General features: G+C 42.8%; 2 protein-coding genes across 3 annotated transcripts in view; both read left to right on the top strand.

The window, feature by feature from the left end:
- The window catches only part of SUCO (SUN domain containing ossification factor), a 261,352-nt gene extending 259,180 nt beyond the window's left edge, over positions 1-2,172 (top strand). For both annotated transcript variants that reach the window (XM_081947135.1, XM_081947134.1), the window contains 2 exons: positions 836-891; positions 985-2,172. In XM_081947135.1, coding sequence (XP_081803261.1) covers positions 836-891; positions 985-1,428 — 500 coding nt within the window. In that variant the 3' untranslated portion in view covers positions 1,429-2,172. The remainder of the gene's footprint in view (positions 1-835; positions 892-984) is intronic.
- A 45,467-nt stretch (positions 2,173-47,639) lies between these two features.
- Positions 47,640-54,271, top strand: FASLG (Fas ligand). Its single transcript, XM_081945979.1, has 4 exons — positions 47,640-48,014; positions 48,169-48,214; positions 49,678-49,731; positions 52,364-54,271. The coding sequence occupies exons 1-4, from the start codon at positions 47,721-47,723 to the stop codon at positions 52,756-52,758; spliced, it is 789 nt and encodes a 262-aa protein (XP_081802105.1). The 5' UTR covers positions 47,640-47,720; the 3' UTR covers positions 52,759-54,271.
- The last annotated feature ends 17,818 nt before the right edge of the window (positions 54,272-72,089 follow it).

Here is a 72,089-nt window from a genome sequence, read left to right as displayed (position 1 = left end):
ATAGGGTGTCCAGGCTGTGATCAATATTCATCTGGGGCATTCTGTTGATTACCTCATTGTTGATGGAAGATGGGCAGTTCAGTACAGATTGGAAGTGCTCAGCCCATCACTATAGAATTAAAGTTGCGCCATCTGAGTCCAGTAGAGGGGAGCTCCCTGATGGCTGAGGTCTGTACAAGAATCTGAGGGTTCCGTAGAACCATTTAGCATCATTTCTATCAGTAAATTCTGAATTTCATCTGCTTTGGCACTCAACCAGGAGTCCTGAATCTCGTGAAGCTTGCTCTATATGGTCCTACGAGTGTTGTTGGAGGCATTTTTCTTAGCTGTTGATGACTGGTGGTTCTGATAAGCACAATGAATTTAATAAATAACATCTTTTTCAACATATAGGCTGTTTCATGCAGGAATTAATGGGCTATAAATTTTCTCAAATGAAATCCAGTGTTGAAAGGATGTTATTTTTCCCTCAATTTCTGGCCATTCAAGAACAGACTAGTGATGACACGTGAGGCAGGATACATGATGCAGAGATTCCTAATTGTGGATGGACTTACTAAACTGCAATTTTCTTAATTATCTGCTGGGCATTTATTTGGCTATAGACTTGACTATAAATAACAACCAGCATAGCTTAGATGTGCATAACATGCCCTTAATAGTGTAAAATCTACTCAAAGAGAAAATTCAGAATCTACTTTAAATTTATCACTTATATTGATTTGTCTGGTTTTACTGACTTTTAAAGTTACTGTCTATCTTAATAAGAAAGAATATACCTAATACATATAAAAGTACAAAGGTACTATCTATATATCTTTTTTTGTTGTTTTAGTGAATCCAGATGACTTCTTCATAGTAGAACCATTGAAGTTTTCCCCAGAAAAAAAGGTATGTTATTATAGCTGACCTAAGAGCAGCATTATAAAAACTTGTTCTAAGAGTTAAAACGCCCTCAATTTACAATTTTTTTTTCTTTTTTAGAAGAAGCATTGCAAATATAAAAATGAGAAAATAGAAACAGTCAAGCCAGTAGCTGAACCAATTCATCAAGTAGCCAATGGAGAAATAAAAAACAAGAGAACTTTTACCAATCAGAGAGACTTCTCTAATATTGGTGAGGTATATCATTCTTTGTACAAAAGCCTGCCATCAGAAGGAAGCTCTGAAACCTCATCACAATCTGAAGAGTCCTACTTTTGTGGCATTTCAGCATGCAGAGGTTTGTGCAATGGGCAAATCCAAAAGACGAAAACTGAGAAGAGAACTCTTAAACGAAGACGTTCTAAAGCCCCAGAACAGCAGAAACTCATAAAAACAATACAGACTAAGACAGGGTCCTTGCCAAGCCTGCACGATATCATCAAAGGAAACAAAGATATAACCGTGGGAACATTTGGTGTCACAGCTGTTTCTGGTCACCTTTAAATTTTATTGAATACTTCATAGTGGAAATTTTTGTATGACAAATTCTGTTGTAGCGGGGTGATAAAAAGTACAGAGGAGCATCTAGCATTTTGTCAACAATTTTTCAAAGCTGCTTTTTTATATATCAATTTTCCCCAGCCATGTTCTGCACAATTCCCATTATCCCCTGCCAGCATGCTTAGTACTTGCTGTTTAGGGTTAATAAGAATTCCAAAGTATCCAGGGGGCAGCTGATCTTGGAAGATCATTCAGTAATTGAAGACAGCGACATGGGGACTAATTTTACACTTTTTGTGTAAATGTGTATGTGTTTTTTCATGTGACTTAATTTTTATCAGATTGCTGAAATGAGAGTACACTAGAGTGAATGATAAGGATAGTCTTTGGGGGAAGTTTCAAGATTATAGTGTATAAGTTAACTTATTGAGCACTTTCAGCAGTGCCTCCTTGTTTTCTTTTTTTAAAAGATCTAATGTCTTTTCTAAATTTCATATGTAATGTAACTTATTTAAAAGTCTTTGTTTCACATCTTTCATGTTAGTTTTTATAGTCTACAGGACTAATGAGATGGACCTATAAAAGAATATGAATTATGAAGTGAGCTCAAATCAGAATGAGAGTCAGAAGGGTTAGACTGTGTGAATCATACAGAATTGTGGCACTAGGATCTGTAATAAACAACAGATTTATGGTGCCAGTAGAAACTGTGAATTATAAAATAAATCTGAATACTTGTATTTAAAATATGTTTACTTATTTTGTTTTACTCTGGGGCTAGGATTTCCACTGCGTATTCCTGGGTTCGGTTAATATTTTTAATCATTGTTTGCATAGCTGCTATTATGTTTTCATTGTCCCTTGCGGTGCATTTTTATCTCTATCCCTTCTGTCTACTGCTATTACAGTGTTGCATTTCTCATATTTTGCCAAATACGGAGATAAAGTGCTCTGCTTCATATAATGTTATCCTTATATATGGTAAAGCAAAATTGTGGCAGCTGTATTCATAATGATTTAGAAAGGCATTAAGTAATATCTAAGAAGTAAGAGGTGTACGAAAGAAAACAGTAGCTGAAGAAAATTGTAATTACAAACATGTTTCTGCTAAAAATTTAAACAAGCAACCTTCTATCATACAAAGCATTTTTTTAGCTATTTTAATCTAGTTAATATACAGGTAGTCTTTGATTTACAACTGTAATTGAGCCCATAATTAATCACAAGGCATGATAGTTAAGTAGGTCATCATGTGATAGTGCCTGATTTTACAATAGTTTTTGCAGTAGTTGTAAAGTGAATACCACAATTGTAAAGCCAACGCATAGACGTTAAGTAGATCCATTTTTCGCTAAGACCAGTCTTCAGAAAAAAACTTAATTATGGTCATCTAATTGCAGGGTGCTGTAATTGGCCTTAAATGTGGAGCAATGTCAAGCATTGCAAATGTAGTCACGTAACCATGGGAGCTCAGAGATCAGAATTTGAATCTGGATAACAAGACCCTTTTTCAGGATCCTTTGTAACTTTGGTCACTAAGCAACTGGTTGTGAGTTAAGGATTACCTGTAGATAAGGTCTAACATAGATAATGTATTTGAGGTTTCTAGATCCTGGCAACAATCACCTCATCTGAGTGGACAGTTCTTCCTTTGTGGCCTCCTGGAGTTGGTCTGTCAGGTAGTCAAATGCTTCAGGATGCTGAAATAGAAAATTTGCCTGGTGGTTAAGTTTGCAATGGGAAGCAGGGGAATGAAGGTTGACATTCATCTCTGCCCTCAAAGAATGGTTACTGCCCTATTCTTATGGTGGGCAACTAGGTAGTGCAGAGAAAGACTCTCCAGACAGAGTCCCAGAAGTACCAGGGAACAGACAATGGTTTACTTCAAAGTGATTCCTAAAAATAGAATTTGGCTTTAATCATTCAAATATTTCGAGTACAAGCATTTCTGAACTTATGATCAGCCTGTTAATGGCCATTACATTACAGCTGCACCCCAAAAGTGTAATTATAATGATTCAAATTTATGACCCTCAAGAATTAGTAGTTATGTTAAATTGGATTTGTCACTCCTGAAGCAGCAGCCATTTTAGTCATGTGGCTGCCTATCTGACTGGCCACAACTAGTTCCCTAGGAAAGAATGACCCTTGACTCCCTAGATCAGGGGTCCTCAAACTTTTTAAACAGGGGGCTAATTCAGGGTCCCTCAGACTGTTGGGGGCCCTGGACCAGCAGGGTACGCATGGCTAGGTGGTCATGTGACTGGATGGGCATGGCCAATTTAGCGGTCCATAAACAATACACAAAAATTAAAGTTTAATTTGTTTTGCTCCTGGGGGTGATTTATTTGTTTTTGTTTGCATTTTGATGTTTTGGTTGACTTCTTTTTACTAGATCATTTTTTAAGTTGTTTAGGAGTCTAATGGTCCACTTCAGGAAACTCAGTTTTGCAGCAATTCTTCTCAGCCCCAGGAGCTTACAATAAACAAATCTCTCCCTCCCTCCCTCCCTCTCTCTCTCTCCCTTCCTCCCTCTCTCTCTCTCCCTCTCTCCTGGGGGGAGAAAGGAACCCTTGAACTGGTGCTGGGTGGTAGGAGTCTGGCGCACCAAATACCAGCTAGCCAGCAAATGGGGGAGGGGGGAATCCTGTGATCTCTCCAAAAGTAACACATCTCTTGTTGCTTGAAACTTGAAGACTAGTCCAGCCGGCTGGTGAGCAAGCAGGCAGCCCTCCAGGACTCTGCCAGCTTTTTGCCCTGTTTTTGGCCTCCTCCACCTCGAAAAGCACTCTGCCAGTCAAAAATGGGGTGTGTGGGATTCTACTTCCTGTTTCTGGGGACGACGGACATGCTGTCTGCCGCTCGCTATCCCGGTGGGGCCCCCCTGATCCAGGGGGGGCACAGGATGCCTTATAGGGGCGTCCTGCCGAGGGGGCGGCTTGCTGGAGCCCCCTGGAGCAGCAGCGGCTGCAGGGGGGCTGCCAGCTTTGCCCTAGGCATAGGGAGGCTTTTGGGGGGGGCGCCTGCCACACGCCCTTTCGTCCGGAGGAGATCAGAAGAAAACGCTCCACTTGAAAGCAACAGCAGAAATGCGGTGAGGGGGGTGAGGGGGGAAAGGTGTCTTCCTTTTACTTTCTTTGAACAACTAAGTAAATGAGGATTAGCAGTATCCTTAAAACTCTTTGATCTTTGCGAAGTGTTAAGATTGGAGAGGGGGGTTTGCTCTCCCCCCCCTCTCGGAAAAGCGGCTCTACACCATCTCTCTCTCGAAGGAGAGAGGGAGAATTGGGGGGGGGAAACCACTTTGATATTCACTTCTTTCAAGCAATGGGGTAATGATCCTTTTTAACAATTGCGGAAGGAAGAAAGTGAGCTGACCTAAAAAGCTATGAATGGAAACTTTCTAAATGACTGTTCTCCGATCCCTGGGGAGGGCTGAGCCAAAATGGCATTTCTTCCCCCGTTTCTGTTGTTGTTACAAATGAACTGTCGTCTCTGAAAAACTTTTTGGGCTGGAATTATAAAACCCGGGTGAACCCTAGAGGAATCTCCTTGTACAACTCTTCCTTGGATTGGGAAAAATTGACCTTAACCAGAGGGGAGCCGTATTGAAGATCAATATCCCACACTGGACTTTGCCTGTCTCTTGGCCCCCCCTGACGGCGCGCTCCTACAGACGCCATCTTTTCTGCTTAGACCTATAACTTTTGTTGAACTTTGAAATGCCTGCAAAAAAGCCTCCACCCAAACCAGCCTCGGCTCCATCTTCTGCTGTCTCAAGCCCGGTTCCCCTGCAAATGCAATTAACCTCTTTTTTGCAACCAAAAGCTCCCGAGGGGGAACAGCAGTCTCAAGAAACGTTCCACCAAATGTTTCAGACACTCTTAAAGGGACAAGACGAAATAAAAAAGCAGCTGGCGGACTTAAAGGAAGAACTCAGACAGAATCAACTCAGACAGACTTCACAAAATAGTCAAAAAATAAATGCTCTGGAGGAGGGTGCTGTGGGGGTGGGAGAAGAGATGAAGGCTTTACAAAAAAAATGTTGGATTTGAGAGCTACATGGAAAAAATGGAATTTGAAAGGATGTCTTTTTTTCTTAGATTTCAAAATATACTGAAACAGAGGGTGAAGACTTAAGAGAGACTATGATAACAATCCTAGCAGCTTATATTAAAAGAGATAAACAGCAGCTAGGGTGGGATATTGACCTGATATATAGAATCAATTCAGCATATGCTAGAATACACAATGTTCCAAGGGAGGTACATGTTAAGTTTTATAGAAAGACTACAAGGGATGAGATTCTAGGAGTTCAAAGGGGGGAACCTCTAAGATATAAGGACAAAGAAATAACCATTCTGAAACAGATACCAAAAAGAATAAGAGATAAGAGGAAGAAATTCTTCTTTCTAACTAAAAAGCTATATGAAAAAAATATCTGGTTTCGGTGGTTAATTCCAGAAGACTTGTTGATTTTTTGGGAGGGGGGTAGAGTGAGAATTAACACAGTGGTGGAGGCAGAAGCCTTCATGGGAAAACATAACCCTGACCCGCTCTCGGACGGAGGACCTAGTGGCCGCCTGGAATAGGGCGGCTGCTGGAGCCTTGGACCGGGTTGCGCCTTTGCGGCCTCAACAGGTGGAGGTGCTCGTGCTCCGAATCCGATCGAACACAGGTAAGAGCCTATTCACGGACCTACCTTGTGGCATTAAGAGCGGCCAAAAGTAGACATTGTGCCGCTCTTATTGCGTCCGCCGATAACCGCCCTGCTGCCCTGTTTCGGGTGACCTGCTCCCTCTTATCACAGAGGCCGCGGGAAGCCCCTTTAGAGGGCAGAGCAGAGGAGTTTGGGGAATATCTGCAGGACAAAATCGCTCAGATCCGGAGTGGATGGGCCCCCTTCAGTGGACCAGAGGAGTCGTCAGCAGCGAGTCTTGAGGGACCATACTGGGAGGAGTTTGACTCTGTTGCCCCCGAGGATTTGGACAGGTTACGTGGGCGGCTGCGAGCCACTACATGTTTATTGGACCCGTGCCCCTCCTGGCTGGTACTGGCATCCTGGGAGGTGACACGAAGCTGGCTCCTGGGTCTAGTGAACGCTTCATTGGGCGAGGGGTCCTTACCGGCCGCCCTGAAAGAGGCGGTGGTGAGGCCCTTACTCAAGAAGCCTTCCCTGGACCCGACGGAACTAGCTAATTATCGTCCTGTCTCCAACCTTCCCTTTTTAGCGAAGGTTGTAGAGAATGTGGTGGCACAGCAATTCCCACTGCACCTGGAGGAAACCGATTATCTAGACCCGCGCCAGTCCGGTTTCCGACCCGGTCACAGCACGGAGACGGCCTTGGTCGCGTTGGTGGATGATCTCTGGAGGGCCAGAGATAGGGGTTGTTCCTCTATCCTGGTCCTATTAGATCTATCAGCGGCTTTTGATACCATCGACAATGGTATCCTATTGCGCTGGCTGGAGGGGATGGGAGTAAGGGGCACCGTTTTACGGTGGTTCGGCTCCTACCTCTCCGACCGGACGCAATGTGTGTTGGCAGGGGAGCAGAGGTTGACCCTGAGGTCGCTCACTTGTGGGGTACCGCAGGGGTCGGTCCTCTCGCCCCTTCTGTTCAACACATATGTGAAGCCACTGGGTGAGATCATCCGTGGTTTTGGGGTTGGATTCCATCTGTACGCTGATGACACTCAGCTGTACATTTCCACCCCAAACCACCCCAACGAGGCTGTCGAAATGATGTCCCGGTGTTTGGAAGCCGTTCGGGTCTGGATGGGGGACAACAGACTCAGGCTCAACCCCTCCAAGACAGTGGCTGTGGTTACCGGCGCCTCGGTTCAACCAGTGGATTCCATCGCTGGCCATAGGGGGCGAGCAACTGCCCCCTGTGGAATGGGCGTGCAATTTGGGCGTCCTCCTAGATGCCCGGCTGTCGATGGATGACCATGTGGCAGCCGTGGCAAGGGGGGCGTTCCACCAGGTTCGCCTGGTGCGCCAATTGTGCCCCCTATTGGACCGGGACGCCTTACGCACAGTCACTCATGCGCTGGTGACGTCTTGTCTGGACTACTGCAATGCTGTCTACATGGGGCTCCCCTTGAGATGCACCCGAAGACTGCAGCTAGTTCAGAATGCGGCCGCGCGGGCTATCATGGGGAGTACTAGGTACTCCCACATAACACCTCTCCTGCGCGAGCTGCAATGGCTGCCTGTGGTTTTTCGGGTGCGTTTCAAGGTGTTGATTACCATCTTCAAAGCGCTCCATGGCACAGGACCTAGTTACCTGCGGGATCGCATCCTACCGCATACATCCCTGTGACCAATTCGCTCTCACAGGGAGGGACTCCTCCGGGTGCCGTCCACCAAGCAATGCCAACGGGCGGTGCCTAGGAGTAGAGCCTTCTCTGTGATGGGCCCAACCCTCTGGAATGACCTCCCCCCCGATATCAGTACTACCGACCTCCGCTCCTTCCGACAAAAACTTAAGACTCACCTGTTCCAATTAGCTGGCCTGGCCCATTTATAGTCCCATTTATACCTCCTGGCAAATATTTTACCCTGGGATAGTTTTTAGGGTTTTTTTTTTAATGTATTTTTAAATTTTTAAAATTTTAAATCTAACTTTAACTATTGTACAGTAAACTATTCTACCTCCTCCAGCCACATCTATATTTATCCTATATTTATATTATGTATATTTACTGTTTTTAATATGACTGTACACCGCCCCGAGTCCCTTTTGGGAGAGGGGCGGTCTAGAAATCAAATAAAAGTTAAAGTTAAAAGGACCTCCTAGATGAAACAAGAGACGGCATACAAGACATGAAGGGGGGAGGAGCCTTGGCTCAGCCAACAGACAGGGGAGAGGAGACAGCAATGAAACTTAGGTCACAGAAATGAATTAAAAACATATCGCAATTGCTAATATAATGAAATGTAGAAGTGATATAAAGTATGGTTGCAGATGTCAAAGAATTGAGTAAAATAACTGCTAATATGAATGTAACAATGATATTTTGATATATATAAAATATGAAAGAGATGCAAGATTCCAGGGAAGTACCACCTTCCGTATGATGTAGCTGTCAAAAACTTTTCCCACACTTATGTACCCTTTTCCCCAAAATATTTGAAAAAAAAACCAATAAAACTTTTGTTATAAAAAAAAATGGGGTGTGCGGAGGTCTGCCAGGCCTCCCGTGTCTCCAGCATCACTCTGCCACCCAAAAATGTTGGCCTTGTCTTCCAGTTCTAGCCCGCGGGACTCGTGAAATTAAATCCTGCGCTCGGCCGAATGGTGGGGGTAAGCAGGTGGATGGGACAGGGTGGATGGTGGACCTTATTCAGCCCGTGGGCTGTAGATTGAGGACCCCTGCCCTAGATGTTAGAGAAAAAATACTTTTACTAGAGATACTGAGTACAACATAATTAAGGCAAGTTCTGAAGTAAAACTGCATGAAAATCATATTGAAAGCCAGCCCCAATGCCCAAAGCCTTCCCCCCAGGAGAACAATCTTGTCTTGTTCCAGTGTTTTGAGAACCTGGTGCTGTGGTAAATTCTTTTCCCTGGGCCACCATCCTTGAAGGCAGGAAGATAGCTCGGTTTGGGACTTCTGATTCCTGTCAGTGTCTATACTTCCCAATTTCCCACAGCATCCTTTCACACCTCCAGCACTCTTCCCCTCCCAAATGCCCCCTCCCCTCTGGTTATGGCAGTTTCTAGCAAGCTTCAAAGAAAGCGAAGATAGGCCGCTGGTATTTAGCCTCCCTTTTCAAAGGTGTTAGCTCTGGGAAAGAAAGAAAGAAAATTTCAAGTAGGCATTTAAATGGCTTTGGACCCCTCTGAAGGCGGGCTTTGGGGGGATTTCCTGCGGTGACATCATCATGCTGGGGTTGAGGAACGGCAGCTCCCATAACCTGTAACTCAAACTTCTTCGTTTGGGCTCATTTTTTAGCTCTGCGAAACCTGAAGGGATCGGCAGATTCAGGGGAAAACTCTGAAGAACTGGGGTGGTAAGGCAAACTCCCAGTAGGTAGGACAAACCCACTAAATGGACAAGGATCTATCTTGTCACTTGGACAGGACTGGAGCAATGGCGACCGCATAAGAGGGATGCAAATAGAGAAAGCAGTTGAAATCAAGGCATTTGTTATCATCGACAATCCAAAAAAGGAGGGGAAGGTGAAACTGGCGGAGCGGGTGAGCTGGAAAGAAAAAGGCTCTGTGGTGAAGACTTTTTACAGTCCAGATTCTTGCCGAAAAGCAGTGAGAGCTGAGGCGGAGAACTGAAAGTGGCAGCGTGAATAATAGAAGGGAAGTGGCCGAACAGGAAAACCCGATAGGAGAGAGGAAAAAGTAACAAAAGCCGGCATTTACAACAGGAACAGAATATATTGGCTGTTGAGAAGACCTGGAAAGCACACAAAGGATCGTATAACACTTGGGCTGGTTGTTGTTGTTTTCTTCTCCTTTCTGCTTTTTTTTGCTCTTTTTTCTTTCCAAAGAATAGCTGAACTTTGAACAGAGTTTCAATCATGAACAATAAATCCAGATAACGAAGAGCTCAAGTTTTTTGGGGGAGGGGGATATTCTACAAATATACAGTACTTAATATCCTCGGGAGTTGGAACTAGATAGGGAACAGTAGAAAAAGAGCTGCTTTGGAACAGTTGGAGAATTATTTTATTCCTGCCCCCCTTTTGTTCTTTTTGTATTGTAAAATTTTATTGCTTTTTTACAAGTATTTTGAGGAAAAAGGTAAATAGGTATAGAAAATTTTGACAGCTACATCATGCGGAAGATAGAAATCCCCCCAAACTCACAATTTTTACAAAAAAGAAAAAGAAAACATCAAAATTTGAATAAACATTGGCAGCTTTTTGTTTTTACATTCAATCATCAATATATTCAATCATCTTTTGTATCACTTCCAAAAATTACATTATAACAACAATTGCAATAATGTTTCAACTCATTTTTGTGATCTGAGTCTTCTGAGTGTTGCATCCTCCCCCCTGTCTGCCGGCAGATCCGCGGCCCCTCCCTCCTTCATGTCTTGTGTACTGTCCCGTTTCATCTAGGAGGGCACTATGTTTCTTAATAAAGGCCTCCGCCTCCACAACTGTGTTGATTCTAATTCTACTGTCCTCCCAGAAAATCAGCATTCCTTCTGGCAATAGCCATCTAAACCAGATTCCATTATTATATAATTTCTTTGCTAAAGAGGAATATTTCTTCCTCTTATCTCTTACTTTCTTTGGAATCTGTTTAAGAATGGTTATTTCTTTGTCTTTATATTTTAGTGGTCCCACCCTTTGAGCTCCTAAGACTTCATCTCTTGTAGTCTTTCTAAGAAATTTAACATGTATTTCCCTTGGCACGTTGTGTGTTCTAGCGTATGCTGAGTTAATTCTATAGATCAAATCAATGTCCCTGTCAGACCTGTAGTGATGTTCTTTTTAGGATCTTTGGCCTGCCACACTTTCTTATAATTTTCTATGCTGTTTCATTAGTGTCTCCGCACCTCGACATCTGACCGGAAGCAGAGGGGTGTAGATGCCAGCGTGGAAGATGATGATTGGAACATGCGATGGATTATGGGGTGTGGGGATAGATCATGAACTTTCAACTGGGTGGAATTCCAAGAAGAAAATCAGTGTTGGAATTCCATAGAGGTGCTAACTTGCCTGTACGAATAAATTGGACCTTTAAGGATAACTTTGCCTTGGACAATGATTTAATTCTGCATGGTATTTAGAACGCTAACAATCCCACCATAACTCTTGTTTATCTCTTTTAATATATTCTGCTAAAATTGTGGTCATGATCTCCTTGAGATCTTCATTCTCTGTTTCTGGCAGGTTTTGAAATCTAAGAAAAAAAGACATTTTCTCAAATTCTACCTTTATCATATGATTTTCAGATTCTACATTCCCCTTCTGGATTATCTTAACCTCTTCCCTCAGCCCAGTCGTGCCCTCCTCCAGCACACCTATTCTCTGTTTATTTTGTGTTGTTTGTTGTTGCGTTTCTCTGAGCTCATCAGTTAAATCCGGCAGTTGCTTTTTCAGTTCGTCCTGTCCCTTTATAATAGTTTGAAACATTTGCTCAATGGATAATTCCTTTGAACTCCCTTCAGTCGCTTTAGGTTGTAAAAATGAAGCCAGTGGTGTCTTTTGAGCGAGGGGTCTCTCCCGGCCGCCTTGAAAGAGGCAGTGGTGAGACCCTTGCTCAAGAAGCCTTCCCTGGACCCTTTGGAGCTGGCCAATTATCGTCCCGTCTCCAACCTTCCCTTTTTGGCGAAGGTTGTAGAGAGTGTGGTGGCCTACCAGTTTCCACGACATCTGGAGGAAAATGATTATCTAGACCCGCGCCAGTCCGGCTTCCGCCCTGGTCACAGCACGGAGACGGCCTTGGTCGCGTTGGTGGATGATCTCTGGAGGGCCAGAGACAGAGGTTGTTCCTCTATCCTGGTCCTATTAGACCTCTCGGCGGCTTTTGATACCATCGACCATGGTATCCTGCTGCGCCGGCTGGAGGGGTTGGGGGTCCGGGACACCGTTTTGCGGTGGTTCGGCTCCTACCTTTCTGACCGGACGCAGCGTGTGTTGGCAGGAGAAGAGAGGTCGACCCTACGCCCCCTTACTTGTGGGGTGCCACAGGGGTCGGTCCTCTCTCCACTCCTGTTCAACACATATATGAAGCCGCTGGGTGAGATCATCCGTGGTTTCGGGGTGGGATACCATCTGTACGCTGATGATACTCAGCTGTACTTTTCCACCCCGAGCCACCCCAACGAGGCCATCGAAGTGATGTCCCGGTGTTTGGAAGCCGTACGGATCTGGATGGATGACAACCGACTCAAGCTCAACCCCTCCAAGACGGAGTGGCTGTGGGTACCAGCTCCCCGGTTCAGCCAATTAATTCCATCATTGGCCATTGGGGGCATTCAACTTGCCCCCGTGGAGCGGGCGCACAATTTGGGCGTCCTCCTGGATGCCCGGCTGTCCATGGATGACCATGTGACAGCCGTGGCAAGGGGGGCGTTCCACCAGGTTCACCTGGTGCGCCAATTGCGCCCCCTACTGGACCGGGACGCCTTACGCACAGTCACTCATGCGCTGGTGACGTCCCGCTTGGATTACTGTAACGCTCTCTACATGGGGCTTCCCTTGAAATGCACCCGGAGGCTACAGTTGGTCCAGAACGCAGCCGCGCGGGTAATTATGGGGAGTACTAGGTACTCCCATGTGACACTGTTCCTGCGCGAGCTGCACTGGCTTCCTGTGGTCTATCGGGTGCGTTTCAAGGTTTTGATAATAATCTTTAAAGCGCTCCATGGCTCAGGACCTAGTTACTTGCGGGATCGTATTCTGCCCCATACATCCCTGCGACCAATCCGCTCGCACAGAGAGGGCCTCCTCCAGGTGCCGTCCACTAGACAGTGTCGGGGGGCGGCGCCTAGGAGTAGAGCCTTCTCTGTGGCGGGCCCAGCCCTGTGGAATGACCTCCCTCCGGATATTAGGAATACCTCTGACCTCCGCTCCTTTCGTATTAAGCTTAAGACCCACCTATTCCAAGCAGCTGGCCTGGCTTAACTTTGATTTAACCATATCACTCCTGACGGGTTTTTATTGGGTATTTTAATTATATTTAATTATCTAGGGGTTTTTAAATATTGTATTTTAATTGTTTTATTTGTCAGCCGACCTCCTCCTTGTGTATGTCTCGGTATATGTCTCTGTTATATGTTTGTTTTGTCCACATATTTATTTCATATGTTTCGTTGTACACCGCCCCGAGTCCTTCGGGAGAGGGTGCGGCTAAGAAATAAATATTTATTATTATTATTATTATTTTGGGTGACCGGGCTGGACGTAGAAGATGTTGGGGCCGAAGACGGCTTGCCAGGCGGTAATTTTTTAGGACCCATATCAAGTTCAGAGATAGCTATAAGTCTGCACAAAGAAATGGCATCTGTGGAAAGACACAACCGGGAAAAGTCAAAAGGCAAGCAGATCCAAAGAAGAGTTTTGGTCTCTATACAGCTCCAAGCCAGGTGATATAAATCAAGTGTTCCAAATCCAAAGGTGATACATGCAAGGAGAGGCTTCTGGAGATCTCTAGTGTGTGATATAATTCTTTCTGAAGGGAAACTTCATTCATAGGTGCAAGAAGAAGGAGGAAGTTGGCCATCTTGGCTCCGCCTTAACAGGAGATCAGAAAGCAACGTCCAAAGTTTCCATAAAATAGTTTAAAAGAATCAACTCAGCAGTCCTCCTTTGCTATTGTAGCAAGAAATCATCCTCCCATTGCTTAGAGGAAGAGAAAGTAACTTTTAACTCTCTCGCTGCTTTTCCGAGGCGGGGGTGAAACCCCCCCTCCAGTCTTAACACTTCCAAAGATTGAAAACACAGTTTAAGAAAGGCTGCTGTTCTTCGATTGAGTAGTTAAAACGAAGATTGAGGGAAACTTCCCACCTCACCGCATTTCAGCTGTAACGCCCGATTAGTTGTTTCCGTCCAGGCTCCGCTCGGCGAAGGAGCACTGCTGCGCACCCCCCACGCTTCCCAGCTCCTGGGGTGAAGCTGGAGAGCCCCCCTGCAGCTGCTGCTGATCCAGGGGGCCCCAACAAGCCGCCCTACAGCAGGGATCCCCTCCAAGGCTCCCTGTGCTCCCCCTAAGCTTAAGGGGAGCCCTACCGAGAAGACGAGCAGCGGAGGCGAACGTCCGTCGCCTTCGGGGACCGGAAGTGATCGCCCCCCTTTTGTTCTGTCTTTGCTCCCGGGCCTGCTGTGATTACTGACTGTGATTGACAGAATGGATAGTGATACTGAAGAGAGGGCGACATCTAGTGGATTATAAATTTGAGCTGCAAAGGCTGATGCAAGAAGAATTGTCTGTAACATAAGGTGGACTAAAGAAAATTATAGAGAAACTGATTATTAGAACTGAGTATCTGTATAACTGATATAACTGAGAGCTATTTAGTGTGATATATAATTCTGTGATACATAATAGTTAAGGATTAAAAATAGAATAATTTATAGGATTGTCTAGATATTGAAAGTGATATTAAGAAAGGTTAATTATTGTTAAATATTGAGATATATAACCACTGATATTTATGATAAAGTAGAAGTAAAGTAGAACCTGTATGCAATTGTGGGCGAGGATAAATAGAGGGATAAAAATGGCAACTAGTACTAATTTAGTGAAGACAGGAAAAAAACAGCATCCAACCCTGCTTCAGTAACATCCTCACCCTCAAATCAAAGATCTATCGAGAGTGCATTGGGGCTGGAGAAAGGCGGAGCAATGGCAGGAACAACGGGACCAGCACAAACAATGCAATTGTTGATCGAGATGATACAAGAGGCAATGACGAAAACCCAAGAAACGATAGCTATAAATCATGAAGAGATGAAGAGGAACCATGAAGAAATTAAAAATGAAATGGGAGAACTGAAAGGAAATATCAAAAACATGGATGACAAAATTGAAAAGATACAGAATGTCTTAAAAATCAACGAACAGAAAATCCAGAACATTGAAACAAAACTAGAACAAACAGATCAGAAGATGGAAACAATGGAGTTGAAAAACGGGGTGGAGATCAGGGACGTGCGGTCAGGGGAGGCAGGGGAGGCAGAGCTGCACCGCTCTCATCATGAAAAAATTTTTAAAAAGGGAAAAGGTGCTGAGGAGCCTTCTGCACACGTGGTCAGGAATGGGAGCGCTCCGTGGTCCGCTTCATGTTGACTCAGGAGTCAGGAAGGAGGGGAATGGGACCATGTGTGCAGGAGGCTCCTCTAGCCTCAGCCTTCCTGCTGCGCACGTCCCATTCCCCGCCTTCCTAAGTCAACATGAAGGGGACCGCGGAGCGTGAGCCGCGGTCCCGCGGAGCACGCTCCGTGGTCCCCTTCATGTTGACTTAGGAAGGCAGGGAATGGGACGTGTGCAGGAGGGAGGCTGGAGGGATCGCAGAGGAGGGATCGCGCAGCGTGAGCCGCGGTTCCGCGGAGCGTGAGCCGCGGACCCCTTCATGTTGACTCAGGAGTCAGGAAGGAGGGGAATTCCCCTCCTTCCTGACTCCTGAGTCAACATGAAGGGGATCGTGGAGCGTGAGCCGCTGTCCCGCGGCCCACGCTGCGCGATCCCTCCTCCGCGATCCCTCCAGCCTCCCTCCTGCGCATGTCCCATTCCCCGCCTTCCTAAGTCAGCGCGCTCTGTGGTCCCCTTCATGTTGACTTAGGAAGGCGGGGAATGGGACATGCACAGGAGGGAGGCTGGAGGGATCGCGGAGCTCACACTGCGCGATCCCTCCTCCATGATCCCTCCAGCCTCCCTCCTGCGCACATCCCATTCCCCGCTTTCCTAAGTCAGCGCGCTCCGCGGTCCCCTTCATGTTGACTTAGGAAGGCAGGGAATGGGACGTGCACAGGAGGGAGGCTGACGTCCCATTCCCCTCCTTCCAGAGTCAACATGAAGGGGACCGCGGCTCACGCTGATGACGTCACCAGCCTCACCAGCCGTAAAGCTCACCACACGTCACTGGTGGAGATGCGTGGAAGAAGAAGATTGGACCATGTGATGGATTGGTGGGTGGAGGACAAGATCATGAACTTTCAACTGGGTAGGAATCCCAGGTAACTTCCAGAATTGGGATTCCCACAGATGTGCCAACATGTCTGCATTATTAAATTGGAACTTTAGAGATAGCTCTGGCGTGGACTCTGATTTAATTCTGCATGATATTTGGAACGCTGACAATACTTCACAAGGGAAGAAGAACAAGGAAGTAAAGAGGACCTAGAAAGTAAAAGTCAAGAAGAAGAAACAGCAAAAGACAAGGGAAAAAACAGGAAAGAAGAAGAGAAGCAAGAAAGAGAGAGAGCAGAAAGGGAAGGTGCGAGAGGGAAAAGTCAGATACAAACCAGAACTAATAAAAAACACCCCATCTAAAGATGGACCAGGAAATAACAATTATCTCGGTAAACTTGAATGGATTGAATGCATCAAAGAAAAGAGTACAGGTGTTTAATAAATGTTAAGTAGCTAAGCTCCCCATTAGGAGAGCGAGTGTGCAGAGAAGTGTAATGGGAGTGGAATGCAAGAACACGCACAAACCAGCATACAGGGACACTGAATAGTATAAAATATAGTAGTTTACTATGTGGAAATATAGAGGTATTCAGAGTCCAGTTAACAGTCCAAGTCATACACAGTTCAGTCATTCAGTTATCAAATAGTCAGTCTAGCACACAAAACAGCTAACAGTAGCAAACCACAGTACCTCACAATACACCGATCAGCATCTAACAAACAGAGCTAACAGTCATTCTGGCTCCCTCTTATAGCTGCTTGAGGTAACAAACCAATTACATCTCTCTAGCATTTAAAGTAACAGATACATTTGTTACAATCATGGCTTATATACATTGCCAAGCCAAGCCTAGGGTTGCATCCCTAACATTCTCCCCTCTTGGGTTGTCAATGTATTTACACACAACTTCACATTCTCAATCCATAAATATCATAACATTGTTTATGTTTGACCGTACCTTGAGCTTTGGTAAAATGATCAGCAATGTTTTCTTCAGACATACAATACTCTACTGTAATCATTTTACTACTAACACTTTGCCGTACATTCATATATCTTAAGTCAGTATGCTTTGTCCTTGTCTTTACAGCAATATTTGATGCCATCTGGATCGCTGCTTGGTTGTCTTCATATACAACAAAAGGTTCACGTACATTAATTCCCATATCTATCAGGAGTTGCTTGTAACAAATTAAATCGGTACATAACAAAGATAAACATGAAAATTCAGCCTCCATTGTTGATAAACTTAAATGCTTTTGACGAATAGACCATCCAATTAATGCCTTTCCCAAGAATATTGCGATACCTGATGTAGATTTACATGTAGACACGTCAGTTGCAAAGCTTGCATCAGTATATGCAGTTAATATCAGTTCATCCTTAGGCTCTAAATATAATGCATAGTGTATTGTCTGTTTCAGATATCTCAATACATGTTTAGCAGCTTGCCAGTGCCGTTTAGTAGGTTCAGCATTAAACCTGGCCAATTGATTAACACTATATGCAATATCTGGCCTAGACCAATTGCTAAGATAAGATAAACTACCAATTAGGGATTGATAAATACCCTTATCAAAAACTGGGCTTTTTATATCATCATGGCTAAATTCTTGACTCATCGGAGTTTTAGCTGGTTTACACAGTTCCATTTTGAAATTCCTGAGTAACTGATTGATCTTTTCAGTTTGTGATATTTTATATCTGCCCCTAGTCTTATCTATCTTTAAACCAAGATATTTCTTCATTTCACCAAGTTGTGTTTTATTTTAAACCATTTTTTAATAGTGTAATAATCTCAATAGCCTTTTACTCTGTTTTAGTAATCAATGCTATATCATCTGTAAACAATAACAACAATGAAATCATACTGTCGCTTACCTGCTTAAATAAACAAGGATCAGCTATTCCAGGTTTAAACCCTATCCTTGCTAATTCCTTCACTATGCATTGATTTCATTCGTAGCCTCACTGTTTTAAACCATATAGACTCTTTTTTAACTTCCAACAATCAGTGTTGCTATCAATGTTTAATCCTTCAGGTTTCTTTAAATATATAGTGTGTTGCAATGGTGCATGGAGATATGCTGTCCCAACATCTAAATGATTTACTACATATCCATGCTTAGCTACCCAAACTAATGATGCACGTAATGTTATGGCTTTTAAACTGGGTTCAAATACTTCATCATAATCATTTGCCAACTGGTTGAAACCTTGTCCATTTACATCCTATCACATTTTCACCTGGTGGTAATCTCACATTCTCGTATACCTCCAGATCTTGTAAAGATTTCAGTTCCCTGTTCATTGCTGCTTTCCAAACTAATTGCTCCTCTTTAGGATATGTTGATAGTTCATGATACGTTGCAGGAACTTTATCTACTTGACATGCTATACTAGTTTGATATCTGTCAGGTGGTCATGTTACATGGGTAAAACGCCTAGGCAACTCAGGGCTCGCTATTGGACTCTCTTGTTGCGTCTGTTCCCATTCTTCTAACTCCTCCTGACTTTGCACTTCATCCTGACTTTGCACTTCCTCTTTAATTTTTATAGCTGGTCTTTCTATTTTACCACTAGGAAATGCCTGGGTTTCAATAACTACGTCATTGTTAAATTCCAATTTATCCCAACCAACATGCTCTAGAAACTTTGCATTAGCACTGTGATAGATCTTAATTGTCCCTTGTTCCCAGAACCTATAAGATATATGGTTTGAGTTATAACCTACGAAAAATAATTTCCTAGCTCTACGTTGTCCCTTCAATCTGGTCTGTGCTGGAATATGCACCCATGCAGGAACTCCAAACGTGTGCAAGTAGCTCAAGTCAGTTTCCTACCATGCCAACGAGTAAATGGTACTTCTCCAGTAGAAGCATTTACAATGTTGTTCAGTAGATAAATAGCACACATCATGGCTTCACCCCATAGTGTTTCAGGCAATCCTGAATCGGATAACAAGGTTCTAGTCATGGCTTGTAATGTTTGCCCCCTTTGTTCTACAAACGAATTATGTTGTGGTCTATAAGGTTAGGCGTTTATGCTCAATACCAGCTGTTTTTTAACATTGTTTGGAACTTATAATTGGTAAACTCCATCCCATTATCAGTAACTACAGTAATAACCTTGGCTTTTATCTTTGTTTCCGCAAATCTTAACCAATGAAAGAAATGTTGAAACGTTTCTGTCTTGTCTTTCATTAAATAGCAGAAACCATATCTTGAATAATGATCTATGATACTCAAAACATAACAGGCACCTCCCAAACTGGGTTTTATAGGTCCAATTTGATCAGCAAAAACAACTTCCAGAGGTTCCTTTGTTTTAAATCCTTACATCTGTTTGCTGGAGTAACCTTGCTCTTTTCCTGACTACACACATTACAATTTAAATATTTATTGCAAGGTTTTAACTTTACTCCTTCTGACAATTTAACAGTTTATTACAACATCTTGAAATTAATGTGCCCCATACACCTATGTAGCAGATGTATGCATTCATCATGTGGTTTCACATTATCATACACTGAGTTAGCAGTGTGGTCGTCAGTTATAATATATAAACCATTTGTTAATTTGGCAGTAATCCTATTACCTTCCTTTTCTATGATACAGTTATCTCCCCTAAAGGTTACTACATAGCCAATCTTAACTAGAGCTCTTACTGATAACAAATTAAATTTCAGTTTAGGTATATACAACATGGATAAATGCTCATTGACAAATGAACACCTTCACCAGATGCTTTCACCCTCCATACATTTGCCAAAGATACATGTTGCTTGCTGGCAGACATTTTTATAAAGCAATTCTTATTTCTAGTAATGCACTGTGATGCTCCACTATCAACAACCCATGAATCATGGCTTATTGTTGCATTTCTAGAGATAGTTAAAGTAGACATACCTAAGTTGACATTAGCATTTTTTTTAGCTTTTCTAGTATTCTGTCGTTTTGCATGTTTACAGAATCTAGCTATATGCCCCTTAGCCCCACAAGAAAAACATTTTCTAACAGTATAGGCAGTTGAAGGTGACTCTTCATGTTGTGGTGGTTTCTCTCTCAGTTGTTCTTTTTCCAACCTCCTTCTGGACTCTTCCAACAGACGTGCAGTTATGTCAGTCAATGTTAGTTCATTTCGGGTTAGGACCTCGAGGGACGATACAAAATCATCATAACTCTCATCCAGTGATGACAGAATGATGTAAACTTGATGTAACTCTGAGAAAATAAGTTCCTTTTCATGTAGCTCTTGGAAAACTCCTTTCACAAAGTTTAAATGAGCTAACATATCTCCACCCTTCAGAAGATGTGCCCTAAACAGTTTGTGGGTAAGATGTATATGTGCACCTACAGTGTCGCATACATATATCTTCTTCAAATTCTCCCAACATCTTTCTGCAGAATTCTCCCCACGAATATGAACTAACTGTTGGTCAGTCAGTGTTAGATCAATTATACACAATGCTCGTTCACTGCATCTTTGAAACTCTACTATCTTCTTGGCATCATCCTCGACATCTGGATTCCAAGAAGTCACGTCCGGTGGATTCTGTACAGCATCCCACAATCCCTCAGTACGCAGGAGTAGTCTGCACTTCATAGACCAGGAAACATCGTTTAGGAGAGGATATGGAGGTTTTAAAAGAGGTCAAGTGTCTGCCAGGTGCTACTGCCAGCAGAGACAAGAGGCGTATTCTTAAGATAGTCAAGAATGCAAGTAAGGACTGTGACGTTGATGCTATTATACATCTTGGCACTAATGATCTATCCCAGAAAGATGTACTTTCTGTGCAGAATGATTTCCAGAACTTGGGTTATGAACTTAATAGTATAGGTTGTAAGCTTATCTTTTCAGAGGTTTTACCTGTATATAAGGAACAAAAGGGGAAGGGCCAGCGTGTAGCAGAGTTTAATGTTTGGCTAAAGGAGTGGAGTAAAAGGGAAGGCTTTGGTTTTATTAGTCATGATGCCTGTAGCTGGTCCAATGAAAAACTGTACAAAAGAGATGGGTTGCACCCATCCAAGAAAGGGACTGAATTACTTGGCATTAAATTCACAGATTTTCTTGATAAACATTTAAACTGAAGAGCGGAGACAGAGAATTAATAGATACAGAACATTTCTGTCCCCAGCAAACTAAAATTCATAGGGTTATAAGTGCATGTAACATAGATGTGTGTGTGGGTAAGATTATCACTCCTGCTGTCAAGCAAAACCAAGCATTTAATAGTGATTGCCATACCATGCGCATGAATCACACAAGTGGCAAGAAAATGGGGGCAGACAGGCATAACACAGGTTATGTAGACAGTAAACACAAGGTCAATCAAAATGGACTCAAATGTCTATATACCAATGCACAGAGTATGAGGAATAAACAGGGCGAATTAGAAATTCAAGTAAAAGAGGGCAGATATGATATTATTGCCATTACAGAAACTTGGTGGGATGAAACCGACAAATGGAACATACAGCTAGAAGGATTTAAATTATTTAAAAGAAATAGACCAAATAAAAGAGGAGGTGGAGTTGCACTATATATAAGAAATAACTACATCTCTACAGAAATAGAGCACAACAATGATGAGAACTATCTTGAATGCATTTGGGTCAATATTAAAGGTTGGGGGGGAAATGACATTGTCATAGGTCTATACTACAGGCCACTCAACCAAGCAGAGGAAGTAGATGAACTTTTTGCTAGTCAGCTAACTAAGGTATGTAGGAAGCACACCACAATAGTAATGGGAGATTTTAACTACCCTGACATCAACTGGGAAACAAACTCTGCACCAAGTGGAAGATCCAACAGGTTCCTAACAAACCTAGCAGACAACTTTGTTTTCCAAAAAGTAGAGAAGGGAACAAGGGGATCAGCCATATTGGGCTTAATTCTCACTAACAGAGAGGAAATGATAGAAGGTGTTGAAGCCATAGGAACCCAGTCGCTTTCGTGCCTTCGTCATCCAGGAGCGCCGACAACATTTCTGCCTCCACCCTCTGCAGCTCCTGGGCGCGGCCGGACGGAGGTAGCCACAGCAATGCGGAGGCAGTCCGGCGGGTGAGCGACCGAGGATCAGGCTGCCTCGCTCGCTCTTTCGTCCTCCCGGACCGCCTTGGCGTCGCTGTGGCTACATCTGTCCGGCCGCGCCTGGGAGCTGCGGAGGGCGGAGGCAGAAATGTTATCGGCGCTCCCGTATGATGAAGGCACAAAAGCGACTGGGGAATGACGAGAACCTTCCTGCCTCTGCTGGATTTCGCGCGCTCCTCACGACTGCAATATGCAGTTGCGAGGAGCGTGCAAAGTCCAGCAGAGGCAGGAAGGTTCTCGTCGTTCCCCAGTCACTTTCGAGGACTGCGGAGCATGAACCGGCAGAGCACGCTCAGGAAGGCAGGGAATGGGATCACGTGTGCTGGAGGCTGAGGCAGCCTGAGCCTCCAGCACACGTGGTCCCATTCCCCGCCTTCCTGATGACGTCACCAGCCTCACCAGCCATAAACCTCACCGCACGTCACTGTTTTTGAATAAATAAAAAAGAAGACACCTCAATTCAAAATCTCTGGGATACCATGAAAGTATACATAAGAGGCCTCATGATCGCCTACATTGCGAGAAAAATCAGAAAACAAAAAGAGCAACAACAACGTATGCAAAAAGAACTTAGGGAAGCCGAAGTTGAACTATAGAAAGAACCAAAGAATAAAATTTTAAAAAGAAAAAAAAGAGATGATAAAACATAAAATTAACTTAATTACTCAAAAAGAATTAGTGCAGAAAATTAAAGCGGCCAAACAAAATTATTTTGAACAAGCCAACAAACCTAGACGATGGCTGGCAAACAGATTGAAAAATGAAAGAGAAAAAAGGATGATATATCAATTAAATGACGAGGGAAATATTCACCATAAATCAGAAGAAAAGAAGCATATTATTCAAAAATACTTCACAAAACTATATGCACAAGATAGTACGGAGGAAACTAAGATAAAAAAACATTTAAACCCAGAAAAGATCACTCCAATCTCAAAAGAACAAAGGGAGGCGATAAACAAGCCGAAGTAGAATTAGTCCTGCAAAAACAAGAAAAATATTAAAACCCTAGGACCAGATGGAATCCCGGTGAAGTTATACAAATATAATCAACTAATATTGGAAGAATTAGGAGTGGAAATGTTTAACAAAGTCTTAGAAAAAGCCAAGATGCCTGAATCATGGACGGAAGCAATAATATCGCTAATCCCAAAAGAAGAAGCCAATTTACAAGAAATTTAAAACTACAGACCAATTTCACTATCGAATTCCAATTATAAAATATTTGCAGCGATTATGGCAGGAAGAATTAAACAAGTACTAAATGAACGAATACATCCAGACCAAAACAGATTTTTACCTCACAAATACATTAAAAATAATATGAGAGTCATCCTAGACATACTAGAATATTATGAGGCTCATCCAGAAAAGCAATTGGTACTGGTTTTCCTTGACACACAAAAAGCATTCAACAACATAATTTGGAAATTTATAACAACAATTAGATAGGATGAAATTTGGAGAAAAATTTACAAAAATGATAGAAAAACTTTATAACACCCAGACAGCCAAGGTTCTGATGAACGGAGAACTAACAGAGAAGATCAAAATAAAAAAAGGGAGTTAGACAGGGATGTCTCCTCTCTCCTTTGCTGTTTGTACTAACTATGGAAATATTGTTAAATGAAATTAGGAAAGACCAGGGAATAAAAGGTTTAAGACTTAAAAATGAACAATATAAAACTCAAGCCTATGCCGATGACTTAGTATCTATTTTAGAAGATCCACTATAATCTAGTCCAAAATTAATTCAAAAATTAGAAGTGGCAGGATTAAAAATTAATAATAGCAAAACAAAAATGATAACTAAGAATATGACAAAAAAGCAAGAAGAGGAATTGGAATTAGTAACTAAAATGCAAATAACTTAAGAAAGAGAAATACTTGGGGATCTGGGTGTCGGCAAAATGTTCGACAATTAAAGATGATAATTATAATAAACTAGTGACACAAATAAAGAAAGATTTAGAAAGCTGGAAAAATATTCAGATATCACTAATGGGACATACAGCTACAGTTAAAATGAATATTTTACCAAGATTTTTATTTTTGTTGCAAGCCGCACCTATTAATCTGGGTAAAACTTTCTTTCAGGAATTAAACAAACTAACTGCTAGGTTCATCTGGCAAGGATGAAAAGCGAGGATTAAACTGAAGTCAATGCAAGATAGCAACAAGAGAGTAGGCTTAGCATTACCAAATTGGGAGCTATACACATTAGCAGTAACAACAATATGGGTAAAGGACTGGATAGAGTTAAAGAATAAAAGAATCCTGACCTTAGAAGGCCATGATGTGCAAGCAGGTTGGCATATGTTCCTATGGGATGATAAAAATAAAACACACAAATACTTTCAAAAACATCTAATTAGAAATGCATTATTGCAAAACTGGCTGAAAAATTTAAAAAACCACTATGTGAAAATCCCGAATTGGCTATCCCCAACAGAAAGGACAACACACCCAAATTTTACAGATATGAATAAAGTGTTAAGATACAAAGACTTAATTAATGGACAGGGAAATTTAAAAACAAAGAATTGGCAGAGCAAAACATGAAAGTTGACTGGCTAACCTACTTGCAAATCAAAACTAAACATAATAATGTTACTAAATTATATGGCATCCAAATGGAACCACATGAGTTAGATAAAATAATCCAAAGCTCAGAAAGAAAGGGAGAATATATAAATCTCTTCTGAAGTATAAAATGGAAGAAGAAATTGTGAACAAACAAATAGTACAATGGGCACAGTACTTTGGCTGCAATATTGAATTAGATAAATGGGAAACATTTTGGGGGACAAATTTAAAAATGACGCTATCGGTTGCATACAAGGAAAACCAGTGCAAAATATTTTACAGATGGCACTTGGCACCAGTAAGGTTAGCAAAAATCTCAGCAAATATCTCCCCAAAATGTTGAAAATGTGAATCAACACACGGAACATATGGTGGATGTGTGAGGAGGCTAAAAAGTATTGGAAAAGGATTTAAAATTGTCTAGAGTCAATAACAGGAGTTAAAATAGATTGGAAACCAGAAGTTTTTCTACTAGGAATAATGACTGTGAAATATAAAAAATAAATCTAGTATTTAATTTTACACATAATTACGGCAGCGAGGATTGCCTTCGCTCAGAAATGGAAAAATAAATTAATACCAAGCGAAGATGAAATAGTAAGAAAGGTTATGGACTGTGCCGAAATGGACAAATTAACAAAAGAAATCCAGGGAAAAGAAGAAACAGAATATTATCAGATATGGGAAAAATGGTATATATGCATTCAAGAGAGTTTAAATTTATTAGTGGTAATCACCCAATAAAGCAGATAGATGAGTAAAATAAGAGGGTTAAAAATGGTGAAAAGCATAGATCTCTTCCGGTTCCTGCAGGCGACGGACGCGCTGTCCGCCGCTTATCTCCTCGGTGGGCTCCATAAGGAGCACAGGGGGCCTTGGAGGGGTCTCCTGCTGCAGGGCGGCTCGCTGGAACCCCCCGGACTCCGCGGCAGCCAGTAGGGGTGTTTTCAGCCTCGCCCCAGGAGCTGGGGAGCGGAGGGGGGGCATGGTACATCTTTGGGATGTCCGCCCTTTCGCCGAATGGGCTCCGGGAGGAAGGAATTAATACAAGGAAGAGCAGCTGGATGCTGGTGGTGGGGGAGCCATCCTGATCTCCTTAATTGTCGTTAGAGGATAAGCAGCAGACTATTGTAAGTTCGTGTTCAACTTATTTGAAACTGAAGATTAGAGGGGGGTGTTTCTTCTCTTTACCCTCCCCCCTCGGATTAAGCGCCATTTGAATTAGCTCTCTCTATATTGGAATGGAGAGAGAATAAAGGCTGACTGGTCATTTGAACTAACTATGTGAGAAAGATTGCTATCACAATTGCAAGAGATGATTGCTGAACTGTTCTTTTTAAAAAACTTTATGGAGATCTCCGTTTTTCTCCCTGTGAAAGGAGGAGCCAAGATGGCTCCCTTCCGTCTTTGTTTTTGCACTTACAAATGAAGTCTGCCTTTTGAAACTACCTTCAAAAAAGATTCCCTCTAGTATTGTTTTATTACCCTCTCTGAGGGAAACCTGGACCTCTCCTGTTACGCGGTCTTCCTGGACTTTGATTATTTGACTTTCCCCTTTCTGGTGTGCCTCTGTGCCTTGGAACTGTGAAGGAGAATTAACTTTTCCCTTTTGGATTTGCCTGCCTCCTTGGACCGGCACAGCTGCGCACTCCGCTGACACCATTTTCTTTGTAAAAGACTTATACCATCTCTGAACGCAGACAAATGGGGCCTAAGAAACAGGCAATTCATTTTCAGCTCCTGCATCTGCCACCTCCAGTCCAAGCATGCAGCAAACGAAAATTACTTCATTGTTACAACAAGAAGGGTCTGGAGAGAGCTCAAACAAACTATCTGTTACCCAAAATGTTTCAAGAAATAATGAGTTGAAAAAAGAGGTGACAGATCTTAAAGATGAACTCAGAGGCGTTCAACATCATATTTCAGAAAACAAACAGAGAATTGTGGTGTTGGAGGAGGGGGCAGCTGAGCTGGGGGAGGAGGTTAAGGCAGTCCAGAAGGGAAATGTAGACTTGGAAAACTTTATGGCAAAAATAGAATTTGAAAGAATGTCCTTTTTTCTCAGATTCCAGAACCTACCAGAGACAGAAAACGAAGACCTTAAGGATATTATGAGTACAATTTTAGCAGAATACATTAAGAGAAATAAAGAACAGTTGTGGTGGGATATGGATCTGGTTTACAGGATTAATTCAGCATATGCTAGAAGTCATAATGTTCCAAGGGAGGTACATGTTAAATTTCTCAGGAGGACCACAAGGGATGAGGTGCTAGGGGCCCAAAGGGAGGGACCACTAAAATATAAAGATGAAGAAATCACCATTCTTAAGCAAATTCCAAAAAAAATGAGAGAAAGAAGGAGGAAGTGTTCCTCCTTATCAAAGAAATTATACAATAAAGGAGTTTGGTTTAGATGGTTATTGCCAGAGGGGATGTTGATTTTTTGGGAGGGAAATAGAAATAGAATTAATACAGTGCAGGAGGCTGAAGCCTTCATTAAAAACACTTTTCTCTCCTAGAGGACGAACATAGGGAAGGTAGTGAAAAGGGTAGCAAGGTACAAGATATGAAGGAGGGGGGGCTGTGGCTCTACCTGGGGACAGGGAGGAAGGAGCAATATCGAAAAGGCTCAGGTCACAAAAATAAAAGTATTTGAAATATTTGTAATTGTTGATATACTAGAAAGTGACAAAGGAAAAGATGATTGAACACATGATTGATACAATGTAGAATAAGATTCTGTTTTTTGCTTATCTTTTATACGTTGTTTGTAATATTGTAAAAATTGTGAGATTTGGAGGGATTTCTACCACTAGCGTGGGAGCTGCCAAAATTTTCTATGTACCCACTCACCTTTCCCCATAAATGTTTAAAAACCAATAAAATTCTTTTTTAAAAAATGGTGAAACGCAAATGAAATATATTAGAAGGGGAAATAACATAAGGAGAATTGTATCAATTTGAAATTGCTATTGGAAAGAACAGGAAGATCCTGTTTGTACTGTATTGTGTAAATGTAGTGTACGTCTAAGGTTTGTGTGTGTGTGTGTGTGTATTTTGTATGTTTGTAAATAAATAAAATATATTTTAAAAAATAATAAATGGCTTTGGGAATTTAGTATGTATTAGGGTATTCTGGTGGAAGGAACGTAGAAATTTGGCAGCTCATACATGGTGTCCGTCAACCCATTCGGATTGTGAGGCTGAGAAATGTTCCCATGGAATTAGATGCTACACTTTGCCTTTGTGTTTTCGACAGTCCAAAATTTCTTTGAACTCAAAGTGTTAATCCCCCTCTATGAAAATAGGAAGGGGTGGTGTAGGAGGAGGTGGGCAAAGGCAGGGGGAGGTAATTTCTGGTTTCAGTGGACTATAATAAAACATGGGATGGATTCTTTTCAGGTTCTTTGGCAGTTCTAATTGTGCCAGGACAAGGTTGATAATTTTGCTAATAGGGAAGGGACCTATGTACTTTGGGTCCAATTTTTTGGCTGTGGGACAGATTGTATTTTGTAAAAAGGCATATTCTGTTGCCCACTTAAACTCCTTTGTCTTGGCACGTTCTTTACCAGCTTGCTGCTTGTAGACTTCTAGCACTTTGCGGGCTGTTGGCCACATATTTTCCAGTTGTTGTATCTACTCTAGTATTTTTCCGTTGTTGTATCTCCTCTAGTGAGGTGTTTTAGGGTTTTTTTTTTCTTTTTTTGTAATATTTTTTTATTTATATATAAATAATTTGAAAACAGTGTAGTGTCCAGGTATTTCATTTTAGCGAAAAAACAACAAATATAGTAACAGTAATAATAATAAATGTAGTAATTATAACAATAATTATAGTTGCATTAACTTATTTGTGCTTCTATTAATTATACTGGCATACTTATAGTCGTGCATAATGTAGCTCTCAAACTTTTTTGAGAGATGGCTAGCAGAATTGTCTCTTGATTAAATGCAGAGTTTTTACAAAGCCAAAATGCCCTGCTCCCTTTTAGTGGTGGCAAGTTTGCAAAATCATGACTCGCATGGGGGCAGAGACATTTAATTTCACCCCTACCCAGGCCAGTCTTTCCCTGACAGTACATTCTTCTTGTGGGCCAGTCATCATCTTTTAAGGCAGTTTTCCATTTGTCCGGCATTTCGCACGGAATATCTGCTTTGGTTTTCCCTGACTCCTAATGTTTGGCTGTGGCGAATTGGACTGAGGAAATAAGGACTATTTCAAGTCAGGCACTGTTGTACTGCAGTAATCTGTACAAGGCATCTGCTAAAAAGTCCTGTCCCCCGTCCCGTCTCCCCCTCGGGTCATAGAGGAGGGTAAAATTAAACCAATAGAAATTTTTAAAGCTTCCAAGTTCTTGTGGTCTGTCCATACTTCAAATGGGTGTTTAGACCCCTATAGGAAGTGCTGTCATGTTAGCAATGCCCATCGTACTGCATAAGCTTCCTTCTTCCACACCATTCTGTGTCAGTTTTTTGGACATGTAGGCACAGAGTTGAAGGATCCCTGAGGGTTTTCTTGCAGCAATACAGCTCCTGAGGCCATGCCACTAGTATCTGTTTGAATTTTGCTAAGCAACTAAAACATTTATGTAGGAAATATACAGCAATAGTAATGGGAGACTTGAGCTACCCTGATATCAACTGGGAGACAAACTGCAGCAAGTGGGAGATCAAACAGATTTGTAACCAACCTAGCTGACAACTTTGTCATCCAAAAGGTAAAGGAGGAACTAGAGGAAAAGCTATACTAGACCTAATTCTTCCCCCCCAATTTATAAAGTTTTTATTTTCATAACAAATAACTACATGTATACTATTACATAACCAACATCATATTATATGGTTAAATGTTTACATCAATTCGTCTTACCATCAACTCCCAAAAACAATTATTGGCTCTTCTGCTCTCCATACACCATATTTGTACCTTGTCCATCACTTTCTTCTCCCTCTCTCCTCCTCTTCCCTACCTCCTTTCTTCCCTCTGTCGTCCATCTCTTCTCTACTTCCCCTTCGCCTCTCCTTCTCCTCTCTCCCCTTTCCACTCCTTCTTTCTCTCCTCCTATCCCCCCCACCCTCTCTCCTATCCCTCTCTTTTTCCCTTACCTATCTCCTCTACTTTGCACCCTTTCTCTCATTTACTTGGTGTATTTCAGCCTCTGAGCAAGCTCCATTTTATGTTGATGGTATTTATAATTCCTTTTCAATATACATATTTAATTTTAACATATATCTTCCTCCTTCTTTTTTTAAAAGAAAAAAGTATACATATATAATAATTGTATTTTTAACCACCACCACCCACCACCAGCCTATTTTTGGCCGAGATGTAGACCTGGTTATGATTCCCAGCTATTCTCATCGTTATGTTTATATAGTTATGCATCCTTACATGCCCCAAATTTGTAGTTCTGTCTTTATAATCTCAATAATTTCCCATTGTAAGTATATTCCATGTTCCCTCTCCATTTTTCCATATCTTGACTTAGCTTACCCTTAATTGTCTTTAAATAACAATCCTTACTGTTCAATGTTCATTACAATTCCAATAATCTACTATATAGAATAACAAGTGGTACACATCTCACTTTGTTCATCATCTTAGATGTTCTATATGTGTCCGTATTTCATATATTTTAACCTATACTTAATTGTCCTTCCATTGACCTATTCAATCAGTTAGCAACTCGGTTTCATTATCATGTATAAAAGTGAAACACATACCTTGACTTTACATTCTCCACATAACAGTTTCATATTTGTCCATATTCCATATATTTTAAACTTTATTTAATTATCTTTCCATTATCATATTCAATCAGTTAGCAACTCAGTTTTATTATCATATATAGGAATAAACCACATATCTCAGCTTTATATTTCCCATAAAATGATTTCTAATTGTCTGATTTTTTCCTAGTAAGTCTTTTGTCCCACTTCTCTATTCCTGTCTTTTCCCTTTTCTTTGTTTTGACATGTCCACCTTCTTCAATTCTTCATCCACCGTACTGCATAAGCTTCCTTCCCCCACACTGTTCTGTGTCAGTTAGTTTTTTGGAACATGTAGGATTCCCTGGGGGTTTCTTGCAGCAATGCAGGCCCTGAGGCCATGTCACTAGCGTCTGTTTGAATTTTACTAAGCAACAAAAACATTTATGTAGGAAATATACAGTACAGTAGTGGGTTGCAGGCGGTAAACACCCCCCCCCGCATATGGGCGGACAGGTGCCTGCCGGGACCACCGGGTACTGTTCCCTCCTTACCTGCATTTGAGCTCTTAGGAGCTTCTCCACACGTGCATGGTGCTCACGATGCCTGCGCAACACTCCACCAAGCAGCTGGAGCGTTGCGGAGGCATCATGGAGCATTGCAGGAGGTAAGGATGCCTGTGCACGCTGCATGCATGTATGCACATGCTGTGCACATTCATGTGGTGGATGCCGGGCCACGTTACACCGTACCGGTTGCAACGGGATCCGGAGCCCACCACTGATACAGTAATAGTAATGGGAGACTTGAGCTATCCTGATATCAACTGGGAGACAAACTGCAGCAAGTGGGAGATCAAACAGATTTGTAACCAACTTATCTGACAACTTTGTCATCCAAAAGGTAAAGAAGGGAAATAGAGGAAAAGCTATACTAGACCTAATTCTTACTAATAGAGAAGAAGTGATAGAGGGAGTTGAACTTACCAGAACTTTGGGCGAGAGTATCATATTGGAATTTAATATAATGCAAACACAAGCAATAGAAAATAAAACAGCCAGTGTCTTACACTTTAAAAGAGCTGATTTTAACAAACTCAGAGCCTAAGAAAAAATTCCATGGATGAAAATCCTGAAAGGGGAAAACAACTCAAGAAGCATGGAAAACTCATAAAACTCATTAAAGCGATCTACAAGCCACAGAATGCAAAAATTGTCATAAATGGTGATTTAACTAATTCATGTGAAATTCAAAATGGTACAAGGATGACCTTGTCCCCTTTGTTGTTTATTTTGGTTTTAGAAGTCTTGAATAGAGATATTAGATAAGATGATAAAATAAGGAGTATAAATATTAAGAAAGAAGTTTATAAATTGAGAGCCTTTGCAGATGATTTGGTTATATTTCTACAGGAAAGTAATATAGAACATTTGATGAGGAAATTAAAAGAGTTGGGGACTTTGCAGCTTTTAAAATAAATGAACAGAAAACAGCAATGTTGATTAAGAATATGTCCTTTCAGGACAGTGATATATTGAATAAAAAGTCAGGTTTTAGGGTTGAGAAAAAGGTGAAATATCCAGGTGTTATGTTGACAAACACAAACATAAAACTGTTTGAAAATAACTATGTCCCTCTGTGGAGGGATATTAAACAGGATCTACAAAGATAAATTGCATTTATCACTACAGGGAAGAATCTCCGTAATTAAGGAGTATTTTACCAAAGATATTTTTTTAATTTCAGATGTTACCAATGCTCACATCTGACAACCCATTTAAACAATGGCAGAAGGATATCTCTAAGTTTATATGGCAAGGGAAAAAACCAAGAATTAAATATAAGCTATTGCAAGATGCCAAGGAAAGAGGGGGTTGGGAAGAAGGGAAGGTGGGAAGAAGGGAAAAGTTACGGATCCATGCTGCTGCAGTCATCTTTTCATTTCTCAGCTTGCCACACAGTATTGGGGGGGGGGGTTGGCATGTCTTACTAGACAATAACAGTTAAGGTCATCTCAACAAGTGCTGGCCAGAGACTTGGAGGAGTTACCTAGGAGACACCAAAACACCTAATTGGACAATGTGACCTGTGACAAAGAGGGAGGAGAATATCTATTCTTTAATTATATGAAAACCACAGGAAATAGAGTTGGCTTTGCTTTCATGCATGCCAAAATGATGTATTCAATAGAGCACTTCTTAAAGAGAACTGATCGTCTCGGAGTGCTGACTTTGTTGGGCTTGTAAGTCAGAACCTTGACATTAAATCAACTCTCACTTCTCAGATTTTAGTTAGCAAGCAATCCCTCCAGAGTCCTGAACCCTGGCCACCAATTCAGTCACCTTTGGGAGGATGGAAAAGACTCAGGGAATTTTGTGGAGATGGAACACAAGGGACAGCCTGTGGTGAAGCCCGGTGCAGGTCCAATGAAGGAAGATCAGGGAGTGGCCCAAGCAGATTTCACAGGGGATGGGGACCCAACCAAAGGCTCAAGCAGAGAAGACCAAGTGACAAATGGTGCAGGAAGAAACCATAGTGACTGGAGACCTCTACCAGGTGGAAAAGGATGTCTGGCAAAAGAGAGCACCAAAGGCAGCCGAAGCCGAGTTTCCCCTGATCTCCCCTTGGACTTTGTTCAGACAGGCGCTAAAGTGGAGGGCAAAGGGGGCAGTAGAATGGGATGATCATGCATAGTGGAGATACCTGACTGACTGCCACAGCCCATTGGTGGACCAGCTGATGGAGAGGTTTCTTCTCCTGGATGTGCACAGAGTGTCAGGCCTGCAGCCAGGTTCCTTTTGGGATCTTTGGCCTGCCACACTTCTATCTACTATGCTGTTTCTATAGTGGGGAAATGGGAGGAGGATAGTAAGGAGTAGGATGTGATGTAACCAAAATAAAATTCCTTTTAGATTGCCAAGGTCATCCTTTGTCTTGGTACCTCTGCACCTGACTGGAACTGGCCAGCATGGCAGTGAAAGATTGGATCATGTGATGGACTTGTGGGTGTGGGGGCACGTTCTTGAACTTTCAACTGGGTGGGGAAAACCAGGAAGCTTTCAGATTCAGGTTTTCCCAGATGTGACAACATGACTCTCTTAATAAATTGGAACTTTGAGCAATACTTTGCCTTGGCATCTGATTTAATTTTGGATGTTATTTGGAACCCTGACATGGAGTAGAACTGGTGCAGTGAATGGAACCATTGGCCAAGGTTGAGGTCCAGCTGGCCCTGTTGACCCCACCACATTGGAACTCAAGCTTGGCTGCAGCAGCAGAGGCACCCCCCCCATGGAGAGCTGTTGCCTCAACTAGCCCTGCCCAAGGCAGGACCCTCTAAGGCACCATTGGGCTGCAAGCCCACCTGCAGGCATGACTAACTGGCTGCCACCCCAGTTGGGGTGGCCCAGTGCCCAGCCATGGCCCTACCCGCCTGGGCCTGACTAGTTTTCTGGATACTGGGGGCCTCCACCTGTGGATCCTCTGCCAATAAAGGCCACATTTGACGGGAGCCTGGACAAACTGTTGTTCTTTCTGGACCAGTTATGGGCCCAACCTGGGCTAGTATGCCTATCACAATGAGGCGACAATGGTGAATGCCGTGATTGCTAACCTCGAAGGGAAGTGATAGCGTGGATGATGGTCCTCCATGATGAAGAGGCACCGGACCTGGGAAAATCAATGACTTCCTAGAGGAGTTTAGAGCCAGTTTTGAAGATGACCGGAAAGCCGAATCAGAGATACAGGCTCTTAGACAAGAGAACCAACTGGTGGTAGAATACATCCAGTAGTTCTAAAGAGTCACAGGCAAATTAAGGCTGGAGCTGTCACTGTGTTTATTTTGGTTTGCCAGCTGTACTTGCATTCTGACTTATACGATAGACTGAACTGTTTCTTAGCTGTGCTGAGATTTATTGCGCATGTCACAGTTCTTATTTGCAATGTTTTATTGCGCAGGTCACACATTTTTTTTCTTAACTTTCACTTCTGTTTTTTTGTTCGCCTGCCAAGAGAGGTAGGCACATAGCTCTGCCAAGATGTAATTAATTCAGTTAGCAAGTTTTTATTTTTACTTTCTTTTATATTAAAATGTTTTTTTATTAGAACATGCTTCGGGTTTATTTTTGCTTATTCAAGAAGTATACTTTGCGGAGAAGCCACGATCCATCATCATTAATTCAAAGGGTTTAAATTATATCCTTGTTATGGTACCAGAGGTTGGTTGTCTATTTTATGGCTTTCTCCTTATTAGTTACTTTCAAGAGATAAGTGCTCTAGGCTAATTAGAGAGAAATGATTTTATCTAACGACTGAGGAATGCTGTTTTAAATCATTTTCTAAGATGCCTAAGAAAAAAAGGAAACCAAAAGAATTCTCTGAGAGGCATTCAAATGGTTTCAGCCTCTCCATTGAAGAGAAGGAAAGTATTTTACAAAGATTTACAACTCTTGATGCAACCGGACTGGGTGAAGAACCTACTGTGGGAGAAAGATCTCAACGAGATGGGACTGCTCCAGGAGATGACAATCTACAACTGAGGTCAGTAGGGTATCTTCCTGATTATGCATGCTCCCAAAATCTTATTGAGTTTGAAACGCTCGGTGCCAGGCCAAGGCTTTCACAGCTGGAGAAATTTCATTCCCACACAGAAGGAGAGATGTATGATTCTCTCCGCACCTCTGAGCAACCTATGGAAAGCTATCGTAATCAAATAGACTTCTTTGAAAATGAGCTATTTCAAGCAAAAAGGGCTTATTCCATGCTCAAGTCACAGAAGAGAGATTCTCATGCTTTTCAAATTTCTGAAAACGCCATTTTGACTTCTTCTCCAAAGCCTAAGACACACATCCTGGTGGATATTGTGTCAGGCAAATCAGAACAGAAAGATGTGCACATGTCACAATTGCCACGTGATCTCTTTTGTTCTCCAATTCCAGAAGCCACGCTGGCAGAAATATTTCAGCCAAAAGATGTAACCACAGCACCATCTCCTGGCAGAAATAATTTACTAAAAAGGGCTGACATGCATGTCAGAATTCAGGAACATTTTGAGACACTGCAGCAAACTCTTTCACACATGTCATTAGATTACTCAGATATTCAGGCTGCAACATACCAAGTGCCTCCATAGGCCCAATCTTCAGCACCCCCTGGTGGTGCACGTGCCTTTCAGTGACGTGCGGTGAGGTTTATGGCTGGTGAGGCTGGTGTCGCCATCAGGAAGGCAGGGAATGGGACCATGTTTGCTGGAGGCTCAGGCTGCCTCAGCCTCCAGCACACGTGATCCACCGGCTCATGCTCCGCAGTCCTCGAAAGTGACTGGGGAACGACGAGAACCTTCCTGCCTCTGCTGGACTTTGCGCGCTCCTCGAGACTGCATATTGCAGTCGCAAGGAGCGTGTGAAATCCAGCAGAGGCAGGAAGGTTCTCGTCATTCCCCAGTCGCTTTCGTGCCTTCGTCATCCGGGAGCGCCAACAACATTTCTGCCTCCACAGCTCCCGGGCGCGGCTGGACGGATGTATATAATATTATATATATACACATACATACACACACACACACACACACACACACACACACACACACACACACACACACACATATATATATATATATATATATATATATATATATATATATATATATATATAGTATATAATATTATATACTATTATTTCATGAAGAGAGGTGAGGCTCTGCCTCCTCTGCCTCCCCTGACCGCACGTCCCTGGTACCTTTACAGATGGAGCACAACAATACTTAATGCAGCAAAGGCAGATACCTGCCCCCTAAGCAAGCCATGTTAATTTTGCTGCCCAAGCACCAGCTCCAACTGTAACACAACAACCACAGGTTAGATTTCAGCAACCACAGGTGCAACAGCAGCAAGCTTTTCAAGTGCACATCCCTCAGCAAGCATTTTTTGCTCTTCCATTGACTAGTGAGTCAAAATAAAAAATGTCAGGACAGAATTATAAAGCCTGGGTCAGTGAGATTTCAATTTTGCTTCTCAGAGAAGATACCCATTGTATGGTGTTTAATCCTCCTGCCCAGTCATGAACTCCTGCAATAAGAGACTTAGAGACTAAGGCTTGCACAACATTATTATTGTCCATGGAAACTGAACTGCAGGTTATTTTTCCGCCTAATGCAACAGCCTAACAAATTTGGGCCCAATTGGAAGATTGCTAGAGGCCCATTTCAATTGAATCTTCATGTTTGCTCATGTCTGAGTTCCATGGTTCAAAATTGAAACCTGGTGACCAAATTGGTGGACATTTGACCAAACTGAAAGGAATGAGAAAAGAATGGAGAGAAAGAGGCCATTTTATTGATGATGTTCAAATGATCAGCATTATCATTAACTCATTGAATTATGAATGGAAAGATGCCATTGCAAAGATTAACCATGTGCCTATTGCTCAACGAACAGTCGATAATGTTTGCAGCCTCTTAATTGAAGAGGAAGCTATCAAATTAGCCACACCACATTTGCAACACCGCCCAAATCAAGAGCTCCAGCTAGACGTCCCTTTCGAGGAAGAGCCTATGCTCCAAGGATGCCAAGATGCTACATCTGTAACTGTATGGGACATGACACCCGGGATTGTCCCCTACGAGTCCCAGCTCCCATCACATACCAGCCCAGAGGAACAGACTCCAGAGGCAGAGTTAGAGGTGGAAGACAAGGTCGGCGTGGTCCAAGGCGTGATCCACAAGCTCCACTCGCCACATTGGCCTTAACTAATGATCCACAACCTGATCCAGAGTATGACAGATGGTTTTTGTGGACTTTCGATAGTGGTGCAGCTTTGCACGTCACTTACACAAAGGAACTTTTCACAGAGATGCACGAGCCAGAATCTGATCTATGTGAACTGTATTCTTTCTCCAATCATCCTTGTAAGGTCATGGGAAAGGGAACTGTTTACATTGAAGAGCTCGATGCACTCATCCCTGATGTTTATTACATACCTTCAGCAACCAGTAATTTGCTTAGTCAAAGTCACTTGTCTAGAGTGTTAAAGTTCCAGGTTCACCACCTCGAGAAAGCAAGTTACATAGTTAAAGATGGAGATATTGTTGCTGAAACCATGCTAATTCGTGGTGTTTATTACATAAAGCCAAAGCCTAAACCACAAGCACATGCAAGTATACAAACTCCAAAAGAGGAGAGCACAGGCCCAGAGAGAGTTGCTTTGGAGAGAGATCCTGTTGCTACTCCAAAGGCTCCTAAAGCCAACAAACAGAAAATAAGGAAACAGGTTGTTCAGAGGAAGCCTGAGGTTCCTCATGAAGCTGTTAATGTTGAAAATTCACTAACTGGTAAACCTTTGCATTCCAGGTGTATCCACAAGTGGCATAGAAGATTGGGGCATGTCAGTTTCCATATTCTTAGGAAAATGCCGGAGTTCGCAAAAGGTTTGGATCTAAAGGGGTGTAAGGTGTTTTTGGATTGCTCCGTCTGCAAGAAAGCTAAATCCAAAGCAGCAGCCATTCCCAAACACGCTACACGCCTGTCAACACACATTTTTGATTTGGTACACACTGACATAGTGGGTCCTTTTCCACCAACAATTGGTGGTAAAAAGTATTTTCTAACAATTGTTGATAATCATTCTAGATATGGATTTGTATATCCCATGAGAGAGAAACAAGGGGTTCTACAAACCATGATGCATTGTCTCCTAGAAGACGCCAATCTCAGTAACATATACTGGGGTGAAGCTATCAAATATGCAAATTACATTGTCAACCGTACTTGGAGCAGTGTAATAAATCAGACTCCTTTTTTCATGATGTATGGCAACAAGCCCGATCTCAAGAACCTCCACATTTTTGGTTCATACGCTACAGTGAACATTCCCTTAGCTCAAAGCAGAAAAGGAGGTCCAGCAGCAAAGAGACTGAGATTTATGGGTATTGATGATAATTCAAAATGGAGCAAATTTATTGACCCTAAACATGTAATTGTGATTTCTCAATCTGCTAATTTTGAGGAAGATGTTGACTGGTCCAGGATTCATTCCAATGATCCTGGAGTTTATTTTCCTAGAGATGATGTTGCAGATGCCACGCATCCTGATGACCAAGATTAACAGGCAGACATTCCATCTACCAGTTCTTCACAACCTGATGTTCCGTCTTCGCGAGCCGCAGATGCTGATGCTAGTGATGAATGTGAGGACGCGGACAAAACAGAAGAAGAATGGACTGTTTTTCCGAGACATTCCAAGAGGGTCACAAAAGAAATACCTCCACAACGATGTTCGTGGCAACTGACAAAAACACCCTTGCCTTTGATTTGCAATGTTACACTTCCTCCTGATACATTTACACAAATCAAGCAGCTTCTTGATTCAGAGCAAGACAAATGGTATGAGGCAATAAAGGATGAAATGGACAGTTTAAAGAAACTTAAGGTCTTGAGCCGAGACAGACCACTGTGCCACAGATAACCGGTTGTGAGTCCATGTGTGTGAAGTGGGGCCCAGGGAAGCAGTTGGGCTTGCTAATTGTATACCTGGCTCCTCGCTATGCATCAGCAGCCCTGCCTGAGCTCCTTGGGGTGATCGCCGAGATGGCAGTTGAAATGCCTAGACTATTGGTCATGGATGACTTCAACCTGCCATCGGTAGGTGAGGCATCCGAAGTAGCTCGGGAGTTCATGGCTTCCATGACAGCCATGGACCTGACCCAAATAATTCAGGCCCCCACACATGAGTGAGGACACACACTGGATCTTATTTTTGTCTCTGGCCAATGGAGGAGTGACCTGGGAGTAGGGGATTTAGCTATCACCCCCCTGTCATGGTCTGATCACTCACTGCTCCGGCTCGACTTTCCAGCCGCTACTCCCCACCGCGGGGAGGCGGAACCAGAGTGCCCAAGATGGTTCCTCCCCAGGCGCCTGATGGAACCTGATAGGTTCCAGATGGAGCTCGGGCCATTTCCTGTAGCCCTGACCCACACCCGTTCAGAGGACCTAGTGGCTGCATGGAATAGTGCGGCCGCTGGGGCCTTGGACCGGGTGGCGGCTTTGCGGCCTCTCTTGCGGCAGCGAACCACCCTGGCTCCTTGGTTTACCGAGGAGCTGAGGGTGATGAAGCGCCACAAGAGACGCCTAGAGAGCAGATGGAGATCATCATGCTCTGAATCTGACCAAACTCAGGTAAGAGCCCATTTACGGATTTAACTTGTGGCTTTAAGAGTGGCCAAGCATCAGTATTGTGCCACTCTTATTGCGTCCGCAGATAATCACCCTGCAGCCCTGTTTGGGGTGACCCGCTCCCTCCTCCAACAGAGGCCGCGGGAAGCTCCTCTGCAGGGCAGAGCAGAGGAATTTGGGGAGTATCTGCAGGACAAAATCGCTCAGATTCGAAGCGAGTTGGTCCCTACTAGTGGTCTGGAAGGGTCGTCGGAGGCGGGTCGTGAGGTCCCATTCTGGGAGTAGTTTGACTCTGTTACCTCCGAAGATATGGACAGGTTGCGTAGGCGACTGCGAGCCACCACATGTTTATTGGACCCGTGTCCCTCCTGGCTTGTACTGGCATCCTGGGAGGTTACACGAGGCTGGCTCCAGGAGTTAGTCAACGCTTCCTTGAGTGAAGGGTTTCTGCCGGCCGCCCTGAAAGAGGCGGTGGTGAGGCCCCTCCTCAAGAAGCCTTCCCTGGACCCAGCTCTGTTAGCCAACTACCGTCCTGTCTCCAACCTTTGCTTTCTGGTGAAGGTTGTAGAGTGTGGTGGCACAACAGTTTCCACGCCACTTGGAGGAAAATGATTATCTGGACCCGCGCCAGTCCGGTTTCCGGCCCGGCCACAGCACGGAGATGGCATTGGTCGCATTGGTGGATGATATCTGGAGGGCCAGAGATGGGAGTTGCTCCTCCATCCTGGTCCTATTAGATCTCTCGGCGGCTTTCGATACCATCGACCATGGTATACTATTGCATCGACTGGAGTGGTTGGGGGTGAGGGGCACCGTTTTGTGGTGGTTCTCCTCCTACCTCTCTGGCCGAGTGCAATTTGTGTTGGCAGGGGGGCAGAGGTCGACCTCGAGGCCGCTCTCTTGTGGGGTGCCACAAGGGTCAGTCCTCTCGCCTTTCCTGTTCAATACATATATGAAGCCGCTGGCCGAGATCATTCGTGGGTTTGGGGTAGACTACTATCTGTACGCGGATGATACCCAGCTGTACATTTCTACCCCAAACCACCCCAACGATGCTATCGAAGTGATGTCCCGGTGTCTGGAAGCCGTACGGATCTGGATGGGAAGTAACAGACTCAAGCTCAACCCGTCCAAGACTGAGTGGCTGTGGCTACCGGCGCCCCGGTTCAACCAGCTTACTCCATCACTGGCCATTGGGGGCGAACATCTGGCCCCTGTGGATCGGGTACACAATTTGGGCGTCCTTCTGGATACCTGGTTGTCCATGGATGACCATGTGACAGCCGTGGCCAGGGGGGCGTTCCACCAGGTTCGCCTGGTGCGCCAATTGCGTCCCCTATTGGACCGGAGCACCCTTCGCACAGTCACTCATGTGCTTGTGACGTTCCGGCTAGACTACTGCAACGCTCTCTACATGGGGCTCCCCTTGAGATGCACCCAAAGGCTGCAGCTGGTTCAGAATGCAGCCGCGTGGGCAGTCTCGGGAGTTTCTAGCTACTCCCACGTAACACCTCTCCTGCAATGGCTGCACTGGCTACCTGTGGCTTTTCGGGTGCGCTTCAAGGTGTTGACAATCATTTTTAAGGCACTCCATGGCACAGGACCTAGTTATTTGCGGGATCGTATCCTGCCCCACACATCCCTCCGGCCGATTCGCTCACACAGAGAGGGACTCCTCCGGGTGCCGTCCACTAGGCTGTGCCAGCAGGCAACGCCTAGGGGAAAGGCCTTCTCTGTGATGGGCCCGACCCTCTGGAATGACCTTCCCCCCATTAGAATGACTACGGATCTCCGCTCCTTCCGCCAGAAACTTAAAACCCACCTATTCCAGCTAGCCGGCTTGGCCTAATTCCACCTATCCCACCTCAGTTCTATTTCTAAATTTTTAAGATTGGTTTTAGGGTCTGTTTTTTAATTTTTATAAATTGTACAGGGGTTGTTTAATTTATTTTTACCTATTTGTATGATTGTCTGTATGTTTTAAATTTATTCCTGTACACCGCCCCGAGTCCCTCCGGGGAGAGGGGGCGGTCTAGAAATTTAATAAATTATTAAATTATTATTATTATTAATGTATTTACACCTCCAAAACCTCCAGCAAACAAAAAAGTTAAATATCTAACAATGCATATGAGATAATTCTTGTTTATGTTGATGATATTGTTTATATTAGTCCAAATAAGAAAATGAGTGAGATTTTTGCTAAAAGTTTGCAGAGATACTTCACACTGAAATCTTTAGGACACATTAGCACTTACCTAGGTGTTCAGATTGACAAAACACAGAAGGGATTTAGTCTTTCACAAGAGGAGAAAATTGACAATATTTTGCATCATTGCAACATGAAAGATGTTAACACAACAAAGACACCCATGCAAACAGATTTTCACAACTTAACACATGAACCAAGTCCTGAGTTCGAAGAGCAAACACATTAGCGTTCAGTCATTGGGTCACTATTATACATTAGTAGTTGGACCAGACCCGACATTGCACTTAGTGTTAATCTCTTATCTCGACATGTAGGTAAGGCAAAACAATTTCATTGGACATGCGTTAAGAAGTTATTGAAATACCTGAAACACACTGAACACATGAAGTTACTGTTAGAACCAACACATACTGATTATGCAGAATTATGTTGTTATGCAGATTCTGATTGGGCAAGTGATAAGAAATCACGCAAAAGTACTTCAGGTTACATGATGTTCCTGAATAGATGTCCTGTTTACTGGCAAGTGAGAAAACAGAATTTTGTTTCTTGTTCATCTACTGAAGCTGAATATGTTTGTGTTTCAGATGCTAGAAGTGGTTCGTTGAGCTACTGGTTTACTACTTCAGAGATGGCTTGAATCAAGAGCTATTCCATACCTGCCTGTCCCAGGAATACCCAACCAGTTCCATGACTGTTACCAGATGGCGATGGTGGTGGATCTCAACATAAGAGAACACAAGAAGCATAGTGCCCCTGGAACCAAATTGAAGAGGAACCAAGAAAGATGCCTACTGGGACGGAGGTCAGCATCTGCCAGGCAGCTACCTCCCCAGCCACTCCAAACTCAAGGCCATCCTGTCTTCCAGTGTGGCCAACAGGGCCATAGGATGGCTGAGTGCCTGACACCCACTCACCAGCCAGTGGTAAGGGTTCCCACCAAGCCAAAGAAGCCACAGCAGAAGGGGTGAGACAAGTCAAATGTGGCACACCAGGTTGTAGAGATCTCTTCCCTAGCAGCAAGAGGAACCCTGACCGAGGACAACCAGCAGCTGACTGTCTACAAGAGTGAGGATGAAGGGGAGAACAACCTGATGGTAAGTAGAGCCATCAGGCTCTTTTCAATCCCAGTGAAGATCATAGTGCCAAATTTGGGAGCCAGGTGAGAGATAAGGGCACTCATAGACTCAGCCTGCACCCTGTGTTTAAGCTTCCCAGGAGCACACCTGACAGAATCCATGCAGCTAGAGATATGCCTGTCAGGCCTGCAGCCGGTTCCTTTTAGGATTTTTGGCCTGCCACGCACTTATTTTACTATGCTGTTTCATTAGTGGGGAAATGGGAGGGGGAATAGTAAGGAGTGGAATATGTTGTTGTCAAAATAAAAAATTCCTTTCTAGAAACCAAGGTCATCTTTTGTTCTCTACACCTCTGAGCCTCACCGGAACTGGATGGATGGAACTGCCAACGTGGCAGTAGAAGATTGGACCATATGATGGACTTGTGGGTGTGGGGGCAAGATCATGAACTTTCAACTGGGAGGGAAACCCCAGGAAGCTTTCAGATTCAGGTTTCCCCAGATGTGCCAACATGTCTCTCTTAATAAATTGGAACTTAGAGCAATACTTTGCCTTGGACTCTGATTTAATTTTGGATGATATTTGGAATGCTGACAATGCCAACGTTAAGAAGCCATCTAATTTATGGTAGCACTGAAGATGATAGAGGCAGTAATACTAGGGTTCTCCTGGTTAGATAAGTAGGTCCCTACCATATGGTGGTGAAAAGGAAAGAGATGCATGAAGCTGAGGAACACTCCCATCTCAACAAGAAAACCTGGTGGAGAGACAGAGTGGCAAAGAGTCAAGGGAGGAGAATGAACACTTGAAAACTGTTTCTGAGCAGCCGCCAGGCACTTTGCCCATCCCTAAAGAACACAGAGACATGGGTGAGGTGTTCAGCAAGAAGGAATGTGATGTCCTATCCCCCCACCCCCAACCCACTGACTATGCTATTGAAATCCTGCCAGGAACGAAACTCCCCAAGTCAAAGATGTATACTATGACCCCAAAGGAGATGGAGGAACCGAGGAGTTACACTGACAAAAATGTAGCCTGGGGTTTTGTTCAACTGGCCAAATCCCATGTGATGGCTCCAGTGCTGTTTAAGAAGGATGGGTCATTGTGGCTCTGCGAGGACTTTAGGGGAATAAATGGGGTGTGTGTTTAAAACATGTACCCTCTTCCCCTAATGAAGGACATGTTGGCCACTTCGCGAAGGGAAAGATCTTCACAAAACTAGATTTGAGGGAGGCTTACCACAGATAAGGATCAAAGAGGGCAATGAATGGAAAACAGACTTCAACTGCCCATTAGGAAGTGATATATTCATCATAGTATTCATGCAGCTAATTAACAAGGTGCTGCATGACCACCTGTACAAAGAGGTCACAGTGTACCTGGATGACATCCTCATTTACACAAGACAATGGAGGAGCACATAAAATTAGTGCGCCAGGTCCTCAAAAAACTCTTGGAGGCAAACTTGTATGCCAAACTATCCAAATGTGAGTTCCACAAGACTTGCCTAGACTACCTTGGCCAACGAGTGCTATACAATCTGATAGAGATGGACCTGGGGAAAGTAAAAGCCATATTAGAATGGCAAGCCCCTTGAACCTGCAAGCAGCTGCAGAGCTTCCTGGGGTTTGCAAACTTTTACAGGCAATTTATCCTTTCCTTCATGAAAATCACCCTGCCATTCACCAAATTATTAAAAATGGGAGGAAGGGGAAGAAAACCTCAACTGAGTGAGCTAATAAAAAGGATGATGGAGTGATAAGGAGCTTTTGAGGAATTGAAAAGACTGTTTGCAGAGGAGCTGGTCTTAAAACACCCCAACCCTGAGGAACCCTTCATCAACCAAGTTGATGCCAATGACGTAGCTGTGTGGGCAGTGCTCCTCCAGAAAAACCAAAAGGGTAAGCTGCAACCATGCACTTACACTTCCTGAAAACTTAACGAGACTGAAAGGTGCTTGGCAGTGTGAGAAAAGAAAGCTTTTGCTGTGAGATGGACATTACTAACTTGGCGCCAGTTCCTTGAGAGGAGTATAAAGTGACTTTTGAAGTGTTCATCAGAACTTGGAGGCACTGAGACCCCCCAAAAGCTCTCCCTGAAACAGGTTCAGTGGGCACAATTGATATGACTTTGAGCTGAAATATATCCTGGTGAGGGAGAACTTTTTAACTGACATCTTGTCCCCCATGCCACAGTACAAGAGCAACTGAGAAGCAGTTATTCCACACACACCCCATACAATGAGCAGCACAGGTGACCACAAGGCAGCAGGTGAGAAAGCAAGCATAGGACCTCAGTGGTGAGCTGACCCAGCAACTAAAAAGGAAGTCACAATCGGATTCATGGTTCAGGGTCCATGGGGGGAAGCTGATGTCGAGAGAAGGACTGGCATGGAAGGGGGACAAACTGTATGTCCCTAGTGCCCTGTGAGTCCATGTCTTACAGCAGAGTCATGACACCAAGCACTTCGGGTTTATCAGATATGAAATTACATTTTGATGCATGCTGCTTGACCTGGGCAAAAGAATGGCTGAGTCTCCAGAACAAGCGGTTACTTGAATTAGAGGGCCATAAATTATGGTTTGGATACCTATGGTATGACAAAAATAAAGTTAATGTTGATTTCAATAACCATTTTGTTAGACATGCCATACTAAGAATTTGGAGTAAATATAAAACAAAGTTCTCTATCAAGTTGCCCCTTTGGGTGTAACCATAGGAAGCCTTTTTAGAAAGGAAATGATGGCAAAGTCAGATTGGCTGACGTATGGCAAAATTTTATCTTTCAATTCTGGTGACCCAATACTAAAGATGAGGGAAGAACTTGAATCAGAAGGTTACGTTTGCCATTGGTTTACTTATCAGCAATTGTAAGAAAGGTTGAAATTGGATAAAAAGTGGTATGGATTTGTTAAAAATGAATTGGAAACTTTTCTATGTGTCCTGCAATGGAACTGCATCTACATGGAGGGAAGTATGCAGTGGAGTACCCCAAGGCTCTGTTTTAGGCCCAGTGCTCTTCAACATCTTCATCAATGATTTGGATGAGGGAATAAATGGGGAACTCATCAAATTTGCAGATGACACCAAGCTGGCAGGAATAGCCAACACTCCAGAAGATAGGCTTAAGATACAGAAGGATCTTGACAAACCTGAACATTGGGCACTATCTAATAAAATGAAATTCAATGGTGAAAAGAGTAAGGTTCTACATTTAGGCAACAAAAATGGAATGCACAGGTACAGTATAGGTGGTACCGTGCTCAATAGTAGTAACTGTGAGAGGGATCTTGGAGTTCTAGTGGACAAACATTTAAATATGAGCCAGCAGTGTGCAGCAGCTGCTAAAAAAGCCAACACAGTTCTAGGCTGCATCAACAGAGGGATAGAATCAAGATCACTTGAAGTGTTAATACCACTTTATAATGCCTTGGTAAGGCCACACTTGGAATACTGCATTCAGTTCTGGTCGCCACGATGTAAAAAAGATGTGGAGACTCTAGAAAGAGTGCAGAGAAGAGCAACAAAGATGATTAGGGGACTGGAGACTAAAACATATGAAGAACGGTTGCAGGAACTGGTTATGTCTAGCTTAAGAGAAAGAAGGACTAGGGGAGACATGATAGCAGTGTTCCAATATCTCAGGGGTTGCCACAAAGAAGAGGGAGTCAAGCTATTCTCCAAGGCACCTGAGGACAGAACAAGAAGCAATGGGTGGAAACTAATCAAGGAGAGAAGCAACTTAGAATTGAGGAGAAACTTCCTGACAGTGAGAACAATTAATCAGTGGAACAGCTTGCCTCCAGAAGTTGTGAATGCCCCAACACTAGAAGTCTTTAAGAAGATGTTGGATAGCCATTTGTCTGGAACGGTATAGGGTTTCCTGCCTAGGCAGGGGGTTGGACTAGAAGACCTCCAAGGTCCCTTCCAACTCTACTATTGTATTATTGTATTAATGCAATGGAAATCTCAAGTGAAACTCAAAACACACCCACCACTTCTTGTAGTTAGTATGAATCCACTGAAACTGCACAAAAGTAGATTAATGAGTCTTCTTCACCAGCTTGTTATTTATGCAGCTAACAGTCAAGGTGATACTGCCCCAGGACCCAGGAACTATTCTGTCATCACATATCATCAGAGCCCTGGGCGCCCATGTGTCTTGCTCACTTACTCATTCAAGTTTCCATGAAGAATGTTGTGGCAGGCTGTTAACATCTAATTTCCTTTTGATTATCATCCAAAATCTATGAACAAAAGTAATTCAGTTAAATAGTTCACACAACTGCCCTTATGACTTGGGTACTGTACTGAATTTTTGGTATATGTAGAATTGTTAAAATTAAGCTGCATGTAAAGTTCCTTCTAGTCCTTTGTGTTACACGTCTCCCTACAATTGGCCACCTTACTCTATTACTCCACATAATTCTTGGAAAGCTCACAATAAATAGAGTTATGAAAATTTGGTGGGACCAGATGAACAGGGCTGGAAAGGGTTGTTTTGTTTGTTTGGGATTTATAAACGCCAGAAGTTGCTTTCTTTTGCCCCCACCCCCATGGGTATTTAAATAAATTATATTAAGTTTATTTTCGGGATACCACCACTTGAGGGTGGTTTTGAGGCAACTTCAAAGCACTTCCTTGTGCATGCGATTATCTAGCATCACAACAGTGGGCGGAAGCTGTGTGAGGTTTTCAGTAGTCAACCCCAAGTTTTTTCAGCTTTGGGTGCAGTTGCTGAGTGGAGATACAGTGCAGTAAGAGAGCATTTTGATGACATGGTATCTAAAATTATCTGAGCAGCAGTGAAAGAGGAATCCAGAGACATAATTTATGCATCTTTCAGTCATGCAACACAATCAGTATTGTGGTTATCCCCAGATCTTCTGGACAAATAACAGCTCAGACTGTGCTCCTCAAATGGGACTGTACCATTCCAGTGGAATTGTGGCACATCAGGACATTTGCTTACCATTGCCTGTGCCAGAGAGGAAAAGGCATAGACAGAATCACAGAGATGGCACACGTCTTTGTTTCCTGGTGGTATTTTTGCTGATTCTACTTGCCATCATGGGGATCGGGCTGGCAATGTTTCAGATCTTCCACCTACAAAAGGAACTTCAAGAGGTAACATCTCAATTTCAACTAGGGGGAAAATACATAAGATATCTTTTCAAGTTGGGAGAATGGGTCTGGAAGTTATAGTAGCTTACCTAGGTATATAAAGTTTGTAGGGTGGTTTTTCTTTCCAAATATACCTGTATGTTTCTTACTTTCACAGTTTTCCAGCTCTGGCTGTGTCCCTCCATCTCCTGATATGCTGAAAGGTGAGAACTCCTAGTCCTGTGTTTCCTATTCAAAGATTGTGTTTCCTGGTAATATTATACCTGAATTTCACTCCATAGCTTTGCACATGTTATTATCAATCCATTATTTCAAGGAAATAATGAGTCCTGGCAAGGAAATAAATAACTGATGCAGGCTTGGAGTGTAGGCAAAATGGAGAATAAAACAATAAGGCAAGTCCAAAGACTTTAAGGAACAGTTTTATAAAATACTACACTACAGAACAGGGCTTTTCCACTTCATGCAAACTCCTTTGTTTGCATGAAGTGGAAACAAAGACTACCTGTTGCCTAATTTTCAGAGCCATTTTTAACATAAAATCCCACTCTTAGTCCCACAAACTCAGCAATAAGAATCAGGGACATCTGTGGAGGGAATCATTAAAATGGCAGAGGTAATCAAAGCCCCACCCCTTTCTATAACTTTTGCATATTTAAAAGGGGAAGGTTTCAGTTGCTCTGTTATATCCATCATGCTTTTTAAAAAGATAATATTTTTATTCATTAATTCACTCACTCACTCATTTAGTATCTATAGCAATTTTATTACATTGTTGATGTTCTTGACTCCTGCTGCATTTGTCCTTGATAGCAACTGCTCTTAAACCGCACAGTCTCTTTCTGCCATATTGGATACTGTTATCCTCATGAGAATGGCTCCTGCTCCATGCTCCTTAATACATCTAAAATCCTTCTAAATGATTACTGTGTCTGGCTCACCTTTTCCTGATCAGATAAGTCACCTAGATAAGTAAAGATAAAAAATACTACTCTGAATTTATATAAAACAACTTAAAGTCTTGGTACATAATCCTTCATTTCTTTTGGCCTAGGCAACAATTAACATTTGCAGCATTTTCTTTGAAAAAAAATGTTTCTTTTCTTCTAAATGAAATCCTTTGTTACTCATCCATCTGGACCAGGTTTCTGTAAAAAGCATCCATACTAATATCACAGATTTTCAGATATGAATCTGAAAGTCTGGGATGACTTTTTTAAAAATCATGTTTATTTGTCATTTTCTAAGGTAATGCAACCTTCTCTAAGTAGATATGATATGATATGATATGATACCTTAAAAATATAAATGTACACATTTTCATAACTAGAGGATGACTTGTTAGTAAATTTCACTGCCGTTTGTGCTGTTATGAAGTTGGTTTTGGCAGAACATGCCAATTTAATTTTACTGGAATGCATAACATTTTCTAGTCTACACCAGTCCAGATTTCCTTATACAGTATATCAAGTTATTTGAGGCAATCAGTGCTGCTTCTTTGGGAAATTGAGTTTTGACTTCTTTAGGAGACTCCTTTGTGATGAGACAGAATACAATTAGGTTGCATCTTGAGGTTTCTACTTTTCCTCTATTCATATTCTGAACCACCATCCTGATGGCACCAAACAGCCATGAACTACTTTTTTTCTCTTCTGCTGCAATGTAGGAGCTCTGAACAGAACAGCAGAAAAGAAAGTCAAGAGGAGTGCACATTTAACAGGTAGGCATCAAAAACACATATTGTTGATGTATCTAATTATCTTCCCCTGTTTCCCCAACGTACCCCCAAAGGGCTTTGTTCCGTTTGTTGGTTTGAAACCTTGCCCTTGGCTTGTTGTCAAACTGTTAGCTTTGTCATCAGGTCAGCAAAGCTCAACAGGCAAAGGCCTTTCAACATTATACAGCATAAACATTGTCATTTTCCATTTTTAACATAATATTATTCACCAAGGAGCAATTCCAAACCTGGAGTAGTTTTATTGGAAACAGATTTGACAAAAGTATGGGCTTTTTAAATCTGCACCCAAAGATCTTCCGCATGTTTGCCAAGGAAAGTGAGAAGCTTCCACCTCAGAGGAGCAGGATGTTGCCTAACATTTTTATCTTGACCACACTTGGAATACTGCATCCAGTTCTGGTCACAATACAAAAACAAATTTGAGACTCTAGAAATAATACAGAGAAGAGCAATAATGATAATTGGGCGACTAGAGGTTAAACTGAATGATGAGTGGTTGCGGGAACTAAGCATGTCCAGTCTGATAAAGAGAAGGACTGGGGTGACATGAAACAGTCTTCCAGTATTTGAGAGGCTGCTACAAAAAAGAGGGGGTCAGCCTGTTTTCCAAAGTACCAGAAGGCAACACAAGAAGCAGTGGATGGAAACTAATCAAGAAGGGAAGCAACCTAGGAGAAATTTCCTAACAGTGAGAACAATTAACCAGTGGAATGGGTTACCTTCAGAAGTTGTAGATGTTCTATCACTAGACATTTTTAAGAAGAGACTGGACAGCTTCAGCAGGGATTGGACTAGAAGACCTCTAATGTCCCTGCCAACTCTGTTATTCTGTTATTCATTACTTGAAGGGCTGTCATAGAGATCAGGGGTGCAATGACTCAGTGGTAAAAGACTCTGAGATTGTCAGCTGGAGAGCTGAAATCCCAGGTTCGAGATCTCAGCTTCCATACAACAGGATGAGCTCCCATTACTTGTCCCAGCTCCTACCCACCTAGTACTTTGAAAACATGGAAATGCAAGTAGATTAATAGATACCACTTCAGTGGGAAGGTAACAGAATTCCATGTACCCTTAGCATATAGCCTTGCTGGCCATATGACCACAGAAAATGTCTTCAGACGATGCTGGCTCTCCTGGCCAAAAAACGGATATGAGCACCGTACCCTAAAATCAGGTACAACTGACAAGGGAACCTTTACCTTTACATAGAGAACATACTCTATTCTCTATTTTCCAAACATCTGAGGGCAGGACAGCAGTGATCCAACCTAGCATTAAAGAGAAATTTCCTGACAGTGAGAACAATTAATCATTGGAATGGCTTGCTTCCAGAACTTATGGTTGGTTCATCACCAGAGGTTTTTAAAAAGAGATCGGACAGTCATTTGTCCAGAATAGTTAGGGTCTCCTGGTCGAGCAGGGAATTGGATTAAAAGACCTCCAGGGTCCCTTTCAACTCTATTATTCTGTATTCTATTCTTCCTATTACAGATAGCATTTGACAAGGTTAACTTGCACATGGGGTAGTACTAGTTTATAAATAAGATGACCCATTCCAACCAATAGAAGGACAAACTATTTTTGTTGCCTTTTAACATTCCACGTCCTTTTTAAAAAGCTTGCAACAAGTTGTCCTAGAAAGAAAGGACAAGGTTTAATGGTAGTGCAGTTGTTAGAATGCAGTACTGCAGGCTACTTCTGCTGACTGTCAGCTGCCTGCAATTTGGCAGTTCGAATCTCACTAGGCTTAAGGTTGACTCAGCCTTCCATCCTTCCGAGGTGGGTAAAATGAGGACACAGATTGTTGGGGGCAATATGCTGATTCTGTAAACTGCTTAGAGAGGGCTGTAAAGAGGTATATAAGTCTAAGTGCTATTGCTAGTGCTAAAATGCTATCGAAACTATACAGACACTTTACTCCCCATGCAGAAGATCAGTCTTTGTACTCTATTGAAAAAAGGCAATTTCAGAGTGTTAACACCATATTTTCCTCCTCATCCTGTTCCCATCCCACAAATGGCCTGTACTGGGGTCAGCTGAATGTTGCAATAAGTGACCTATTCTACATATGAAGATTCTACCAAATATGGGTAAGCAAAAGGATTCCTTTCTGAATATTGTCTAAGCGCAGGGGTACTACATTGACAGCCACAGGCCACCCCCACTCACAAATGGGGAAATGTCATGAAATGTCACATGATGGGGCAAGTTTGACACTCATGGTCTAAGGAATCATGGCATGGCAATAACCTAGTATGCAGTGGATTGCTATTTGCAGCATTTCAACTGAGGTCAGTTAAAATGCTGCAGCAAGTTTCTGTGGATCCTGTGAGGTGCAGCTAATATGCTTATAACAAGAGTTAAGCATAATAACCAAAGTGTGTGGAGACATCTGAAACAAGAAACAAAGCAGCCAGGAGAAGGATCCACTTGGGAGTAACTGTGAAATTCCAGCCAATTGGCTGGAATTACAAGATTCATTTGACCTGAAGAAAGGAAGAAACATGCAAATATTTTGGCACCTAGGCTGATAGGAGAATGGAGTCTCAGAGCAAATGCTACTGATTGCATGAAATCACTCCCATTTTCATCATGATATTTCATGTTTTTCTAGGCAAAGCAATTCAGCAATCTCATCCCCTGGAATGGGAGACTACCCATGGACATGCCTTCCTCTCTGGAGTCCAGTACAAGAACAGAGGTCTAGTGATTGATGAAACTGGGCTCTATTTTATTTACTCCAAAGTGTTTTTCCGAGGCCATACCTGCACTTCCCAGCCACTTGACCACATGGTTTTCAAGAGAAATCCATCTTATCCTGACAACCAAGTCCTGATGGAGAACAGAAAAATGAACTATTGTGTGACAATGCACATGTGGGGCAAAAGTAGCTATTTGGGGGCCTTATTCAATCTTTCCAGGCAGGACAGTGTATATGTGAGTGTCTCTGAGCCTACATTTGTACATTCTGAAGAGTCAAAAACCTTTTTTGGCTTATATATGCTTTAAAAAAATAGTCAGTAGCACTTTCATCAAGCTATTCATAGGGGTCTTCTGAGCAGCATGTGGAACAGCTGAACTGGAACTACTATGGACTTCCCATTTGTATCGCTTTAAATAAAATATGATTTTTCCCCTCCTGCTGGATTGCTTCAAGGCCATATACTGATTGGCAAGACCAACAGGAAATCTTCAACTCCAAATACTGTCCAAGACTGACATAGGAAGTTTTGCATGGATTGTAAAAGCTAAGTTGTAAAATGAAAGAATTTTTTTTGTCATTTGCACCCTGAATCAGTTACAATTCAGCAACTATTCTTTTCTAATGTTATTTTTTATGCTGCTTACTTTCTCATGCATCATTTTTGATGTGAAAATATATTGTATTTAATTTCTTGAAGGGAAAGAAAGATTTGTTGACTTCCAGATTTTTTGAGGACTCACAATCCCAATACTAACACAACTTTAAAAATTATAATTATATTCTCAATATTTGTGTCAGCTTTTAACCTTCCCTCTCCCCTACCTCTGACAAGCATTAACCTGGTGCTTTAAAAGATTCTGTGCATAAGGTTTGCAATAGACAACGAATGGTAGTTTAAAAGAGCAAGACCTTTTAAATCACCCTGCATTCAGCCTACCTCCTTGGTGCAACAGCCACTCTACCAAGCTCCTATGCACTTTCTTTTCTTCCCACAGATCTCTCAGTTAGGGCTACAAGCCTAGAACAGAAAGAAATCAGGTGACCACTAAGTAATAGGAAAAACTTAAGATTTTTTTGTATATCTTGCAGTCCAGATCTGGTGGCCTTACTTTCAAAAGCTATTCAGACATATCTTTGTCTTTGCTTCTATATCCACCAAGGAGAATTAGACAGACAACTGCTTGCTCCCATTTGTGTATATAGGAACATAGGTCCAGAAAATAGAGAAGCATTAGCTCCCTCTTAAAAACCACTAACACACACAACATAGTTGGAGCAGTTCAGACTGCTATGTTAATAGAATATAAGAGGAAGTGCTTTACAATTCAGTGGCAAAGAACATTGAACATACATTGAATTGCCATACATCTGTACATGTAAATTCCCATGTTTCTAAGTATATGTAAATTTGCTTTAATTACTAAGGGATTAATGGTTCTGTTAAGACTTTGGCATATAAATATTATTATGGTAGTTCGCTTGGATTTCAATAGTCTAGCAGCTGCAGGTGAAGGATTAAACATTCCCTTTTATTCAGATAATGCCAATTTCATATCACAAACTCTGCCCAATGTTTGACCAGGTGCATTTTGAAATGGGAAAGGGGCAATTAAGCCTTGGTTCTTGAATGACTAAATGTGAAATATGTCCATTTATCCATTTCTGGGATGTGGATTTCTTTGAAGGGCAGCATGAAGGCCAGTTTGAGGCCATGGCTTTACACTGTTTTCCACTGCTCTAGTTTTCAGGGCAGAAAACCTGAGCTTCATTTCTTAATAAAAGCAGGCTCCACTTGCAAAATTCTTCTCTCAAAAGTCTTCTCTTGTAAAATTGTCATCCATTTTTACTGTATATAGTAATAGCATGTAGAATTATATACCACTTCACAGTGCTTTTACAGCCCTCTCTAAGCAGTTTACAGAGTCAGCATACTGCCCCGAACAATCTGAGTCCTGATTTTATCAACCTCGGAAGGATGAAAGGCTGAGAAAACCTTAAACCTGGTGAGATTCGAACTGCCAAATTGCAATCAGCAGAAGTAGCCTACAGTACTGCATTCTAACCACTGCACCACTGCAGCTCTTGCCATATAGACAGCTTAATATAGATTAAGCTATATAGCAAAAGGAAATCCAGCTTAACCATCTTTCTCAAAAAAGCCCTAGCAAGATTCCCTCCTTTACTCTAAGGTGGTTTTAAAACAGCATCTAATGTCTGAACTGCAGATTTTGATCATGTGTGTATTAGGAGAAGTATTAGCTAGAAATATTACTGAAAGTGGGGTAAGTCCCTCCCAGATTGAACAGTTCTAAATTATTTTCTGATGTGGCATCTTTTGATGTGGCAAACTGACATAATGCAAATTTTAAAAACTTAAGAATTAGGCTACAAAAGGATTTCCTGTTATCAAAGCTAGCTAAAATGACCCACTTGGAGAAGACTACAAAGAGCACTTTCAACTTGCATCACGTGAAATTAAGTGTATCCAGTCTGTATGTGAACTCTTTTCCATCTCTGGACACTGTATAAGCACATAGGTCATACGTTTAATGATCTTTTTGCTTGTGTTTAAGAGTAGTCATTTTTCCGCCAATTGGAATGTGAGCAATAGAAAAACAAGTTGGCTAGAACTCACTTCCTAAAATAGCATTACTTTAATTTCCAGAAAAAACAAATGCATATCACTTCATAAAGGATCAAGAACTTTTGTAAATTTTTAAAATCTCTGAACTTTTTTTTAAAAAATGTTTTTTTAAATTTTCATTTCTTTAATTTTTAAATTCTTTTTTCAATTTTAAAAACTTTTTTTCAACTTTCAAATTTCTTTTTTCAATTTTAGATTTTTTCCCCAATGTTTAAATATTTTTCAATTTTCAAAGTCTAATACAATCCTTGATTATATAACCAAAAGCATAGAATCAAAATCATGTGAAGTATTAGTACCACTTTATAAAACCTTAGTAAGACCACAGCTGGAATACTGCATCTAGTTTTGGTCACCAAATTACAAAAAAGATGTTGAGACTTTGGAAAAAATGCAGAGAAGAGCAACTAAGATGATTAAAGGCCTGAAGACTAAAACAGATAAAGAACAGTTTCAGAATTTGGGTATGGTTTTTCTCTAGACTTAGAGAAAAAAAGGGGTGACATGATAGCAGGATTTTCTACTTGCATTTTTATATGCTTTCGAACTGCTAGGTTGGCAGAAGCTGGGACAAGTAATGGGAGCTCACTCAGTTACATGGTGCTAGCGATTCGAACCACCAAACTGCTGACCTTTCTGATCGACAAGCTCAGCATCTTAGCCACTGGGCCACCGCATCACCTTGATTTTACATTTAGTAACAATAAAAAAGAAAAACTTTTGTAATATCATTTCTCTTTCCCTCCCTCTCTGCCTCTCTCTGTTTTTCTTTCTCTCTTTCCCTCTCTCTCTCTTTATCTCTCTGTGTATCATCTGTCATCTATCCATCCATCCATCCATCCATCCATCCATCCATCCATCTATCTGTGCTCTCCTGTCCAGCTTCACATGTCATGTGAATCCAACCAGTTGGGCTGTGGAGGGGGAGTGGAGGCTGGCAGGCAAAGCCAAGTGTTAGACATCCACACAAAATAAGGTGACTCCAACCTGGATCCTGTTGGGGAGACCCCTCCTTCCCTCTCCCTCTCTCACCCCACGGTGAGGGCCAGGCAGTCTGAGCGCAGCTCTCTCCTCGGAGGCAACCAGCAAGCAAACAAACGTGGTGTTCTGGCTCAGAGGTGGCAATGTAAAGCCCCACCTCTGGCCAGCAAGAACAAAGCAGGCAGGGCGTGCACCTTCCCTGTTGCTGCTGTGGTACTGGCTGGGAGGCAGAGGTGGGTTGCTGCCAGTTCGCACCAGTTTGGGTAAGCCAGTAGTGGAAATTGGGAATAGGTTGCCGAACTGGTTCCCCCGTCGCCACTGCCATCGCCAGCTTCTTTTTTAGTCATTTTTTCATGTTCTGCGCATGCATGCTGCTTGGCATTCAGCCCTCAAAAGACTCCTTTTCTACTTTTGAAACATTACATTTAGTAACAATAAAATAGAAAAACTTTTGTAATATCATTTCTCTTTTCCTCCCTCTCTCCCTCTCATTCTTTTTCTCTCTCTCTTTCCCACCTCCCTCTCTCTGTTTCTCTCTCTCTCTCCCCACCCATGGGGGGGAGAAGGAACCCCTGAACAGGTGCTGGGTGGTGGGAATGACATCTGAAGGCTGCCAAGCCCAGGAGCAATATGCCCATGCTCAGCTGTCTGGCGGGAAGGCGGGGCATCCTAACACAGGCAGCTCTGGAGGAAAAGAAACTGCTTTTTTTGCTGAGCTGACACAGGGTCACCTTGTGGTTCTGTGCTGTAATGGGCTTTAGGAGGAAGGGACCCCGTCTCCACCATTGTGAAGCATGCAAGTGAAAAAGTTCATTCAATCAATTCCAACTTTGTGAGATCTTTTTCTTTCGCAAGAAGTTGGATTTGAATGAATGAAACGCAATAGAGAAAGGCAATTGGAGCTGTGTCTGTGCCCACAGAGAGGGTTTTGTGTGCCACATCTGGCATGCATCCCATAGGTTCACCATCACGGTTACAGGGTCATCTGCTTAAGCAGTGGGGTTGAACTAGAAGATCTCCAAGGTAAAATCCAACTCTATTCTGAATTGAATTGAATTATGCAAAACAACCTATGCCACAATGGGTCATTGTTTTAGAAACATTTCCTTACCTAAATAGAAATAGAATGACTATGAGTGGGGGGGAAAGTTGCCACCCCAGTCAGGGATGATGCTGTTGTGGCCCATTGGCTGACAGCAGTGATAGCTGCAGAATCAGGCAAGATGGAAGGAGAGCATGGGCTAGCTTCAGAGCCTTTAGAAGGCTCTGATAAGAATGAAAATTATAAATTTACAATGGCAGTAGCCTACAAGGAAAATATTTATAAAAAGTTCTATAGATGGCTCCTTCCACCAGCGAGACCAGCTAAAATGTACCCGAACACATCACCAGACTGTTAGAAATGTAGACAAAATCAGGGAACATATTACCACATGTAGTGGTTATGCCCAAAAGCTAAACAATATTGGAATAGAATAAGAAAATGGCTTGAGGAAATAACTACACAGCAAATAGACAGGAAATTGGAATTATTTTTATTGGAAATACCTACAAGGAAATATAATTTAAAAATACAATATTTAATTGTACACATCATAATGGCAGCGAGAATAATATATGCACAAAACTGGAAGAACAATAATAACATACCAACAGAGGAAAATGTGATAAGTAAAGTTTTAGAGTGTGCAGAAATGGACAGACTCACAAAAGAAATAAAAGATAAGGAGGAAACAGAATATTATACGGTATGGAACGAGTGGTACGAATGGTTAGAGGACAGGTGTAAAGCTTAAGGAAAGAAGCAGAAGTTAGAAATTAGCAATGTATATGTAGAGATGAATAAACATGTATAGATGGAAATGATACACAATGAAGGATTGTAATTTACGGAATGTATATATTAGTATCAAACAGTATGTATAGATGAAGAGAAATTGAAATAAGGGGGGAGAAATGCATACACAATGGATATATACCAATGTGGAAGTGTTATACAGAAGAAAATTGTAAACAAAAATTATTTTTTAAAAACTGTTTAATAAAAATGTTTTTTTTGGAAAAGGCTCTGATAAGGAAACATCATCAGAGGCAGAGGCAGGGCCTTATGTCCTCGCCCAGGTGGAGAGGCAGCTGTCTTTGGGGCCTGAGCTGAGTGAGGGTGAGGAACAGATGGGGCCCATTCTAGATGCGCGTATGACCAGAGAGGAAAAGAGAAGAGAGCAAAGGAAAGCAGTATAAGCTGGTTGGGAGGGGGGGCAGACGCAGACAATAGTCAGCCCCTCCCTGGCTGGGAAATAAATAGGAGGGGTTTGGGAGTGGCCAATTGACACAGACAACTGTTTGCTTCTAGTATACAGCAAGCAATGTGGATTTCTTGGATAAACCCAGGTTTGTTGGGACTAATTACATTTGATTTTTTATTTATCCCTGTGACTACAAAGCTGTTACTGCCCTGTTATAAAAAGGGGTTTGTTTTACTCGCAAGTAAATGTCTTATCACTACTTGTGAAGGCTGGGTCAGAACAGATGCATAGAGGTGGTGTGGGTTAGGAAATTTGCCTGGAGGTGCTTGGGAATGTGCAAAAAGTGCCTTGCACGTAAGGGATGGTGCCCTTACCTGCAGTACTGTGCAGGTCAGGAAATTGGTAAAGATTATGGGAGCCTGATAGGTGTGGCATGGACTGGGAAGATCATGTGGGGGGTTTCTTCCCTTTCCAACAAACAGGTAAATGGCTGCTGCTGGGGTGCAGGAAGCAAGGGATTACAAGACGGTCTAGGAAACTATCACCCGCTGGTGACCCCCAGGGGGAGAGCCTTCTCTGTGAGAGTGCCTTCCCTCTGGAATGAGCTGCCCCCGGAGCTTCGCATAATCCCTGACCTCTGGTCCTTCCGACGTGCCCTAAAAAGTTGGCTTTTCCAGCAAGCTGGCCTGGACTGTTAATTTTAACTCATTTTTAAATGTATTGTCCTATAAATTCGGTTTGGTTTTTTTGGATATGTATTTAATTTCTTTTTAACTTTTGGGATGTGTGTTTTTTAATGTTGTACGCTGCCCTGGGTCCTTTGGGAGAAGGGCGGCATATAAATCCAATAAAAACAAAACAAACAAACAAAAATTTGAAAATAAAGATTATTGCAGCAGCCCAGCAATGTAGCAGTAACAAGTAGCACTGAAAAAACCACATTTCCCCTAAATTTCATTCCCTTGGAGCCAGGTACCAGATTCATGAGGAAGACATTCTGTAAGTTAGCCTATTTGAGAGACCTTGTTCTCAAAAATTGTTGCCTTGGGATGTACTGTTTCATCCAATTAAAGATCACAACAATGAGAGTTTTAGTATGTAGATGATATTATTAGCAGGCAATTTTATTGAGAAACATCAACAAAAGGTATCTCACTTCTACAGTGTGAACTAGTATTCTTTTATTTCATTTTACCTTTTCAAACCAGATCAAGACCAAACCAAAGCATTTTATTTCTACAAACAATAGACAAAGTTCTCCCTCACTAGTTTTATATAGATGAACTGATGGAACTGTTTCCATCTTCCATCAATATTGACAAAAGAAAACCAAATTCCACTAGTGGAGAATAGACAGCCATTTAGCCTGCCCAGTTCTGTCTTTTAATAGAGAAGAATATCCTGGGAAGGATGAAGAAGGAATAGCAGACAGCTGCCCTTATCTCCTCACACATTCTTTCCTTTGCTATCATCCTCACACACAATCTCTGAAGTAGACCTTAGAATCTGCTAGGCCTGATTCCAGTCACACAATTACCAATTGCCTGAATGGTTCCTTAAATTGCAAGCACAATGGGCCAATTTGCATCCAGCCACTGTTAGGAGAAAGTGGGAGCTATGATTCCATCTCCTCTTGCTTCAGATTTGATATGGATTAAAAGATTCATCTGTAGCCATTTTACATGATTTTACAAACTTTTCGCACCATTTGACAACTATGTTCACACCATTGCTAATTGCACAATCACCATCAAAATTTATTTTGTTCCTTCATTTCAGTGGGAAAGTCTTAAGACCAAAGCCCTCTAAGCAATTTGTCACATAAAAACCTCTTGGTATCACAGTGCTGGCTCTGAGGAGATGTTTTAATCAGCCATTGGGAGTGCTGTAATTCCCTTTATAGAAAATATGCCTCATAACTTTGAGAAATGAAATCATAGACTGTGCAGCAACAAGGGAAGCAAGAAGGTTTGTGGTTTGGTGACACATTTCACACTTATTGATAGGAAACTCTGCCACATCAAACAGATCCTGTTGTGCTCAACAATAAAGGAAAACGTCTCAGCTTGCTTTCATATCTGTGATCTCAAAAAATTAGCAGAAAAGCTGTCAGAAATAGAATTAAGATATTGTATATGTACTGAGACCAAGTTGTTTCTTTATGTGATTGGATGATGACATTTCTTGCTCTGGGAGTCCAAATATTCTGATTTTGAGAAACATCTTAACGCATTCTTTAAGAAAAGAAGGCAGCAATATGAAAGTGTCCATTTCTCACTTACTATTGATAGTTTGGGATACTTATCAATATGAACTGATATTGTTCTTATAAGTACAGGTTTTGTATAAAGAGGCCAAATAGATAGCTAAAACCCATCTATAATGAAACACTGAGTGTTACCTTTCATGGGTGATGTTCTAAGTGTCTCATTGCTAGTGACATTTTCAGAACTTAAAACCCTTGTTGCAGCAGCCTGATTTTCTTAGTTAGTTCAGCCCATCTACATATTTTAAAAGCAATTATAGAATGCAGGAATACCTGATCCAGGTATTAAACTTGCAGCTTTTAGGAAGAAAGCAATTGTATTTTTCTATCAGAAGTTAGTTGAGGGAGGAAAACAAATTTGACAAAGCTGCTACATATACAATATCCTTGAAATCTAATGGAATTCCTGGTGACTACAATATTTCAGTATGTAAATGGGGGGGGGGAATGCAATCACAATATGTAAGCCAATGCCATTTCTCCAATGTAAGCCAATGCCATTTCTCCAAATACCAGTGCCATTTCTCCAATGATAAATTTCTTTAATTTAAAATCTAAAGCAAAATAATTATATTTTAAAATCTAAGAAAACATATCAAGTAAAATAGCTTGCCTTTTAATACTTTAGCCCCTCATTCCAACTTTTCTTCCTGAGAATATTGTTTTTGTGTTGAACTGCAACAGAACGTGTGTTTGTGTGTGTGTATATTTATTAGGAGTTAACTTATCTTACAGCTTAAAGGATGGTACCAGTGACAGAACTTTGGATTTCTGGACCATGGTTTACATTATCTGCAGATAGGGCCTATGGCAAGAGATGGATTATACTTCATAAGGATTGGGAAGAATGTATTTGGAGAACATTTGGCTTGATTCAAAGGGCTTTAAATTAAAACTAGAGGAGGAGAAAGGCCAATTTTTAGGACAACACCCAAGCATAAATCCCAAGACAACAAATCAGACAACAAAGAAGGAAGTATGGAGAAGGACGAGGTACTCAAGTATAAAACAGGAGATGGAGAAAACAAATGCAGGTTTAGTCATGAAAGGCTCAAATGCTTCTACAGTAATGCTCAAAGTATGAGGAACAAACAGGGAAAACTTAAAGTCCTACTATACAATGGCAGGTATGATATCATTGCATTACTGAAACTTGGTGGGATGGAAACCAAGATTGGAACATATTACTAGAAGGATATAATTTGTTCAAAAGAAACAAACCCAACAAAAGAGAGGAGGAGTTGCATTGTATGTACAGAATTATTACACCTCTACTGAAATATACAATGAAAGCCTTCTTGAAAGTATTTGTGTCAATGTTAGAGGAAAAAGAAATAGGATTGTTATAACTATGTACTACAGGTGACCCAAAGAATAAATAGATGAACTTTTTGCAAATCAGTTAGCTGAGCTGTGCAGGAAACACACCATTGTAGTAATGGGGGATTTTAACTACCCTGACATCAATTGGGGGACAAATTGCAGCAAGTGAGAGAATAAACAGGTCCCTGACCTGCCTAGCTGACAACTTTATTACCAAAAAGATGGAGGAGGAAACTAGAGGGTCAGCTATACTCAGGGACGTGAGGTCAGGGGAGGCAGGGGAGGCAGAGCCGCATCATGAAAATTTTTAAAAAAGGGAAAAGGGAAAAGGCACTGAGGAGCCTTCTGCACATGTGGTCGGGAATGGGAGCGCTCCATGGTCCGCTTCATGTTGACTCAGGAGTCAGGAAGGAGGGGAATGGGACCATGTGTGCAGGAGGCTCCTCTAGCCTCAGCCTCCCTCCTGCGCACGTCCCATTCCCTGCCTTCCTAAGTCAACATGAAGGGGACCGCGGAGCGTGAGCCGCGGTCCCTCGGAGCATGCTCCATGGTCCCCTTCATGTTGACTTAGGAAGGCGGGGAATGGGACGTGCGCAGGAGGGAGGCTGGAGGGATCACGGAGGAGGGATCATGCAGTGTGAGCTGTGGTCCCGTGGAGCGCGCTCCGCGGTCCCCTTCATGTTGACTCAGGAGTCAGGAAGGAGGGGAATTCCCCTCCTTCCTGACTCCTGAGTCAACATGAAGGGGATCGTGGAGCGTGAGCCGCTGTCCCGCGGCTCACACTGCACGATCCCTCCTCTGCGATCCCTCCAGCCTCCCTCCTGCGCAGGTTCCATTCCCCACCTTCCTAAGACAGCGCGCTCCGTGGTCCCCTTCATGTTGACTTAGGAAGGCGGGGAATGGGACATGCGCAGGAGGGAGGCTGACGTGGTCCCATTCCCCTCCTTCCAGAGTCAACATGAAGGGGACTGCGGCTCACGCTGATGACGTCACCAGCCTCACCAGCCGTAAAGCTCACCGCACGTCACTGGCTATACTAGACTTAATTTTTAGTAATAGCAATGAAATGATTGAGGAAGTGGAAGTTGTAGGAACTTTGGGGGACCATGTCAAACTAGAATTCACCATAATGCAGGCCCAAATAACTGAATAAAATAAGACTAGTGTTTTAGATTTTAAAAGAGCTGACTTCAATAAACTGAGAGACAATAGGAAGGATTCCATGGAGGAAAATGCTAAAGGGGAAAAAACAATTCAGGATAGTTGGGAAACTCTAAAAAAAATGAGATAATAAAGGCTCAAAGAAAAAGAATATCACAGAGAAAGAAAAACAAGAGACACAGATGAAACCAGCATGCACAAAGAGCTCTCTGACAAACTGATGGCCAAGAAGGACAAGTATAAAATATAGAAAGAGAGGCATATAACTAGAACAGAATACCAGCAAATAGCTCAGATCTGCAAGGATGGAATCAGGATAGCAAAGGCTCAGAATGAACTAAGACTTGCAACAAATGATAAAAATAAAAGTTTATTTAATAATTAAAGAATAAGAAGAAAGTCAAAGAAATGGCCAGTCAACTAATGAGAGAAGATGGCAAGTAAGTGACGGGCAGTAGGGAGAAAGCAGAACTACTTAATTCCTTCTCTGCATTTGTCTTTATACAAAAGGAAAAAATAGTCCAACCTTTCAAAAGCAGTACCATAAAAAAAGAATAGGAATGCATGCCAAAATAGGCAAGGAACACCAACTGTTTTGGACAAGTTCAAATCTCTATGATCAGATGGTTTATATCCCAGTGAAGGGGAACAGTAATAAGGATACAAACTTCTTGATTAGTAGAAATATTTGTTTTCTGTAACACACATATATTATGCCTTGTATTTGTAACATATATGCTTGCATGCTGTAAGTGCTTTTTGTTCCCTGCAACTGACTTCCTGTGGCACTGTTATTAGGGTCTGTAGAATATCTGGCAAATGTCAAAATGTGTGATCCTTGCCATTTGAACTCTTATCAATCTGCAATCTATGGGCATAGTACTTATCCAGAATGAAGCTGTAAAGAGCTGTAAAACTGACACCTTTGATATTTCCCCCTTCTGCCTGAGAACGTATCTAATCTTTGATCTGTGCCCTTCACAACAGGGGGCCAAATGGCGAATCCTGGGAACAGAAGAAAGAGATAATACTAATAAGGCTAGTGAGGAGTATTGTAAAGCCGGGATGTTATTCTATGATGTCTCTTAACTGTATAAAATGAGATCCTTGGGGTATGTTGGGAACAACTGACCATCATGTATTTAAACTTTGATCAAAGATTAAATGCTGATTGTTATTCAAGTCTCATGTTTGGCTCATTGTGTCTTGGATGTGTTCTCAAACTTCTATGGGTCTCAATGTATTCTCAAACCTTATATTTGGCGCCCAACGTGATGGAACTTGAAGGCTCTGTTTTCCTTCAAGGTAACCACATCTGGCTTCCCATAGAGCTGAACTCCTTTGAAGTTCAGCAGGCCTTCAACATGGTGGACTGGAGAAACTGGCATGGGCCACAGATGATGTCAAAGACTGCTCCCAGTGAGTTTGGATTGGTGACATGGGCTTGGCCGGACACCAGCAGATCCTGATTCTATCAGGACCTGAATGCCAAAGAGCTTGAATTAGATAGTAGGGAAGATTGTACTCTGCAAGGTGAGTAGAGAATTTTTTTTTCTTTTGGGGGGAGGAGGGGAGTGTTGCCTTGTGTGTGCGTGTATGAGATGAGGGAAATTCCTACTAGAGGCTTGCCTTCCAAGTGATTGTGGAGATTCAATTTGCATTTCTGATTATTCGTGAGAAGATCAGCCAGAAAGAATCACGTTGAAAGGTGTGTGACTGTTGGAATAAACATAAAACTCTGAATTGCAAGGGAGGGGTTTGACCAAACTCCGAGTCAGCAGGGGTGGCCCGAGAAATCCTTTTGAAAAAAGGAGAGTTTATCAATTCTGAGCTTAGAGAAGCCCGAGAACCCCCCCCCCAACTGATAAATCCCCATAGAAACTCAGGGGAGGGTTTTAACCAACTCATACCCTACTGACAAACCCGAGAAATTCTTCAGCAAAAAGAAGCGTCTTTGGCAAGGCTTGAGCTGACGAGCCCGAGAAATTCTTTAGCAAAAAGAAGGGTCTTTTGTCATGCCTCGAGCTTTAGTCAGGAAAATCCCCTCAGAAAGAACCTCTTTAAAAGAGTGGAGCCGTCTTCTCCTTTGGACTGTGTGCCAGCCCACAGGGACACGCTAGAGGGTGCTGCAACAATGGGGAACCATAGTGGCAACCTGTTTGCAGCAAGTAACTTTGTAAGAAAATCAGAGCCATGTTCACCTCTGGACTGCGTGCTAGCCCATTGGGACACAGTAAAACTGTAAGATTCTGAGATGGCAGGACCTAGGCTCGGACAGCTGAGGTAACAGGCAGAACGATTTATTAACATCAACAAGGTAAATGACAACTATATACAGATTCAGCACCTTGCCCCGTTTGACAGTTATTTATACAGGAGCTGTCAAGCAGGGCAGCCAATTGGAACACAACAAACAGCCCGCGCTCAGCCAGGCACGCCTTAGCCAATAGCTGCGCCTCAGCAGTTGCCGGCTGTCATTCATATGTCATAGGACTTGCGGCCAGTCATAAGCCGAGGACTTAGAACCAGTTGAAAGTCGAGGACATAACACTCCTTCCCCCCCAGTGGAGACTCATGAGCAGTGGTGGCGCATGCATAATCACTTAAGTAGGCGAGGCAGCACCGGATTCTCCCAGAATGTCTCAGTTGTGGCTCAGCAGCTGGCAAGGCAGATCATCCCTGTTGTAGCTCCTCCTCAATGGGAGTGGGCAACAGAAACTCCAAATTGCAAATGACAGCAGCTGAAAGCCCCTCGGTGGGTGACAATGGTCTGGGCAGCCACAGCCTCATCATCCACCAGGAGCTGCTGGTAGGCCTGGGCCATATCGTTTTGCAAAGATGCAGCCCTGCCCCAAAGAATGGAGCAGGTGCTGCACCACTGGAACTGGATATGGGTTTGCCTGGAGGCCCCTATTGATTGTCGACTTATAGTCGGCGCACATCCTGATGGACCTGTCAGCCTTAATGGGGACCACTATGGGTGTCTCCCATTTGGAGTGGTCGAAAGGCTCCAGGGCTCCTTGCACCAACAATTTGTCAGGTTCAGCGTCAATCTATCCCCACACCCATAAATCAATCACATGGCCCAATCTTCTTTTTCCACGCTGGCATCTCCACCCAGCTTCTTCTGGTCAAGTGTCGAGGTGCGGAGACAAAATATGACCTTGGCTTTGATGTATTGCGCATGACTTCACACATTCCAGAGAGAGAGCTACTTCTGATCTTTTGTCCGGCTGCCAGGAAACTGGCAGACGGAACCTTTCTTATCAAAATGTAACAGTTAGTTTCTGTTTTATTTCCATTTATTACTTTTGTATTAAAGTTTGTTTATTAATTAGAATATGTTTCCCAGAATCTTTATTTTCTTTTTCTTCACATCTTAAAGCATATGCTGTTGGAAATCAGCCCGATCCTAGACCTCATTTTCTTCAGGGTGAAATCTTCCCCTGACAATTAATGGTAGCAGAGGATGGTTATAATTTACGGCTGTTTTTCCTTCGAGCTATCTTAAGATAACCGGCTAGGCTAATTAACCATGCCGAAGAAAAAAAAGAAGAAGAAAAATGGAACGAGCTCAGATGGGTCCACTTCTTCTGATACAGAGGCTCCCTCAGACACAGAGAAGCAAGATCCTTCGAAATTACTTCGAAAGCAACAGATTTCTCCAAGTGCTGAGCCAGATGTGGGGGAAGGGGCTACAGGAGGCGAGATCTACGAACAGAGGTCAGAAGTTCCCCCTTCTCACTATGAAAGCTCACAAATACCTCCAGGAGATTATGATTTATTGGGGGCCAAGCCAAAACTTTCCACGTTGCCAGAGCCATTTCACTCCCAAACTCTTGGAGATTATGAAACAATTGATGAATGGCAAAAGCCTCCGCGGCAACTGCCGGCAGAGAAAAAACACTCCCACGCAGAAAGTGAAATTTATGAATCCTTCTCAGGCACTGGGGAAGAAATGCAAAGCTATCGTGATCAGTTAGAGCGATTTGAAAAATACGCCAGGGAAGCCAGAGAATGTTTTGAGGAAATGAAAAGAAGTAGGAGGAGTTCCCCCACTCCCAAAATGTCTGAGGACGCCATCTTGTCTTCAAAACAACAGCCTAAGACACACCCCACAGAGGACATTGTTTTAGGTGAATCAGAACAAAGAGATATGTACACGTCACCGAGGTCACGTGATCCCTTTTGTTCCACTGAATTTCTGGCCACGTATAGAGGGCTGATGCAGCCAAGAAGTGAAGCTGCACTGCCATCTGCTGGCGGAGAAAATTTATTAGAGCAAAAACTAAAGCAGCTACGCCAGAGCTTTAAAGATTTATCTATGAGTCCTCTAGAAGCCAAAGTTTTGCCTCCAAAGGTTAAGTCTTCAACGCCCCCTGGTGGTGTTGAATCCTCCCTAGATGGAAAAAGGCAAAGCCAAAGGCGAATGCAAGGAAGTCAATTTGATGTTGCCACGCAAAGGCCAATGGTGCAATTGCAGCACCCCCTGGTTCAACAACCAGCTTTGCAACCTGCACAACAAGTTGTTCCAATGCATATTCCTCAGCAGGCATTTTCAGTCACTCCTTTGACTGGTGAGTCAAAATTAAAGGAGTCAGGAGAGAATTATAAAGCCTGGGTCAGTGAAATTGCGCTCTTGCTTCGCAGAGAAGGCACATACTGCATGGTTTTTAATCCTCCTGCCCAACCATGGACACCTGCAATGAGAGACCTGGAAAACAGAGCAATCACGACTTTGCTCATGTCAATGGAAATTGAGCTCCAGTGTACCTTTCCACCTGATGCAACAGCCCAACAAATTTGGGCTATTTTGGAAGATTGCTACAGGCCTGTTTCAATTGAATCTTCATGTTTGCTCATGTCTGAGTTCCATGGTTCGAAGTTGAAACCTGGTGAACGAATTGGTGGACACTTGACCAAACTGAAAAGAATGAGAAGTGAATTGAGACAAAATGGCCATGTAATCGATGATATCCAAATGATTAGCATCATCATTAACTCATTGAATTATGAATGGAAAGATGCTGTTGCAAAGATTAACTACGTGCCTATTGCCCAACGCAATAACACACAGTTAACCACGTTTGCAGACTTTTAGTGGAGGAGGAAGCTATCAAGTTAGCTACACCACATCTGCAACGACCCCCAGCATAAAAGGCTCCAGCCAGATGTCCCTTCCGAGGAAGAGGCTACGCTCCAAGGATGCCAAAATGCTACACCTGCAACCGTGTGGGACATGATGCCCGGGATTGTCCCCAACGAGTTCCAGCTCCCGTCACATACCAGCCCAGAGGAACAGACTCCAGAGGCAGAGGTAGAGGCGGAAGACAAGGTCGTCGTGGTCCAAGGCGTGATCCACAAGCTCCACTCGCAACATTGGCCATAACCAACGTTCCACAACCTGATCCAAAGTACGACAGATGTCTTTTGTGGACTTTAGATAGTGGAGCAGTTGTGCACGTTACCCACAGAAGGGAACTTTTCACAGAGATGGGCGAGCCAGAGCCCGAATATCGAGAACTGTACACCTTTTCCAACCACACTTGCAAGGTCATTGGAAAAGGAACTGTTTACATTGAACAGCTCGATACATACATCCCTGATGTTTATTACATACCTTCAGCAACCAGTAATTTGCTTAGTCAAAGTCACTTGTCTAGAGATTTAAAGTTCCAGGTTCACCACCTCGAAAAAGCAAGTTACATAGTTAAAGATGGAGATATTGTTGCTGAAACTATGCTGATTGGTGGTGTTTATTACTTAAAGCCAAAGCCTAAAAAGCAAGCACAGGCAAGTATGCAAACCCCAAAAAGGCACAACACAGGCCCAGAGAGAGTTGGTTCAGAGAGAGAACCCGTTACTGTGCCAAAGGCTCCTAAAGCCAACAAACAGAGAAAACAGAAACAGGTTGCTCAGAGCAAACCTGAGGTTCCTCATGAAATTGTTATTGTTGAGAATTCACTAACTGGTAAACCTTTGCATTCCAGGTGTATCCACAAATGGCACAGAAGATTGGGGCATGCCAGTTTCTGTGTTCTTAGAAAGATGCCGGAGTTCGCAAAAGGTTTGGATCTAAAGGGGTGTAAGGTGTTTTTGGATTGTGCAGTTTGTAAGAAGGCTAAATCCAAGGCAACCGCTATTCCCAAACACGCTACACGCCGGTCAACATGCATTTTTGATTTGCTACACACTGACATAGTGGGTCCCTTCCAGTGGTGGGTTCCAACCGGTTCGCACCGGATCACGCGAACCGGTTCCAGACCGAACCCGGAAGTAACCGAACCCGGAAGTAACCGGCACCAGCCCCGTCACTCGCCGTTAAGGCTAGCTCGCTCCCCCGCCCATCGCAGCTCGCTCGCTCCCCCGCCCGTCGCAACTCGCTCGCTCCCCTGCCCGTCCGCACTAGTCTAGCCCAGCCCACCGATCACTGATTGGCTGGAGACTCCAGCCTGGAGTCCAGCCAATCAGCGCTCGAGGCGACCTGTTTAAAAACGTGGCGCCAACGGCCAAAAGTCCTCTTTTGAAAAGAGTCTTTCTCTTTTGGAGACTTCTCTTTTCAAAAGAGTCTTTGCTTGCGATAGAGCAAACGGTTATCTGGAGTTTCGTTTCTTCTTCCCTTCGCCTTCCAGGAGCTGCTTCCCTCAGGTAAGCAACTAAGGCGGGGCGGCGGGAGGCGGGCGGGCGGCGGCGGGCGAGTTTTGCGAGGAAAGGCCTTTTTCAGGCCCGATAGAAGCCGCGGCCTCGTGCAGGCGCACGAGGTGGCGGGAGGGGGGCAGCTGCACTCGGGAGGCAGGCGGGCGGCGGGGGGGCGAGCGGCGGCGTGGCAACCTAGTTTTGCTCGGGAGGCAGGCGGGCGGTGGGGGGGGCGAGTGGCGGGGGGCACACGGCAGAAGGCGGGCAGGCGGCGGAGGCCTAACGCTCGAGCCATGGGCTCGCGTAGGCAATGTGGCCGAGGGCGGGCGAGCGGCGGCGGCGGCCTTTCCTCATGAAAGCCGCGGCCTCGCATAGGCCACGCTGCCGCGGGCGGGCGGGGCGGCCTAACTTGCGCGAGCCATGGGCTCGCGTAGGTGATCTGGCCGAAGGCGGGCGGCGGCGGCCTAGTTTTGCGCGGGAAGGCCTTTGGCCTTCCCTCGCAAAAGCCGGGACCTCGCGTGGCCGATCTGGCCAAAGGCGGGCGGGCGGCCGGCGGCGGCCGTGGCCTTTCCTCACGAAAGCCGCGGCCTCGCATAGGCCACGCGGCCGCGGGCGGGCGGGGCGGCCTAACTTGCGCGAGCCATGGGCTCGCGTAGGCGATCTGGCCGAAGGCGGGCGGCGGCGGCCTAGTTTTGCGCGGGAAGGCCTTTGGCCTTCCCTCGCAAAAGCCGGGATCTTGCGTGGCCGATCTGGCCGAAGGCGGGCGAGCGGCGGCGGCGGCGGCCTTTCCTAACGAAAGCCGCGGCCTCGCATACGCCCCACGGCCAAAAGCCCCCCCCCTTCTCCAGCCTCGCCTGGCTAGCTAGCTAAGCCTGCCAGGCGATGTCTTTACTAAACTTTACTCGATTTCTTCTTCAGGTGTCTTACCTTTCCTGCTGCCAGCCAGTCTCGCCATCCATCGCATCAGAGTCCGGAGTCTGATCCATCGCATCGGAGTGCTGCTGATTCTGCCTGCTGGTAAGTGACCTGGTTTTTTTTCTTTTTTTAAAAATGTATTTTAAAATATATTTTATTTAAAAATTGTTTTAAAATAGTTTTACTTAAAAGTATTTAGCATAGAATATTTTAAAATGGTCTACTTCAATTTATTGTGTGTGGATCTTTTTTTAAATTGTCTTAGACTATTTAAAAAAAGAATCTTTCCCCAATAAATTAAAGTAAACAATTTAAAAATATTATATACTCAATGCTTTAAAATGTATTGTGCATAGATTTTTTAAAAATAGTTTTATTGCAATTTTTGGTGTATGGAATATTTTTTAAATGGTTCCCTTTTTAATTGTATGTGGCAGATCCTTTTTTTAAATTGTCTTTGACTATTTAAAAAAAGAATCTTTCCCCAATAAATTAAAGTAAACAATTTAAAAATATTATATACTCAATGCTTTAAAATGTATTGTGCATAGATTTTTTAAAAATAGTTTTATTGCAATTTTTGGTGTATGGAATATTTTTAAAATGGTTCCCTTTTAATTGTAAGTGGAATAGTTTGAAATGGTTAAAATCTAAAACATTGCTGGTGAAATAACAGTAACAGTATAACTTAAAATAGTTACAGTATAAGTTATTGCTGGTGGAATTATGGTAACAGTATACCTTGGCTGATACACTACCTTGCAGTATAAATTATTGCTGGTGGAATACTTAACAAAAGATTTTTTTTATTTATAGATTTTTTTTTCTAATTATTTTTTGGGAATTTTTATTTTTTATTGTTTATAAGTTGAAATTACTGTACTAATTTATTTATTTGTTTGGAGTTTTTCCAAATGTTTTCTTTGTGATGCACTATGTTGGAGTTTTTCCAAATGTTTTCTTTGTGATGCACTATGTTGGAGTTTTTCCAAATGTTTTCTTTGTGATGCACTATGTTGCTTAAAAGTGTTCAGACCAGGTTTATGTGCCTCAAAGTGGCTGCTTTTCTATGGGCAGGCCAGGTGCAAGGCAGATTTAGTGTGTTTCACCCTCCTTGTTAGGTAATTCTGAGGTGGTTGATGGCTCTGTGAGCTTCATGGCACTGTCCTTTATAATTTCCCACAATGTCTTGATAATATTTATTCCAGTGGCTTTGTCTTTCCTGTCCTTAGGGTTAGGGAAAAAAAATAGCTGGTTTCATTTGCAGTCTTTTTTTTTTGGGGGGGGGATATTATTTTTTGGATTTTCCTGGCACTGTCATAGTTTGTATGGGTGTGGGTGTGTAATGCTGCGAGAGTAGGCTTAATTATTGTTTTCTTTCATACTTTTTTCTGTTTCCGTTAATTAGCAATTGCTAAAACAAATCCCATGTGACAAAGTATTCTAAGACTTCTTGATTTTAAT

The sequence above is a fragment of the Natrix helvetica genome (assembly GCF_964273705.1).
Source record: "Natrix helvetica genome assembly, chromosome: 3".
Taxonomy (NCBI): domain Eukaryota; kingdom Metazoa; phylum Chordata; class Lepidosauria; order Squamata; family Natricidae; genus Natrix; species Natrix helvetica.
Note: the sequence above shows the minus strand (reverse complement) of the source record. Positions and strands in the feature narration are given on the sequence as shown.

Bases quoted from the DNA above. Each gene is read 5' to 3' on its own strand.
- FASLG (XM_081945979.1), top strand. From the start codon at position 47,721: ATGCATCTTTCAGTCATGCAACACAATCAGTATTGTGGTTATCCCCAG. The intron at 48,015-48,168 runs GTAACATCTCAA...TTACTTTCACAG, and splicing joins TACAAAAGGAACTTCAAGAG to TTTTCCAGCTCTGGCTGTGT. The intron at 48,215-49,677 runs GTGAGAACTCCT...GCTGCAATGTAG, and splicing joins ATCTCCTGATATGCTGAAAG to GAGCTCTGAACAGAACAGCA.